We start from the raw sequence: 72,089 nt of genomic DNA, 5'->3' as shown, positions 1-72,089 counted from the left end.
CTTTTCTAAAGCCCACTTCACTTCACATTCTAGGATGTCTGGCTCGAGGTCAGTGACCACCTCATTGTGATTACCAGGGACGTTAAGCTCATTCTTGTATAGTTCTTCTGTGTAATTTTGCCACCTCTTCTTAATCTCTTCTGCCTCTGTTAGGTCCCTGCCATTTTGGTCCTTCATCATGCCCATTTTTGCATTAAACGTTCCCTTCATCTCTCCAATTTTCTTGAAGAGATCTCTGGTCCTCCCTATTCTATTGTTTTCTTCTATTTCTTTGCACTGTTCATTTAAGAAGGCATTCTTATCTCTTCTAGCTATTCTCTGGAATTCTGCATTCAATTGGGTGTATCTTTCTTTTTCTCCCTTGCCTTTCGCTTCCCTCCTTTCCTCAGCTATTTGCAAAGCTTCCTCAGACAGCCATTTTGCTTTTTTGCATTTCTTTTTCTTTGGGATGGTTTTGGTTGCTACCTGTTGTACAATGTTGCGAACCTCTGTCCATAGTTCTTCAGGCACTCTGTCTATCAGATCTAATTCCTTAAATCTATTTGTCACCTCTACTGTATATTCAACAGGGATATGATTTAATTCATACCTGAGTGGCCTAGTGCTTTTCTCTACTTTCTTGAGTTTAAGCCTAAACTTTGAAATGAGAAGCTCATGGTCTGAGCCAGAGTCAGCTCCTGGTCTTGTTTTTACTGACTGTATAGAACTTCTCCATCTTTGACTCCAGAGCATATAGTCAATCTGATTTCTATTATCCATCCTAGCTCAGTTTTATAGGCTGTTTAATTCAAGAGTAGGTTATTGAATCATAACCAGGTAAAAAAACCTTAATATTGTTCCTCAATAGTTATTGCGTGGATTGACTAATCCAACTCAACTGGTCACATTATTTTATGCATGAATATTCTAGACATTTCTAAGTTTTCATTACAAATATACAACAGCTATATGCAAATGGGTAATCATTTCTCTTCTCTTTTTTTTGGCAATGTACAATTAACACAGTAGTTTCTATAATTCTCTGCTGTCCTGACAGCCAGTCTAATGTAATGGTGAAGTTGTTGGTATGGAACTGAGCAAGCCAGATTCAAATCCAATCCACCCTTCAAGTCCAGCAGGTGACTTTTAGCCAGTTACTATTTCACAGTTTACCTGTCTCAAAGGCCTATTGATGTGATATTGAATGAAGTAAGAATCTCCTTTCCCATGTATGCTGCCTTGACGTCTCAGTAAAAAAAAAGCATAAAAAGTAATAAAATAATGAAACCGATGCTATGCATTGTTGACTACCATGGAATTTGACCCTCGGTTTAAGCTAGCAAAGCAGTTGTATATTTAAAACTTTACAAAATAAGGCAACTAAGGTTATTGAAACAGCAAACATGTCATTAATTATATTTAACATAGGCTTCCAAGGGGTTTAAAAAGAAGAAGAAAAGATTACAAAGTATAGTCTGTTTCACCCACAGTATTTAAAGAATGTTTTAGAAAAATTAAGCAATATTCATCTTTTCCCAAAATGTCAGAAACAGAAGAAAGCGTCTACAAATTGGAACAAGGAAGGAAGGAAGGAAGGAAGGAAGGAAGGAAGGAAGGAAGGAAGGAAGGAAGGAAGGAAGGAAGGAAGGAAGGAAGGAAGGAAGGCTGTATTTGCCTCACATACTAACTCAGTGTAAACAAAAGATAATTTTGAGCCGAACATTGAACAAAGGAGTGTTCACAATATAAGGATGAGAAAGAGAAAGGGAATGAAGGGAGACCACTGTTCCAAATAAATTGACAGATTGTATTGGTTCTGCATAAGCTTTTAAATATGAGGAACTCAGGTCTCCATGCAAACCTGGCATGTAAAGGGCAGATGTCAGTCCTGAATCTACTAGTATGCTGTATTCTGGATTCTTGCATGGTATAGCATGCCTTCTTGGTAGTTTCAGTTTTTTTTAAAAAACAACAACCTTAAATTATAGGAAATGTAAAAAAATAAAACTTACATTGAAAATAAGCAATAGAAAAACATTGCCATAAAAATTAGGGATGTTTTATATTAATTTTCTCTTTACATGCTTTGATTGTCAATTTTACATATTTGAGATACACAAATAGCCTTTCAAAGTCTTCATTTACAATGAAGAGAAATGTTTTAAACCAAATATATGAATTAACTATGATTAATCTTAAATTTAAATTAGCATAAATCTATTTTAGTTTTATTCTACCACTGGCTTTGTGTAACATGTTCCTATTCTGGATATGATTCCATTACAAAATGTAGTTCTTGGAACTAAAGAAGAAAAGGAAGAAAGACGTGCATTCAAGTTAGCATATTTACACTGGATCACTATTTACTAAACCCTGAGTAGCCATGCATAAAATATAAGTGCAAAGTCATTCAAAATTAAATTATTAAATATGATAAACATTATTTTTATATTAGTGATGCCTGAATTATTAATTTAAAATACTAGTTTGTATCTGTATATCCTTATATATCCTTTTAAGAGGCATAGCCTTAAAAATAATATATTCAAGACAATATTTATAATAAACACCTTTTCTTAAATATTGCTCTTTGGTTGCAAGATACTATGCAGGATGGTTGCTAGATTGCATAGGTTGAGTTCCTTTTCTTAAAATGTCTTTGTTTTTTGGAACTGTATACTCACAGTTGTTGTAAATGCTAAGCTTTTCCACTACAAAATAAAACAGTAGCCAAGTTTTATTAATAAACAGCTAAATGCATGAAATATTATTTCAAAGTTTCAGTTTTACCCAGTGAACATTGCCAGAAATGTAAGATTCCAAACTGTGTTTAGTCCTGTTTAATTTGCAAGGATAGGAATTGCCAAATTGGCTAGAATCTTATTGATTCATAAAAGTGTAAACTCCTCTCTGCACATAAATATTAGCAGGTTCCCTGTGCATATTATTTTAATTATATTCTGTGCTAGTTATTTTGCAAGCAAAGTGAGTAATGATTATGTGGGATAATCAAGGGATACTTGATGATTATACATCAAAGGCCTATTCTGATACTCAAAATTGTATTTATTTTGGCTTATTTGGTTCACATATAATCTCAGATATCAGTCCTAAACATTCTGTACTGTACTGTTCATTTTTTGAACATGATTCTCATTACAATTTCCACTTGAGAACTTGTTTTTGAAACATCAAAAACAGAAGGCAAATAAAAAACAATCCTTTTAAAGATCTTGTTTAAAGGTATTATTCTTTTTTAACATCCAATCCAAATATTTGCTGAATGTATATCTAAACAAAGAAATGTAATTATATTCAAATGAAACCTTCTCAGTTGGCATTTACAAAGTTATATGGGTATTCAAATAACCCTTGGGAAGCTGAATGACACGTTTGTCTTGCTACTAAAGGGAATTATTTTAATTGGAGGTTACAGATTGCAACCATTCCAAGAGTTCTCTTGTGACTTTAGTTTTGATTGGTTGTTTGTATTTTGTTTTGTCTTAATTTGAATTACAGAGGGTAATGATATACATCCAGAATCTGGTCTGAAGAAGCATATAAACTCTGTAAAATAAAGACATACATATTTAGATTGTTTTTAAGCGGTCCTTACCTGATTAAAAAAAGTAACAGTTTACAAGCTGATTTTCTCTACAAGCAAGAAAAGCTAAATAGTACATGCAAATTAGCCCTGTTGTATAGTCATCTCATCTTGTAGAAAGGTTTTTAACAATAATATAATTGAATTGAGGGATCCTTTTAAATAGCAGAACATTATCAAATATTATATCATTACTCTACACTATTTCAGATCACATGGGAAAAGACTGAGGCCCCTAAGAGTCATTGCATAAATTCTTGGTTTCCCTGTGCTACATTAGTGAAGTTGTTTTTGGTTTTGCAAGTGTATTTTTGTGCAACTGATTTGTCTCAGTTTGCCTATAAATCAGGGGCATACAACTTTTACCAGACTGACACCTTCCAATTGGCTTTTAGGCCTTTATGCCAATGGGCTACAGTTTACCAACAATAAATTTGACAATGAGCTAAAGTGATTTCATTATATGTAGTTTGATTTAATTAAAATTAAATATCTTTAAACATGGTTATCCTTCGATCAGTGTTGATGTCACAGTTTTTCAAACATTCTATTAACACTAAAATATTGAAAAGACCACACACATAATTGCATTTTCATAAATAATTTAGGGATTGCAAATGTATTCAGAAAAAAACATTAATGGGGATATTTGTCTGATGAATTATTATAGAGGAAAAACTGCTTTCTTGGAAAAATGTGTCTAAATATTTCCCCTATTTTATTCATTTTGAAAAGTATATCTGTGTGTTTTCTAAACACTGCAAAACATTAAACAATTTATTTAGACTTTTCAAAATATTATCTTTACTGATTTATTTAACAATAAAGAGTTATAGCATTTCTCTATACAATAACACTAAGAAACTCGTGCATATGCACCATTATTTAAAAATAATTAATCTCTTCATACAATTAATTTGATAGGACTGAAATTATATAGCAAATATAATGATTTGCCTTTTGGTAAGTTTTGAAACTCAAACTTTTCACTTAATTCTTAGCTTCTAAAATACTAGTAGTCTAGCAGGTGAAGAAATCACCTCTGGAAAAGCAAACAGTACAGTAATTTAGAGATTATGGGAATATAGTAAACAATAGTTTCATCTTCAGCAGGCCTCCGTACTGCCATAGGCTCTGGAATTTACTTAAATGTGATGGCAAGTTTTTGTTTTACTTGTAAAATTCTGTTAATGTAGCCTTACAATAAAGTAGAATTAGTTCCTCTAATTTTGTAAATTTTGCTGAATTTACAAAACCATAACGACAAGACTGCAGGTTTTCTCTGCAAAGCACTCTTTCACTGAAACATTTGATTTTTTGAAAAGAGGTGTGAATAAAATATAGGGCGTGCCAATTGTTATTGCCCGCAGAGATTCAATAAGATAACAACACTTAATCATCCTAAGTGATCTCAAAAATCCAAACAGACAACTTGGGTGAGAAACCACCAGAAAATCAAAAGATTGTAAGCTAGACAGGAAAACAGAGAAACATTCCAGAAGAATATGTTGCTAAGCACTTCCATAATGTTGCTAAAATTGCATCTTGCATAATATGGGCATGAAGTCACTAGGAATGCAAAGGAAATTAAAATAGTGCATCTTGAACTCAGTGATCTGGAGAATTTTTGCTTCTTTGCTTCTGTCTCTAAACTGGTTACATGTACGAATGTTTTCCTGCTTTAGCATTTAAATTGTCTTAGCAATTATATATACAATAAAGTTATTTAAAAACAAAAAACAAAAGAATCAATAAGAAACTTTGCTTGAAAATGATCCTTTTTTTAGTCCTTATATTTATAGCAACCTGGTTGCTGAATAGGAATTAAAAAGTGTATCTTCCTGCTCTTCAGGAATACTAAAGACCTCACGGAGAAAGAGTTGTCTCCTTTTCTAAATTACCCAAAACTTGACTTTGTTCCTTACAAAAGGGAACAAGGTCTCTGTTCAGTATAGACAGAGTGAAGAGAATTGGCAGTCTTGGACAAAATCAGGGACAGAGTTGGTCTCTTCTTTATAAACATATAGAGATCTTTCCTGCAGTTCTTTCTTGAGTGGGGGGATTATTGACCATACAATATACTTTCATATTTGGAATTTGTAATGTAGGCTCCCTACAATAAAACCCATATTAGGCCCTAAAGTTAATAGAACAATTACTTTGCTATAATCTCTTCATTTACACGGCATCATCCAGTACAATATTTCTCAATAAAGGAAAAGAGAAGATTTATTTTGATACTATATTGTATTGTATTGTATTGTATTGTATTGTATTGTACTGTACTGTACTGTACTGTACTGTACTGTACTGTACTAATTGTATTGTATTATATTGTTTTTAATTATATTGCAACAACATGCTGGGATACATTCAGATCAATTTGTAAAATACTTTGCAGCTTAACTTGTTTTCCATGTATGGAAACTGCTCTACTTTGAACTGCTATTGCTGCTAGAAATAACTCCTAGTTTACCTTTTTAAGTCCTGTTATTCCTGATATTGAAGACAATCATGGAGGTTTTTAAGAAGAGACTGGATAGTCACTTGTCTAAGATGGTATAGTTCTTCTGCTTGAGCAGGGGGCTGGACTAGAAGACCTCCAAGGTCCCTTCCAGCTCTATTCTATTCTATTCTATTCTATTCTATTCTATTCTATTCTATTCTATTCTATTCTATTCTATTCTATTCTATTCTATTCTTTGCAAGGTTGTGACTGGCCACATTAGTATCCAGATACTGATCAGATTAGATCGATCTTTCCCACGCTGCAATCTTCAAGGGCTGCATTGCTCAGAGTTAGTATTCCATACTAAGCCTGGTTGGATTTCAGTATCCGAAGTTCCCTAGCAAGCAAACTTATTCATTGCTAAGAATTTTGTGTGTTGAAGTTACTCATTTGAAGAGCACCCAAGTACAGAAATACTGATTTTGGTTCTGTTTCATTTAGCAAAGTATGACACTTCTTTTGTCTAAGTCAGAGGTCCCCAACCTTTTGGGCACCAGGGACCGGTGCCATGCAGAAAGGTTTTTCCGTGGACCAGAGGTGGTGTAGTTTTGAATACTGCCTGCATCCCAAGGAGGGAGCTTTGTTTGTTTGTGCGGCCCGCTTGATGGCATGCTGCAGACCAGTGCTGGTCCCCAGACTGGGGGTTGGGGGCCCATGCTCTAAGTCTCTTTTTCTTTTAATAAGACAAAATCCTAGTGCAATGGGACTATATCTTTGCCCTTTCCTAAGGTTTTGCATTCATTCTACAACAAAGTATTTTGCAGGATTGATTCTCAGAAATATGAATCACACAGTTGTATAAGTACGAAGGTCTTCTCACTTAACCCTTTTTGGTGACATTAAGACAATAACTAGAAATAAATGAAATTGTTTTTGAAAAGCCAACTAGAGTTCTTTTGTTTCTTTCTCTTGCCTATTTTTTTAACAGCAGTTGGTCATAAGCCCATTTTGTAATTTACCTACATTGTAAGGTGTGCAACTCTGAAAGTTAATGCACTTTTTTGGCATTGTTTCTTTACGGGTATGGCAAGTAAAAGCATGTCATGGCCTTGATAAATTGAGAGCAGGTTTGCAGTACCTATACTTATTATATGAGTCATCGAAACAGGCAGCTGTAGCAATATATGCCTATGCAAATTGCAGAATGTTAGGTGAAAGAGTTCATTTATAACAAGACATGAGAATCTATACATGAAAATAAGTAGGATAAAAAATGGTTACACAGTCTTTTACTCAAGTAGTTGTTAGTATCAAAGAAATTGCTAACGTTTGATCTTTTTCAGAAGATAAGGAATATTTGCATTTCAATGCTCAAATATTCTAACAGACACAAACAATTATTCCCACATGACAACTGTAGGGAGTAGACCATACCACAATAGCATCAGAATAACACATTCTTTCTCAAGCTATAAACTGAACATTTTACATGATATGTCAGGTTATAGGAGAGGGAGGGGCATCACTGAGGGAAGGTTGCAGTTGTATTTACAGAACAATATCTGACTTTTGTTAGACATTCAAAGTGATTACATTATTTACAGAAATGCTCTATTGCTATCTGTAATAACAATTGCTATTAAATATCTGCAATAACCCTTCTTTTTTGTACAACATTGCAAGTGATATCTATGAAAGAGCTTTAATTTATAATATCAGTAATCTGTATTCTCTGATTAGTCAGACAAATAAGAGCCTGATAGTTAAGGGAAAAAATAACTTTATTAAAGCTGCCAGGCATATAAAATCTGTCAACTTAAACCAAGTATGTCTGTTCAGGAAATGGATCTGACCTATTTGACATATGTAGATCTCTTAGAAACTTAAAAACATAGCACTCATTAGTAAAAAATCAGCCATTGCTGTGGTGGCAGCAAAAGCTGCTAGCATAATGATGTATTATCCCGACTCTCTTACAGTATTTCCTGTGTTTTGTACCTTCCTTCATTTGTGGCATCAGAAAGAACAGAAAAAACCTGGGGAGAGGATAAAAATAAACCAGGTTAATAAAGCAGGGGAAATCCACTATTCCAAAGATGGTTTATAATTTATATGTATTGCAGAAAGCCTCATAGAATACTTCAATCTAATCTTGCTTTCTATTATTTAGGAAGCCCAGAATTATGTCATTATGTCAATAATCATGACACTATTTTAACTCTGTGTTGCTTTAATCTTTTAACTATTTTTTTACTTGTTTTATAACCTGTAAGCCACCCAGATTCATATTGTGGGGGAGATAAAGTGGCATAAACATTTAATAAATAAATGTAATAAATTAATTATCTATGGTTGTATATACAGATTGGTAAAGTTATTGATACAAGTCTATGTGGAAACTATGAGTATTTTCACATTTGCAGTCCATCCAGTGTTTTGAATCTAGCCAAGTAATCCTCTTCATTCCTATTAAGTTTGGAACTCTCTTGGAGTAGAAAAGGAACAATATGAACCAATCAAGCACTTCTCTCTGGCAGCTAATAGGAGAATGCAAAGATCATTGTTGCTACCTTTGATCTCTAACAGGACTTGAATTAACAAAGATTTCCATAGCTTCCATGAGCATAGTAAGAAGGAAGAAATAAATTGGTTGCAGATAAAAACTGAAGCACATAAAATGGAATGGAAAAAACCAATGAGCTCATTAAACAGTTTAAGACTAAAGTAATAAATCAATTTAAAATCCTGAATAAGATAGAGCAGGTGCCAGATACAGCAGTTGAAATTCCACAAACAAGAAAACCTATTTCCAATTGCCCTATCTCTGCAATAATGAGGGTTGAGATATTGGTTTTTCAAGATTATTGCACATATTGCCTTGTGGCAAGATGGGCAGCAAACAAATTTAATAAACAATAAATAATATTATCCCAATCTTATCTCCCAAAGTAAATGAATTGAAATGCTTATATATAATACATGATGTATTGTAATCCATATTTGTCAAAAATGTGTTTACATTTGACATCTCAAAAATGTTTACTGAAATCATTTGTGTGTTTTTTAAATTTATGTCTTTGCTCCAGGAATTTAAAGTGGTATACATAGTACTTCCTGCTTCAATTTTTCCATACAATAACCTGTGAGATGATTGGACTAAAAGAAAGTGACTGGCCCAAAGTTTCTGTGGTTGAGGATGGATCTGAACTTGTATTAAACAAATATGTTTACAGAATTTTGGGACATTTTTTGCAAAAAATGTCAAACATAAAGAACAAAAATAAAACCTAACCTAGTATGTACCTATACAAAAAAAATGCATGTTAGCACAAAAATGCATTTAAATATTCATGCAGACTTTTTTTTCCAAATGGATAAATCAGTGTGAAAACAGGGCCAAAATGATTGTGGTCAGGTAATTGAGAAATTAAGTGAGGGGTCCTTGGTGCTCTCTGAGCTTGCTTGTTTTCTTACAGATGTTTCATTACCCTAACTAGATAACATCTTCAGTGCTAGTAAGGAGTGCTGTTTGCTGTCAGTTTATATTCTGGTGTCTTGCCTGTCTGGGGGTGGGCTGTCTTTGAGATTCTTTTGTTGGGCTATTTACTAATGGCTCTTTGGCAGTTTCTTGATTGGGGTATTGCTTACTTCAGGGGTCTTCAAACTTGGCCCTTTTATGACTTGTGGATTCAACTCCCAGAATTCCTCAGCCAGTGTGTTTGAAGACCCCTGGCTTACCTGATTGTTGGTCTGAAGTTGACCTTGGAATATTTTAAGAATATACAGTATACTAACAGCAAACAGCACTCCTTACTAGCACTGATCAGGTTACCTAGTTAGGGTGATGAAACGTCTGCAAGAAAACAAGCAAGCTCAGAGAGCACCAAGGACCCTTCACTTCAACCCTGAGCTACAAATATTCTCCTTCATTGAGAAATTGAGTGAAAGAAAAATTAATATAATTACTAAACATATTCCTCATTCAGCAGGAGACATTCATCAGATGATTTCAAGCATAAGGAGGTTGTTACAGAAGAAGATTCACAACTGAATTACGTTCACTGAGCAATCTAGTGATTCAGTTCTTACCTGTTCTTAAAAAAATATGATGGTGGCATTGGGTTTATGATAATTGCTTATTACCATTTCATAGTGTAGTTAATAAACGATGTACACATTTGCTAAATTTCACAAGATGTATTGGATGCTGAAAGCAGCTAGGTAACTGCAGTACTGCATCTACATTAGAAATGAAGAAACTGGGCCCTTCAAATGAAATATAGTTTCTAGTAACCATTTGTCATGATTGTGAGAGTTGCTAAGACTTGTAATTAATCAACACTTGAAGAATCACAGCTCTCCCATCCTTTTGTGTACATATTTTCTTTATGTGAAAGTTGGCAAAATATCTCCACAGAATTGCTATCTTCTCACAATTCTCCTTAAAGGACAAGGATACAAATGACACAAAGAGCAATGCAGGATTGCATACATTGCTATTCTGTTTGGGAATCAGCAATTTCTGGGTCATAAATAGCTGTAACATTATTGATTACAACTGCTATTAGGCTGTGAACTGTGTGGGTGTAATTATGGCTGAGTGCGTTTTTTTCCCCAGTACAGCATCTCTTAACAGATGTATTTCATGCACCAGATATTTGCAAACTCCCAGTAGCATAGTCTAGATTTGTTCTTTGCCTTACAATTAATTATGATTTTTAAGAGAAGATACTTTTTATTTGCCACATTTGTTCTTATAAAACATTAGAGTTCTAGCTTGCTGCTTCTATTGTAACAAGAAGTAGAATTTTGTGTGATCCGAATTAAATACTTTTGCCATGAATGCATTTTTAAAATACAGAGGATGTGGTTAGGAAAAAAAACCCTCTTGTAGAACATTTTAGGGCTTCTTCAGAACAGTTTTAAGACTTTTTAGCATCATTTTTCTGCTATGTTATTCTGCTGTTGAGTTTTATGCAACTTCAAATTGCTAAGTTATCCTAGTTAACATATACACTTTAATATTATATTATTTTAAATGCTATTTTTATTATTTGGGAAAGAAATAATATAAAGAATTAAATATTAAATTATTCTATCATTATAATAATTTTATTATTAATACATTTTGTATTAATGCATGTGTCTATGTGCATAGATATACATTTACTCACAAAGAATGTGCAGGTTGTAAACTGATAAATAAAACAGCAAAGAATTTAAGATAAATCCTGTAACTCTGGAATAAATACTTTTATTAATTTTGCAATGGAGATAACCTCATTTCAGGTCCTTAAACAAATTTTAGAGGTATGGTTCTAGCATAGAGAGGAAATAGAAAACCAGTCTGGTGTAGTGGTTAAGGTGCTGGGCTAGAAACAAGGAGACTGTGAATTCTAGTCACTTCTTAGGCATGGAAGCCAGCTGGATGACTCTGGAACAGTCACTCTGTCAGCCCACCCCACCTCACAGGATAGTTGTTGTGGGGAAAATAAGGAAGGAGATGGAAGAAGTATTATGCATGTTTACCCCTTTGAGTTGCTTATAAAATAATAAAGGCAGAAATCTAAATAACGTGAATAAATAGAAAAGAGATGTATTCCATTAAGACCCCAGCTGTATTCAGAAGAGAAACTGAAAGAAAGATTTACCAGTTCAGTCAGGGAAAATCAGGACACTGAGAGCAGTTGCAGGACCGAAAAGCAGACACATTCCAGACACATTCCCAACTCATGATTTATTGCTGTTTTCAACTCCATTTAAGCAATCTTTTTCCAATTAATTTCAGCCATGGCTTCTGTTACCTTATCAAGTACCTCATGACAGGGTAATACTGCTAATTAGTCATCATTCACACAGAGAATGGATATGGAGTACACCATTTTCTCTGAAGTCATACTGGCATCTTACTCTGGACAGCCACCACCCCAGACCTCACCCTTAATGAAAAGATCCATCCACATAGCTTCAGTATGAGAAGTAACATACATGGGAAATTAAAATACTTCAAGTTATAAAATAATTTTCAATTCTTTAATTCTCCATTTTGGTTAAAATTTGCAAAGCAAGTTCACTTCCTTGTGATTTCATGGCTATATCAGGTAATGTTTTTGGTTGGTTTTTTTAGCTAGCCAACAGCACTGGAATTCCCCAGATTTTTCCCATCCATCTAGTAACCAGACCTGACCTTACATAATTTCTAAATTCAAAGATCAGCTAGGCACTGCCAGTTGTAATATGCCCAATCTGTTAAAGCACACAACGTAGACATCTCTTTCCATATTATCACAATTGTATGCATGGATAAGACAAAATATTATTTGCATATGTACAGTTGCCCAGAGTTTTGTCTGATGACTTTTAAACAACAATAACAGAAACAAAAATTGGCTTCCAGTTTGCCAATGCGGCTGCTGCAGATGTCCAGAAGGCGAGCTCCATCTTCCACATCCGATTTTGCACCACTGGGGGACCCTCGAAAGGGTTGAAAATCGCCAAACAAGGAAGGGATCCCCACTTGATTGCGGGAGAGTTGTAGCCCTTGTACTCGATCCAGGACAGCCCTCCAAACCTGTGGATGAAAGACCGACCATAGAAATATGGCTCATCACTAGCCTGCAGATAGCCAAAGTCAAACTTACCACCAGGCACCTATAAAGCAGCATGGATGAGACTGGATGAGATCTACCTCTCTTCTAACTGTTTTTTCCACCTGTATAAGTTGCCCAAAGTATTTTTCCCCCTGTGAGAGAGGGAAGGGAGATTCTATCCCACCCTCTAAAAACAACAGTGACTGACTATCCAGGGGAGTTTAAAACATTGCAGAAATAACTTGATTCTAACTGGATCTTTATTTTTCTAAAATTTGTGGACTAAAAGACTTCTTATTCTTATTGAAGTTGTGGGTTTTTACTTACAAAAAAGAAGTAAAATTGGAAAAAGGATTATAAAAATTTTGGACTTAAAAAAACCCTAAATGGTATGGGTGACATTTTGTGGTCAAACCTGATATTACAACTTGTTATTGTCTAAAAGAGATTTGGCTTGAAGCCCAGACTATAGATAAGACTTTTCCTACCTTGACAGATATCAGCTGTAAGAAGCCCAGCTGTATTCTATACTCAGTGACAAAATTATTTTCTTTCTCTAATTGTAAAGCTTTTAACTTAACACTCTACTAAGAGAACATGGATGAAGATCGGGAGCAGATTCTCTTTACGTTGAAAGGAATTTATGAAACTATTCTTACAGCTACTGACAAAATAAGAAGCTACAGAAAAGAACAAGATGTCAGCCTAGATATACAAACCCAAACTTTGATTACAACTAAAGAATCAGTTACAAGGAACATAACAGAAGAAGTGGAACAATTAAATACTATGATAGAAGATTCAATTGATCAACAAACACAGTTAACGGAAAACCCAGAAAAGGGATTGACAACATGGAAAAGGGAAAATACTTTCTATATAAACCAGAAGAAACCTGAGGATCAAGAACAGACTGAAGGGAAGATAAACACTTCAGGACAACTACGTCAAGATAGAAAAATAGAGAGATGATTTGTTAGTCCTTCCACAAAAATGGCGACTGGGTTTTCTACTTCAAGCAATATATATAATAACAGAGGGAGATCTATTTGATGACTTAAAAGCACAGACATGGAAGGCGAGTTGGCAAAGAAAGAAAGCTAGAATAAAGCTGAAGAAAATTGGGGTTTTGACTTATCAGTGAGAATTAAACTAGAACATACTCAAGTAGACAAGACGTGTACTTTGAACACTAGGTTTTGTTATGAGCTGAGATAAAGAAAACGTTGGTCATTTAAAACTTAAAAGTATAAATATTAAAAGTTAAATTTGAATATTGATTTGATTATAAAGGTTGAATGTAAAAGTAATTAAGATATATATAAGCTAAAAATCTATTGATAAATGTAGTAAATATGTTTTTACTTAGCTGTTATAATAAAAACTACTAGCTTAAATATGAGATAGTAGACATCAAGAGAAAAAGAGAGGAAGTATTTAATGTTGAAATAAAAGAAATTTTGGTTACTAAATTTAAGACATTTAGAAATTAATAGAAAATAAGAATGTTGTACTGTATTATTAATTAGTTGATGTAAGATGGTGAGAAATAGAATATGTTGAAGTAGATAAGACATGTATCCTGAACATTAGATTTTGTGATGAATTGTGAAAAAGGGAACTGTGGTTATTTAAAACTTGGAAATTATAAATATTAAATGTTAAATGTAAATATTATTGGGAAACTAAAAATTGGGAAAAATGAATTAGGACATTGATTGTCTATAAAGATTGGATGTTAAAATAACCAGAATATGTATTAACTAAAATTTATTCATAAATGTAAGGAAGTTATTGTTATTTAATTGATATAATAAGAATTGTATTAGTTTAAATATGAGATAGTAAATACTAAGGGGAAAAGAGATGAAAAATTCAATGTGGTAATTTGAGACTTGTACTAAAGATACTTGTATGTTATTAAATTATTGATTAACTCAGCCGCCAAGTTGCTTTTTAAATATTTAAATGTAAAATTAGAAAATCAATAAAACTTTTTAAAAAACAGAAACAAAAATTACTGTTCAAAATGACCGGTCTGGTTTACATGGTTATTTCATACTGATCATGATCATGAATGTTAACTTTCTTGTGATCTATTCCACACATCAAGCAAGATTTTCATAGGGAGACAATGGTCCATTTTAAGAAATAACAGGCACTTTCCTGTTGACTTGACTCAAACAAAAAAAGAGTCCTCTTTTCCAGACACCTGTGAATGCATGTGTCTTCTCATAGGCACACGCTATCTTCCAGCTTCCAAAATATTCCAAAATATTCTTCAGGGTAGGTCTCCCCTATTCTGAATTCAATGATACTTTATAATATCCTCCCCCATATATATAAGGCATATTTTAAAAATTCCCACGGACATGTTATAAGAGTCACTGTAATCCACACTGGATCTTAAGCTTGCTACTTAAATTGTTTTCAATTTTAAAAAAAGTTGCAACAGGGCAAGCTAAAATTTGGGAATGCATAAAGCATGCACCTTGAAGACAAAAAGACAAGACAAGCCTTGTTGCGAAGGGATTATGTTACTTTCTACATGGCACTGTTGGCAGAGCAGCACCTCAAAATACTAGCCTGCAGCTGTGCAAAAACAGATCCAAAGCAGAGACACCTTTTTCTTTCCCCTCTTCACATCCCACAGCCCCTTGCTCTTGCATGCACAGCATGCCATGGCAGAGAGAAGCATTGGGCCAAACCCAAGATCAGATTATTTATATAGTTAACTCATCTTTTGTGTTCTCTCTCCAGCACTCCACCTTGGTGACTAATATACCAGTTTCTACTACTTCACAGGCTGAACTCATACACCTCCACATGCTACACCAGAGATACATATGATTCACAGGTATCCTGAGCATAAAGAAAAGGCCTTTGATATGTTTATTTGGTAGGATGCTGTTTAAAGTAAATTAAAATTTAATTGTCACTTATTTCTCCAGTAGCATTAATAGCAATAATATCTTGTACTGGTATAATATTGTAAAGGATTTAAGCCACTACCTTTTGTCTATTTATTGCATCTGCAGGCATTTCAAGAAACCCATAGTTGTTGTTGTGTATTAGGTTTTGGGAAAGCAACTATTCACATGTTTGAACTCTAACAGTTCTGGTGGGAGTCTTAGTGGCGGGATTGTTAGGTTCAATCTGATTGGATGTATGGGAGTATAAGCTTGCATGTGCGCCCTAACTCCCCAATACAGACATGATTGCCAATAAAGCAATAGTTAACTTGTACTCATCTGCCTGGCGTCTTCTCTACACTTCAGAACCCGATACACAATAGTTGTCATCAGTAATCTCTCCATATTGCAACTTAAAGACAGAGGCACAGAAAATATTTCCTTTGCAATTTTACTTTATTTTCAAATAATGAAAACTCTCTAGGTACATTATGGGTTTAGGGGAAAGGGATTATGTTGCTTTTAATGTTCTGTCATGATGGTTTGTCCTTCATTTTATTGTAAACCAACTAAAGTCCTAGAAAGACAAAAGAGCAGTGAATGCACCTGAAACTCTTCATTTGTCAGCGTCCAGATTGGAAAAAAGACTCCACAATTTTAACTGTGTTATGTGCTCCTGGCTATTTTTCCTCTTAATCAGAGTCAAGCTTGCCTCACCAATAACTAGCCAACAGACAGCGAAGACCTTTTATTTTGTTTATTGCAATAAGCATGGAGAGCAGCTATCAAAGCTTGGTTGTCTCCAAAGTTCCAACCCAAAATATTCTCTTCTTTATACAACCCTATCCCTCATTCCCCATTGGCTGAGATACTATGAGGTTATACTCTTCCTGACTGCTTCCTACATATTTCCTGCTACCTTCCTTAACATACTAAATCATACTTCACATGCACATTAATAATATAAGATATTAGACATATTCAATTGTTTGTTTTGAGTTCAGAATACTTTATGGATTCTTAGAACAATAGATTCTTTCCTGTTTTTCAGTTCAGTCTCCCTTTCCTGTTATCCCATTCAGCTAGTTTTCCTGTTATGCTAGTTGTCTCCTTTTAGAGCTGTTTTTACAGCTTGTATTCTTCCTTTTCCCACTCTGAAGACCCAGCTAATTTTTGCCTACTTATTTATTTTACATCCTTCCTTTATACTAACATTTCTTGCTCACATCCATTCAATTTTAATTTTTTCTTTCAATATAAAATTTTGAAGACCATTCACTTAATCCTATGACATGTAATTCTGCTTTACTGAGATGGACTATAGTAACATAATCTTGAAAGCCTGTCAGCGTTTGCTCTCTCCTCCCCTTATGTCACAAAATGGTATAAGATGGAAGCGATTGAGAAATCAGAAAATAACAAGTTGAAAATTCTAATGTAGAACTGAAAAAAAGCTCATCATAAAAATGTTAAGACATAATTAAATGAAACATTAAAATATAAACTTACAAATATATTCCATGAATAAGGATTAAGTTTAGGTAAAGAAGTATTTTCAAGGGTATAATATTTGATTTACATCTCTCCAGTCATAATTATAGAATCCATAGCCTAATAAAAAGATATTTAAAATACCTATATATCTGGAAAATCCTTAGTAGGACTATAGTAAATAATTGTAATGCTTTTATGTTTTTAAAGCAATATTTAAAAATTATTTTAGATCATTAATTCTATGTTTCAACATACAGTTTCAAAACTTGTTGATTAAAATTGCTCCATCCTCCAACGGATTCTGAGTTACTTTTGATGTGACCAAGATTGGAAGAGATCATTATCTTGTGGAAGAAAAAGAAAAGGATTTTCAGATTTTAAGTTGATCAATTTGATAATGAATTTCCTTCTTTTTAGCAGACATGTAGTATGTTATATCCCATTACATTTTTAGAGAAAAAAAAGAGATTATCATGGTTAAAGATATAATAATTAATTACATAATTTATAATTTAGTAAATGTATATACCCTCCAACTCCCAGCAAGTCTGGGTGGTTAAAAATAACACTTCTTCAAAACATGTTTTTAAAAGGTAAAGGTAAAAGTTCCCCCGCACATGCGTGCTAGTCATTTCCAATTCTAGGGGCCGGTGCTCATCTCCATTTCAAAGCCAAAGAGCCAGTGCTTGTCCGAGGACATTTCCGTGGTCATGTGGCCGGCATGACTAGACACCAAAGGCGCACAGAACGCTGTTACCTTCCCACCATAGTGATCCCTATTTTTCTACTTGCATTTTTACGTGCTTTCGAACTGCTAGGTTGGCAGAAGCTGGGACGAGTAACAGGCGTTCACTCTATTACGCGGCACTCAGGATTCAACCCACCAAACTGCCAACCTTCTGATCGACAAGCTCAGCGTCCTAACATGTTTTTACAATGTCCTAAAATCATTATATTCTTGAAAAAAATACATGATACTGTAAATATTGTCACACAAATTAATTTGACATTGAGACAAGGTTTAATACTTTGGATGCCCATATTCTTTTGAATTGCATACCTATTTTGTGGAAGTAATAAGTTAATAACAGAAATAGATCTTGATGCTATTACTTGGAAATTTGTCCTTCATAGGTAGAAAGATAAATTTATGGTCCCTCTTTAGAAACCTCCAAGAAGGTTGCAATATTTTTATCAATACAATAGTATGCTGGTTAGAGTCCTTTCAAGTAGTCCAGAGAAGAAGCAGCAACCTCAAGTATTGATCTTATTGTATTGTAACAATTGTACTGTATTGTTACAGAATCTTGTAAGTCTGAAAACACATCTTCCATCCCTTAGTTTTATCTCCTGAAAACTATGGTTGGTCTCTTCTGAGAAGCTTTCTTCACCCCATCCCACTTTTTTGATTTTTTTTGTATTTTTATCCTGCTTAATTAAATAAAATAGATGTCTAGACAATATACAAATATATGTATGTATGTATGAGAAACCAAGGTATATATTATTTTTCTTGTTACTTTGCTTTCTTTTTTCCTATGTGTGTCTATATGTGCATGAGTGTGTGTATTTTTTTTAAAAAAATTCCATTTATTAATTTCCCATCCCCAAACCATGTCAGCCTAGTCCTCTCTAAAAATTAAGGGGAGAGAGAAATTGAAGTTATTAACAAACATTTAAAAACTATTATTCTTTTAATTCAGATGATCCTATTATAACAAGCTTCATAGCAGAAGCTGGATCATGAGACACAAGCATTCAAAGATAAGATCAAAATGTTGTAAAAAAATATCCCTTTTACTCCCAGATAAGCTATGCTGAAAAGCTGCTTCTGAACTATCTATGGAAGAAAAAATAAAATAAATTATTGAAAAATCCATATCTTCTGTGTTGTACAAAATATGGTTCTGTACCAATAAAGAAGAATATTTATTGCAGTCAAAGACTAGTACATAATAAATTCAAAAGTATAAAAGAAAAGATACACACACAAACAGACACACACACACACATAAAGAGAGAGCCAAACTGTAAAATTAACTAGGCTTATCAATCAGTTGATAGCACACTTTGCATATGGTGCAGCAGAATTACTGGACATCTCAGGGAAATCCCAACAATAGAATAGGCTTTTGAGCTGAATCAGAATGGAAACCCAGCTTCTATTTCAAGTTTATATGTCAGCTGCAATGATAAACTTCACATGTAATTTTTAATATGAAAATTTGTATATGCTGGTCTTACTCAGAATTGTAAGGCATATTCATAAAACAGAAATTAATTCTTTGATAAAGACCCTGTAAGCAGATAACTTCATCCTGAAGATCTTTGTTTACTTTCAAAGTGTTTCTCATATCTCTTACTAATTATTTATAGCATTTTCAAGTAATCCCTATTTCATCTGAATCAGTCACAGATTTTTCTGCTTAACCTGAAGCGTTATATTTCTGATTGAAATGCTTAAATTTATTATTCAAAAAAGAGCAACTATTTTTATATGCATAATTTCAATCACTCTAAAATTTGTATGTCATGGGAAGTGATTCAGTTTGGTTTTCTTTTTTCTTTTAGGTCTGCGCTAAATTCATCTGAAGATGAGATATAGTCTTTCTCTGATTCAGCAAGCTGTTCTTCATCAAGAAAGGGAAAAAATGTTTTCTCTATCCTTTTTTTAATGGATCCATTATAATCCAGAATCTATTATAGAAACTACTGGCCAGTAATGTAGACAGGATTTTTTTCTGTTGACAATTAAGCAGGAAAGGAGTCAAAATAGGCAGTAAGATTATCATGTAGATCAGGGGTGATCTGAAATTGTAATTCTGGATACTGCCATAAACAAATTACAAGTCCAATGTAATATACCAAGTTTAAGGCTTAGCATTTCTGAAATGTGACTCCCACTAAAAACAAGTAAAATTTAATGAAAACTCAACATATTAGAAAAATTATGAATTATGTATGATCTTTCAAATAGCATTCATGGTACATTAAAATTAAATAAAAATACATTGGTTTTTTTAATAAAAAATACATTTTACAATTATCCAAATCTCACAAGATTATTACAATGAAATATTGTTCAATCTCAAGCAAAAATTCAAAAGATTTCTTAAGATCTTGCAATCTAGTCTACAGTATTTTCGGCCGGTTTAAACAGTTCTTTTTGGTATCATAAAATGATGGTAATCATTACCTGACAAGGTAATAAACCTCAGAACAAAGCCTTAAGGTTCTCAGAATATGCAAAGAATCTATAGCTTTTAATGGAAATACTGAGATAACCTTTCACTATTTCTCAGGGCTGTAATTTTCTGACTAAGACTATAAAGAATATAGTCTTATTTTTTCTTATTTTATTTTTTCTAGTTTTTTACATTTCCACTTTTTCTTCACTTTATATATTTTCTTAGTTTTCATTAGTATTTTACTTATAAACTTCAATAAAATGATTGTTAAAAAAGAATAAATGTAACAGCTAATAAAAAGTTTAAGTTACCAATAAAACAATGTAAGAAATCTTAAAAGGAAAGTAGAAGAAGAAATTGAGAGGAATAAAATATGCCATCAATCAGCAAATACATTTAATCGATTCAAATTGATGTCATCCATTTCACACCATCTATCTGATAACATAATCCAGGATTCTTAGGAAGAAAACATCTTTCCTAGGAATTGCAATGCATGTTATTTATTTTTGTATACTATTTCAGACACTGCTGTCACAACCCCTTCTGCTATTTTTCTGAGGACTAAGTCATGAGAAATTTAAACTACCTGATGGAGTATTTCATTATATGGATTCATCATTTGAGAATCGAGTCCTTTCTATGAAGACCTCTCCCTTATCCTTGAAATAATGGATGCTATTATTCTAGGAATGAAGTGAACCTATCACATCTTGGAAGATCTTATCTGGCTCTCTAAACATCTCCATTTCAAGCATCTTGATTTTATTCCCTGATTGGCTGACTAAGCATTTCTGGTTTAGCTACTTCAATTTCAATATACAGTCAATATATCACTATTAACAAGCAGATACTCACATATTTGATGCTCTGTGCAATAAACTGGAACACATCTTTCCCCTCTTGGCTTTTTAATGTGAACAATTAGGCATTCCTCTTCTTTAAGAACTATTTGATGTAAAATGTAGCTTAACTGTTACACTTTTTCAGAATTTGGTGCCCCACCTACTTACTTTGACCTTTAATCTCTGGAAAGGGAAGGTCAGGGGGCTCCTCTGCCTTCTTATCTCCTCTACTAAACTCTCTCACAAATCTCCCTGTTGCTGTTTGTCCTCCCACTCAGCTTCTTTTGCAGTATATGCTCTCAATTGCCTCTTTTCTTTCCAATGTTGTTACAGGGTTAACTAAATGAACTAAGTTAAGCCTACATTACCTGTCAGTAGATCAAGTTCCTTGCAAGCTGCTAGGTATCATTCGATAACAGTGATGGTCTTCTGTGCTCCAAATAATGCAATAATGCCTCTGTTCTACTGTACACTTTAGTTTCAAACTAAATTTAAAAGAAAAGTGGGATGCTGGAAGTTAAGCATTCTTTCCAGATGCTATTTTGGAGATTCGTACAAAACAACTTTTTCCAACCAAGATATTTATTTATTTATTTTATTGGATTTATATACTGCCCCTCTCCCGAAGGACTCGGGGCAGTGTACAGGGCAATTAAAACACAATATACAGCACATACAAAATTAAAATAAATTAAACCAAGTAGCCCAAGCAATAAAACACGTTCTAAAATTTAAAATTTGGAATTTAAAATCTAAAACCCCAATCCCTCAGTCCAGGCCAGCAAGTTCAAATAACCAAGTCTTCAGGTCGCGGCGAAAAAAGCGAAGGTCAGGAGCCATCCAGAGCTCAACAGGAAGCTGGTTCCAGAGGGCAGGCACGCCCACAGAGAATGCTCTCCCCCTGGGGGCCGCCAGTCAACACTCCCTGACTGACGGCACCCTGAGGAGGCCCTCTCTATGGGAGCGCACAGGACGATGGGAAGTTAACACTGGCAAAAGGTACTCCCATAAATAATCTGGGCCCATGCCATATATGGGTCTCTTCTCTTTAATATCTACATGAAACCTCTGGGCAGATCATTCAGTGGCATGGGGTGCAGTATCATCAGTACTGCATTCAGTTATACATCTCCACCCTTTGCTGGACAGGGAATTCTGTTGCAATGATGACCAAATGGCTGAAGGCTATGAGGATCTGTATGTAAAGGAACTGACTTCAATTCAATCCTGGTAAATGAAGTGACTTTGACTTTTTGGTCCCTGAAAGTCTTGTGATATGTCATCTTTGATTCTGTATGGAGCTGTGCTTCCCCAGGATCAGCTGGTGCACTATTTGGGCATCCTCCTTGATTCACAGCTCTTACTCAAGTAACAAATGGAAGCCATGACTGCGGAGGCTTTGTGCAGATTTGTTTTGTGCACCAATTGTGCTGTTGGGGCTGAAGTACTGGATTTTTTTTTTGTTCTTAGTTTTAATTTTAGTTTCATTTTCATGAATTTTTGGTTGGTAGTTTCATTACTGTCCTAAGCCACCCAGAGTCAAGTTTTAAGATGGGCATCCACACAGAACTTTTAATTTTTTTAATATATATTTTTTAAAAATTCCTGGCATAGAGATGGAGGAGGTAAAGACAGCTATCTTGCACACTGTAGATGGCCTTATAAAGATAGCTGAACAGCAGTAAGAAGATTAAGAAGAAAGGAGGAAAGCTAATAATAACTAATGCAGGTATAAGAACAAGTGATAAGAATGTTAATTATGTTCATAATTTATAAAACCACCAAATAGTTCTTTTCATAGGGGACATTACTTTAAATCATAATCACAGGAATAAAATAATGTATCTATCTACTTGAATTTTTAAAAAAAAAATACTAAAAAAACCATAGTAGTGGATGGTTGTAGTATTTATGGGAAATATACATGTCTGTTGTCTGATAAATTGTCACTTGCAGCTTGCTAAAAGAAGCTGATGGCATTTAGAATGATAGCAAAATGATGCCAAAGTTAGAAATTGCAGTTAAATTAGTTATTGTAGGGTAGACTGTAGGTTTTTCAAACATAAAATAAAAGTTTAATGTGGCAGCCAAAGGTCATGCTATTTCATTTTGGTTTTGCTCTCTTGTCAATAAAAACTGTCAAGGTGGAAAAATCCAGTGGGAATCAGATTTAAAAAATAGTGTACAAGAGTAAACAGATAAAAGAAAGAACTGTCAAATATTTGTAGGCTGCAGATTTTTTAAATACCCTCAATATGAATGGATGTATTAAAATGGAATTTTAATGTAATGGATGTATGAAAATTGAATTAAATGGCCTCCATTCCAAGTGTTTTGGCTTAAGGTGGATTATCTGGGAACATTATTAATAGAAATTATTAATTACTATTATTAACATAAATTAACATTAAATCAATATTGAAATTGTGCTTTCCAAAATGTGAAAAGCCTTTGTTGTCAGAAATAATAGGCATGTTTCTTTTTTATAATAGTAGTAAAGTAAAAATGCATGCTAGATGCTAAGAACTCATTTTGTACTAAAAAGCAGTTAGACAATATATAGTACAGGGGTGCAGTGTAGTACTGCAGGATGTCATTTAAAGGAAGAATTCTAGAAGAAAAATGAGACAACTTATAATCTAGTTTGAAAGTGAATAGTCTGTATTCAGAACAAGGGATGGAGTCATACAGCAATCATTTCCAGTTTATAATTGAACAAAGAATTACCTTGAGTAATATGAGCAACAGAGATTAAGAAGACTCCTGTTTAAGGATAGAAGTATTTGATACTTATTATGCACACTAGTGTAATAATACACTGTTTGCACAATGAATTAACTGAGGATTGAAAAAAGGAAGAGAGAAATAAAGTAATTAACTATTAAGAAAATACATGCAGGTATTTATTTCCAACATGGGATAATTTCTCTTTTTATTAATTAACTAAAAAGAGTATTCCATCAGGTTTTTTTAAGGAATATGCAACCCACAACCAAATGTGGGGGTTTTAGCACATACTGAAGAATAAATATAAAATAAAGAATATGAAACAATCAGAGAGTCAGAGACTGTGTTCACATGACTTACCTTACTATGGCAGCAGTACACAACAAATACTTTCTCACTGGTGGCAATTGTTTTAGTCCACAACAAAGGATCATAGAAGCAGAAACTGTAGAATTACAAGAGAGCAGAAGTGTCATTTAGTCCAACCATGTAGTGATTGCCTCAGTTTTCCTATGATTTGTTGCTATATTTGTACATCGAAATGAAAATAAGTAGAGAGGCAGAAGTTGATGAGGTCCATAATTCTGGGTATTTTCATCTTAATATACTAGACTAGGTTGGATGTGTTATCTAGTTCTGCTGTCATCATATCAAGCACAAAGAATCAGGACCATTTATAAGGTTGCTGCATAGAAGATTTATTCAAGCCTATACACAAGAATCTGATCAACTAAAGTTGATCAGTCTAAGTAGTTCAAATGAATATAAAGGTTTATCGCAAGCTTATATTCTCTATAAGAATTGGAACTACTAACAGTCAAAGCAAACTGGCAGCAGATAAGAGTCAATGGAATTCAAGGTGAGCTAGACTAAGATCTCTTGTGGGCACAAAGGGACTCAAGACTGTATTTGACCCCTCCCTCATGCTCAGCCTCGTCATCTTCTACATTCAACACTAAATTGGTGCCAGATAAAAGTCAAGAGAATTCAGGAGTGAGTGGCTTTGAAGCGCTTGTGGGAACACAAGGACTCTAAACTGATGACTATTTAACTCTGTCCTCCAGTACTGGAATGTGATATGATTAGAGTTAATACTATAGACCAAGGGGATCTCTACTCCCTTTTACAATATGGGGGTGTGGAAAATTATAAGACAGAAATGTTTGCCTAAAATGCGTCCTTAAGACATTTTCACACATCTACCAATCTCACTCTCTTATCTGGTACTGTAGTTTTGCACAAATACATGTGTATCCTCTTTAGTTTTCTGTGGGACTAGCTTAGATGAGAAAGGGGATTCAGCTGACCATAAATAAAATTGAAAAATCAGCATTCAAGCAATCACTCACCCTGCTTCTTTCTTGATTGCATCTGGTTTCCAGAGAGAAAACAAGGTAGTGATTATTTATACAGAGAGAGAGAGAGAGAGAGAGAGAGAGAGAGAGAGAGATCTTGTTAAATTGCTTGTGAAGATAGTCACATTATCTTGCTACCTGATGTACAGAGAATTTTCAGGAGCTGCAAGGACATATGGAATGAAACTCATTCAGGAGAGTGAGAAGAATCAAATCACTTCTTAATAGGTAACTGTCTGACCAGCTACTTAGACCTCTTTGGGACTAAATCAATTCCCTTCTAAGCTAACTAAATAGCTTGAACAGCTTGAACAATTGAACATTTTTCCATGTTACAGTTTTCATGACTTGCTTGTCCTCTTGCTTGTCATTGCTCATTGAAGCAGATCACGTCACTGGGGCTACAGGGATGAAAAGGACATTTAAGCCATGAAGTCCAACCTTAGCTCACTGCAGGAATTTGAAGCCATCCCAATAGACAGTTGGATATGTTATAGTATAAGTAACTGGCACTTTGAAGTCAAAACTAGTCTTTTGAGCAAAATAATGTTTGTCTTTTTGACAAACTTTGCCTTTTAATTGGAGGGAAGAAGAAATGTACACAATGATTTCCTCCTTGACTGAAAATTTTTAAGATAATGTTCTAGACTGGAGTGGGTAGGCAGAACAACAAAATAACAGGGTTTGAAGGGACCTTAGTGATATTCTAGTCCAGGGGTAGGCAACCTTGGCTCTTTTGTGTTCTAGTCCAACCCCCTGCTCAAGCAGGGAACTCTGTACCATTTCAGACAAATGGTTGTCTAACCTCTTCTTAAAAACCTCCAGTGGTGGAGCACTCATAGCTTCTGAAGGCAAGTCATTCCACTGATCAATTGTTCCAACTGTCAGGATTCTAGGTTGGTTTTTTCCTTGATTAGTTTCCATCCATTGTTTCTTGTCCTGCTTTCTGGTACTTTGGAGCAGAGTTCCTCAACCTTTTCAGCTTTGCAGACTGGTGGTGGTGGTGGGACAGGGAATACTTCTGCATGAGCAGTGGGAAAGCACACATGTGCATACAGCTCCATTTGCATGAGCTGAGGTCATGCATACCAGTTGCATGGACAAATGGAGCATGTGTGCATGTGGCCGCCTACTGTTTGCAAACATATGGATGCGTGTGCGCACACGCTCACCCGCCCCTTCCGCAGCCTGGTTCCAAATGGTTCAAGGCCCGATAGTGAGCTGCGGTCTGGGGGTTGTGGACCTCTGCTTTGGAGAATATGTTGAACCCTTCTTTGTGGCAGCCCCTTAGATATTGGAAGACTGTCACCTCTAGTCCTTTTTTTTTCATTGAACTAGATATACCAAAATCCTGCAATATTATTCATATGTTTTACTCTCCCAGTTCCCTAATCATCTTTGTTGCACTTTTCTGCACTCTTTCTAGAGTCTCAACATTATTTTTATACAGTATCGTGGTGACCAAAACTGGAGCAATATTCCAAGTGTGGCCTTACCAAGGCATTACATAGTGGTACTTATACCTCAGGTGGTCTTAATTCTATCCCTCTGTTAATGCAAAATAGAACTGCATTGGCTTTTTTGGCAGCTGCAGCACACTGCTGGCTCATATTTAAGTGATTGTCCACTAGGACTCCTAGATCCCTCTCACAGTTACTACTATTGAGGCAGGTACCCCCTATTCTATACCTGTGCATTTGGTTTTACTTGCCTGAATGCAGAACATTACCTTTTTCACCACCTTTCTTACCTTTCTTGACCCCTTTCTTTGAAATCCCTTTACTCTCCTCTCAGTATCGCTATTGAAAATAATGGCACAATGTTTTACCAGGTTGAGCCAGCTACCACTTTAAATGTGTAGTGGCATACTTTGAAAACATTTTTAAAAATAGGACTCCCCCCACACACACACACACACACCTCTTCCCAGCACTCTTCCCTAAAACCAGGAAAAATGGGTCAATTACTTTGTATCATTTCCAGGTCCATTGTGGCTTTTCATTGTGGCTTTTAGGCTCATCCCAAAAAGTCAGTGTGGCCTCTAGTTACCAAAAAAATGCACTTGGAAAGATAGAGAAAACAAACAAAGAAATAGGATCTGTTCACATGAAACATTTCACCAGGTCAAAGGAGAAAGTTATGTTCCCATTTTTCTTTTCTCCCTCTTGCAACTACTGTACATGAAAAAATAGATGGATTAGAAGTCCCAACTCTGTCCAGACAGATAACAATTTGGATTAGATCATGGATTGATTGATTTTTTAACTGGAGAAGGCAAGGAACTGACAGCTTTCCAGTCTTCTTTGATGTAATTAGATGGACTTTTAAAAAGGCTGCTCCTGACCTAGGCCCAGGTTGCCTAGCCATATGCAACCTTCAGTAAAGTCCTTTATTATTCTGCTATCCCACAACAAATGGCCCTGCAATGGCTAGTAAAGCTCCACCCCAAACTTTCCCAAAGGAGCCACCTACAGTCCGTGCAACACACTCCCACAAAAGCTAATAGTCACCAGTGCTGATTCACAAGGCAAGAAAGAAGTCCATAGCCCAAAACCAAGGTGCAAACAAAGCAAGGTCCATAAGTCATAAACAAGGTTCAAAGTCCAAAAGACAAGGTCCATAGTCCACAAGCAAGATTTGGAATCACAAGGCAGAAACACAATCCAAAGCAGAGTTTACAAAGGCTGGGGAAGAGCCAAAGCAAAACAAAACACTCTCCCCTGGCCTCTGATTGAATCAGCTCAAGCCAGTTGTTCCTCATGAGGAGGGGTGGGGTGATCTTCTTGCCATCAGCCTCACAAACCTCCTTTGAGCTTCCCTCCACTCCACCCTCTGGGCCCTTAGATCAAATGGGTAGGCAGCTGTTCCTCAACAGAGGGAATATGCTGCCTTTCATCCGCACTGCCTGTCTGCAGCTGATCCTCCCCTGTTTGTGAGGGCAGGCACCTCCCCCAATGCTGGAGGTGGGGACTGGCAAAACATCGTCCTCAGCCCCTGGAGTCCCCAGACATTCCAGGGGAAATGTACCATCCCCGTCAACTGGTCCCTATTCCAACTCCTCCTGCTCCTCTGAACCGGAATTCAATGTAGCCATGACAGTGCCCCTTTGACTAGAAAATACACTGCTGCTGCCCACAGATACTTGGGGGTATATTTACTTAGCCAAAGAAGCAGTGTAATAAATTTATCTTAGCATTAGTTTGGAAAATAAAAGCTCTAAAGCTCTCTCCCTTTTTAGCCAGAAAAAGCAGCAGCTTCAGTTGCCTTTAATCTGCCAGGCAAATCTCAAAATAAAGATACAAAGATAAAACATAATCTTCTCAAGAGAAATCTTTTATCACATTGCAACACCAGAACCAGAACCTCTCCTTAAAAAAGGAAGGTCTACATATGTAAGATGTTTGAGCCCCACAAGGAAAAGTCCGATCTTTGTCTCCGGACTTCCTGTCCTGTGGACATGGGAAGTCCAGAGAGAAAGATCGTTTTGCCTTGCCTTGTCACAAATGTACACATCTAAAGTACCTTACATCAAAGCCTATCACTACATGAACAAACCCCTTCATAGATTACTGCCTTGTCGTGGCGAAGGGGCTTGCGTAATTCAATGAAGCTATGAGCTATGCCGTGCAGGGCCACCCAAGACGGAAAGATCATAGCAGAGAGTTCTGACAAAACGTGATCCACTGGAGAAGGAAATGGCAAACCACTCCAGTATCTTTGCCATGAAAACCCTATGGACAGTACCAAAAGGCAAAACGATATGACGCTGGAAGATGAGCCCCTCAGGTCGGAAGGCGTCCAATATGCTACTGGGGAAGAGCAGAGGGCTAGTAGTAGTAGCGCCAGAAACAATGAAGTGACTGGGCCAAAGCCGAAAGGACGCTCAGCTGTGGATGTGTCTGGTGGTGAAAGGAAAGTCAGATGCTGTAAAGATTTTTTCTCCATAGGAACCTGGAATGTAAGATCCATGAATCAAGGAAAGCTGGACATGGTCAAACAAGAGATGACAAGACTGAACATCGACATCTTAGGAATCAGGGAACTAAAATGGATAGAAATGTGCGAATTTAATCCAGATGACCATCAGGTATACTACTGTGGGCAAGAATCCCTCAGAAGAAATGGAGTAGCCTTCATAGTCAATAAAAGAGTAGGAAAAGCAATACTGGGATACAATCCCCAAAATGACAGAATGATCTCAGTTCAAATCCAAGGCAAACCATTCAATATCACAATAGTCCAAGTCTATGCCACAACCACCGGTGCTGAAGAGGATGAAATTGATTGGTTCTATGAAGCCCTACAGCACCTTATAGAACTAACACCAAAAAATGATGTTCTTATCATCATGGGGGATTGGAATGCTAAAGTAGGAAGCCAAAAGATAACCAGAATAAAAGGCAAGTTTGGCCTTGGAGTGCAAAATGAAGCAGGGCACAGGCTGATAGACTTCTGTCAAGAGAATACAATGGTCATAGCAAACACTCTTTTCCAACAACCCAAGAGACGGCTCTACACATGGACATCACCAGACAGTCAACACAGAGCTATTCAAAATCTTAAAAGACGATGCAGTAAAAGTGCTACACTCAATTTGCCAGCAAATTTGGAAAACTCAACAGTGGCCACAAGATTGGAAAAGATCAGTTTACATTCCAATTCCAAAGAAAGGCAGTGCCAAACAATGTTCAAACTATAACACCATTGCACTCATTTCTCATGCTAGTAAAGTTATGCTTAAAATCCTACAAGCTAGACTTCAGCAGTATGTGGATCGAAAACTACCAGAAGTACAGGCAGGATTTCGAAGAGGCAGAGGAACTAGAGATCAAATTGCCAACATACGTTGGATCATGGAGAAAGCTAGGGAGTTCCGGAAAAACATCTACTTCTGCTTCATTGACTATGCTAAAGCCTTTGATTGTGTGGATCATAACAAACAGTGGCAAGTTCTTAAAGAGATGGGCGTAGCAGACCATCTTATTTGTCTCTTGAGAAACCTATATGTGGGCCAAGAAGCAACAGTGAGAACTGGACACGGAACCACTGATTGGTTCAAAATTGGGAAAGGAGTCCGGCTAGGCTGTATACTGTCGCCCTGCCTATTTAACCTATATGCAGAGCACATAATGAGAAAGGCAGGGTTAGAGGAATCAAAAGTTGGAATTAAGATTGCCGGAAGAAATATCAACAACCTAAGATATGCAGATGATACCACTCTAATGGCAGAAAGTGAAGAAGAACTAAAGAGCCTCTTGTAGCGTGTGAAGGAGAGTGCAAAAGTTGGGTTGAAACTTAACATTAAGAAAACCAAGATCATGGCATCCGGCCCTCTCAATTCCTGGCAAATAGATGGGGAAGAAATGGAGGTAGTGACAGATTTTATTTTCCTGGGCTCCAAGATCACTGCAGATGCGGACTGTAGCCAAGAAATTAAAAGACGCTTGCTCCTTGGGAGGAAAGCCATGGCAAATCTAGACAGCACACTAAAAAGCAGAGACATCACCCTGTCAACAAAAGTGCGTATAGTCAAGGCTATGGTCTTCCCAGTTGCAATGTATGGCAGTGAAAGCTGGACCATAAGAAAGGCAGAGCGCCAAAGAATTGAGGCCTTTGAACTATGATGCTGGAGAAGACTCCTGCGAGTCCCTTGGACTGCAAGGCGATCAAACCAGTCAGTCCTAGAGGAGATCAACCCTGACTGCTCTTTAGAAGGCCACATCCTGAAGCTAAAACTCAAATACTTTGGCCACCTAATGAGAAGGAAGGACTCACTGGAGAACAGCCTAATGCTGGGAAAGATTGAGGGCAATAGAAGAAGGGGACGACAGAGAATGAGGTGGCTGGATGGAGTCACTGAAGCAGTAGGTGTGAGCTTAAATGGACTCCAGAAGATGGTAGAGGACAGGAAGGCCTGGAGGAACGTTGTCCATAGGGTCGTGATTGGTCGGACACGACTTTGCAGCTAACAACAACATATGATCAAAGTCCATACTACTACAAGTACTTCTATTCTTAGCTTTCTTAGGCAGGACAAGAAGCAATGGATGGAAATTAATCTAGAAGAGAAGCAACCTAGAACCAAGAAGGAATTTCCTGACTATTAGAACAATTAATCAGTGGAACAAATTGCCTTTAGAAGTTGTGAATGCTCCAAAACTGGAAGTTTGTAAGAAGAGATTGGACAACCATTTGTCTGGAATGGTATAGGGTTTCCAAACTCTGTAGCCTACCTTCGATCAATATACTCCATATTACGCAGTAGAATAAACAACCCTCTTCTTCAAGCAGTTGCCCAGTGTGTTTATTTACCTGGTCACAATTGGACCAAATGAAATTCTTCTAATAATTATCTTGTTGTTGACCAAGAAACTGAAGGTTCTCTTTGGCTGTTGTAGCACAGACACATGCTAGAAATTAGTATTTCAACTATACCTATAAGTATAATTTTATTACCTTTGATGGACTTCTGATAAAGCAAATAAATATTGAGCCCAGATCCATATTGTAGTGCAGAAGATTCTTAAAACTAACACAAAATTAAAATCTGAAACTTTTCTTTTAGAATTACTATATAAGGAATTGGAAAAAAAGATTTGTTCTAGCAGTGATCAATGCTTCCTTGCAGGAGGGATGATTCCCCAGCCTTTTAAAAAGACTGTATTCTGCCCTTTTTTAAAGAGAGGATTCCACTCTATTGGATAATTTTTGTCCTGTTTAATCTTCCCTTCCTGGGGAACATTGTTGAGGTGGTTGCACTGCAACTCCAAAGTTCCTAAATGAAATAGATTAACTTGACCCTTCCATGTGAGAGTCAGGTGTGGATATGGATCAGAAATGGCATTGGTTGCTCTTTTTGATGATCTATGATAGGAGGGGGATAGGGCTGTGTCCAGTGGTGGGATTCAGCCAGTTCGCACCACTTTGGCAGAACCAATAGCTAATTTTTTGTTGCCCAAGCTCAGAATGGACTTCCGGAAGCAGCATCCACACAGAGAACTGGTTGTTCACATATTTGAATCCCACCACTGGGTGTGTCCATCCACACTATCAGCAGTTTGATACCATCAACTATAGTATCCTTCTGGAGCAGCTCTGGGGATTGGATTGGAGGCAGTGTTGACTTAGTTCACTTCCTTCTTCAGTCAGTGTTGATAATAAGCAAGAGGTCCAGCCCTTGCCTCTGCTTTGTGGGAATCTTACAGGGTTCAGCACTTTCTCCACTTCTGTTTAACATCTACATGAAGCCACTGGGTGAGATTTTCTACCACAGGTTGAGATATCAATATACTTATGCACACCCAGCTACAGGTGAAACTCGAAAAATTAGAATATCGTGCAAAAGTTCATTTATTTCAGTAATGCAACTTAAAAGGGGAAACTAATATATGAGATAGACTCATTACCTGCAAAGCAAGATAGTTCAAGCCCTGATTTGTCATAATTGTGATGATTATGGCATACAGCTCATGAAAACCCCAAATCCACAATCTCAGAAAATTAGAATATTGTGAAAAGGTGCAATATTCTAGGCTCAAAGTGTCCCAGCTAATTAAGCCATAACACCTGCAAAGGGTTCCTGAGCCTTTAAATGGTTTCTCAGTCTGGTTCAGTAGGAATCACAATCATGGGGAAGACTGCTGACCTGACAGTTGTGCAGAAAACCATCATTGACACCCTCCATAAGGAGGGAAAGCCTCAAAAGGTAATTGCAAAAGAAGTTGGATGTTCCCAAAGTGCTGTATCAAAGCACATTAATAGAAAGTTATGTGGAAGGGAAAAGTGTGGAGGAAAAAGGTGCACAAGCAGCAGGGATGACCGCAGCCTGGAGAGGATTGTCAGGAAAAGGCCATTCAAAAGTGTTGGGGACTTTCACAAGGAGTGGACTGAGGCTGGAGTCAGTGCATCAAGAGCCACCACACACAGACGGATCCTGGACATGGGCTTCAAATGTTGTATTCCTGTTGTCAAGCCGCTCCTGAACAACAAACGTCAGAAGTGTCTTACCTGGACTAAAGAAAAACAGACCTGGTCTGTTGCTCAGTGGCCCAAAGTCCTCTTTTCTGATGAGAGCAACTTTTGCATCTCATTTGGAAACCAAGGACCCAGAGTCTGGAGGAAGAATGGAGAGGCACACACTGCAAGATGCTTGAAGTCCAGTGTGAAGTTTCCACAGTCTGTGTTGATTTGGGGAGCCATGTCATCTGCTGGTGTTGGTCCACTGTACTTCATTAAGTCCAGGGTCAATGCAGCTGTCTACCAGGAGATTTTGGAGCACTTCATGCTTCCTTCCGCAGACGAGCTTTATGGGGATGCTGACTTCATTTTCCAGCAGGACTCGGCACCTGCCCACACTGCCAAAAGCACCAAAACCTGGTTCAATGACCGTGGGATTACTGTGCTTGATTGGCCAGCAAACTCGCCTGACCTGAACCCCACAGAGAATCTATGGGGCATTGCCAAGAGAAAGATGAGAGACATGAGACCGAGCAATGCAGAAGAGCTGAAGGCCGCTATTGAAGCATCCTGGTCTTCCATAACACCTCAGCAGTTCCACAGGCTGATAGCTTCCATGCCACACCACATTGAGGCAATAATTGCTGCAAAAAGGGCCCAAACCAAGTACTGAGTACATATGCATGCTTATACTTTTCAGAGGTCCAATATTGTTCTATGTACACTCCTTATTGATTGCATGTAATATTCTAACTTTCTGAGATTGTGGATTTGGGGTTTTCATGAGCTGTACGCCATAATCATCACAATTATGACAAATCACGGCTTGAACTATCTTTCTTTGCATGTAATGAGTCTATCTCATATATTAGTTTCCCCTTTTAAGTTGTATTACTGAAATAAATGAACTTTTGCGCGATATTCTAATTTTTTGAGTTTCACCTGTATATGTGTCAGTCTATGGTGAATTAAGCAATGCCACAATCTCTCATCACAGTGCCTGGAGGCTGTTAAAGATTGGATAGAGAGCAAGAGGCTGAAACTGAAAGTTGGTAAGATGGAATGATTCTGGGTTTGGAGCTCTTTGGTCCATGGAGGATTGCACTGTCCCAAAGAGACCCAGTGTGTAATCTGGGAGCATGTGGCATTCATTGTTGTGGTTTGTTAGCTCAGGAGGAGAAGAGGAAGGGGGAGCCTGGGTTAACATCAGAACCTTTGGAAAACTCTGATGTGCAGGAAGACTCAGAGCCAGATGCAGAGCTGGGGCCATCTGTCCACGCTCAGGCAGAAAGGCACATGTTTTCGGGGCCTGAGCTGAGTGAGGAGGAAGAGATGGGGCCTGTCCCAGATGTGCGTATGCGCAGAGAGGAGAGCAAGGGAGGGTTATGGATTAGCTGTTAGAGAAAAGAAGACATTAGCCAGCCCCTCCCTGGCAGGAACATAAATAAGAGAGGTTTGGAAAGGCTGGTTGTCATAGACAACTGTTCTTGTTACTGGATACTTCAATCAGTCAGATTTCTTTGCCAAGACCCAGGTTTGCCAGGAGTATTTGTTTGTGTTTGAAGTGCTAATTGAGTCTCCCTGCTGGGAACTCATAGCCAGTGTGAGCTGTGACTACTACTTTTTTCAGTTAAAGACTTGTTTAACTAGAGTTCTCCTGTGAACATAGTTTGTTCCTGACTTGTTAATAAAAGGGGTTTCTACTCACAATTAAGCAGTTGATCATGACTCGTGAAGGCTGGGTAAGAACAGTCATGGCCGGAAGGACCTTTGCGAACTGCAGATTGTGTGTCAATTACACCTTTCCTGGACCAACAATCCCTGTTCAGTCAACCATGCTTATTCATCTCCCACCTTGATAACTGCAATGTGCTCTATATGGTGCTACCCTTGAAAAGTATCTGCAAACTTCAATTGGATCTAAAGGTAACAAGTCCAGATTTGCATGTCACCTTTCTTGTGGGATATGCATTGACTGCCAATTTTCTTTTTGGTCCCATTCAAAGTGCTGATTATCTCCTTGAAAGCCCTACATAGCTTGGGGCCATGTTTTTTGAAGGGTGTCATTTTCCAGTTATATCTGGCCAACCCACCAGAGCAGGAGGCAGGACTTTTATGGGTCCTCTCTCTTAAGGAAGTGTATCTGGTGGGACCAAAAAGGGCCTTCTCTGTGGTGGTTCCCTGCCAGTGGAACATCATCCCTGAGAAAATAAGATTGGCCCCACTTTGTCACTCTTTTGAAAAGCCCCAAAGATGTACATGCCAATGGTCCTAGGAATTCCAAATAACAAAGAAAATCAAGAGATTTGTTTTGACTGTTGTCATCTGAGGGGATGAGTATTGGTTTTTGCATTGGGGTTTTAATTCTGCAAGCCACCCAAGTGTCACTGTGGGTTGGGAGGCCATATAAATTTTCTAAATAAATTAATAAAATCAACAATGCCCTTCCAGCTTTATAGGAAAAAAATTATCCCATTACATGACCTAAAATATATTATACAGATTCAAAAACTTTTGATTTATCATGTTTTAAAATTGTTCTTATACACCTTGAAGGGCAACATTAAGTTTAAAGAGAAAGCAAGGAACAGAACCAGAATCTCATCTACCAATCTCATTGTTATATTTCTTACTGCAACTGCAGTAAGGAAAACCAATGCCAGAAATTTTAACTCTTACAGAAGTATTAATATCAGTCAAAATATAAGACACCTCTTATATTGATTAAAACGTTTATTTCAAAAGATATATTTCTACCTCTAAATATCAAATATAAATTTCTGTATTATTTGTCTACAAGACATACTTGATCAAACAATATGATCTGAATATGGAAAATTTATGATTCAGGGTAGTGATTCAAGAACAGTACGTACAGAATTTTTAAAAAGCAATGCAATTCTGAAAGTAGTTACTGCAATGAAACATTTTAATACATTTAATTTACTTTTTTTGATATATTAACATCTGTCTACCTACTATACCTATAAGGTAAAATAATATAATGCAATTAATTTTTTGCAAAGCCCTGACATACATCTATTGATTCAAAATGAGAGAATCAAAGTCAGTGTAGAAGAATCCTACTCTGATCAAACATCAGTTCAGTTTTCTGTCATTAGCCAAATGTCTTTGTATCATAAACTAGGGATATGTGACTTCTATCAATTTGAGGAGCACACCACACTTTATGTGGTGTATTGACCACTCTCCAGAGTCAGAATAGATGGATTTTCTACTGTTTCAGGGTTTTTAAATGGTGAAGTAGTTTGCCTTTTAGAAACAAAAGAACTGAAATCTTTGGAACCACCGAGTCACAAAAATCAGTTTTTGAACTCCTGTCTACACAACAACTTTTAAAACAACCAGTATTTCAAATCATACTGCCTCTTGAAATTCATATTCCTCTTCAATTCCTCTCGAGCATGATATTAGAATATAACAGGTAGTCCTAATTTATTTGGTCCTTAGAATTTTTTTTACAAATGACAAAAAGTATACATATGGCATGTAATCATTTTGATCAAATGCAGTTCATTTTTAGACTCTAATTGAATCTCTGTCGTATTACTGCTTATTTATTCTAACTGAATTCTTTTGATGTTTTTATTACAAACATGTATAATTTTATGTAATCAGGAAGTATTAGTTTGAAAGAATTAATTTGAAAAAGAATGAACACAAGGCCAGCATTTTTTCTAAATCTTCATAAGTTATTGCTGTGACCAATAAAATCACTATAGACAATGTTTCTTTATAAATCATTTGGAAGCGTTTCACAAAAACAATTTAACAATTGTTAAAAACTTTTTAAAACTTAACAGAATTCTACACAGAATTCCCCACTGTAAAAGGTTTAAATTATTAAAAACTTTAATACATTTAGTTAACTATACCTACTAAAAATAATAATAATTACATAAAAAGAAAAAGCTAAAATATAAACTATTATTAGTAATTTTTAGTATTCTTAAGAATACCTATATTCTATATCATAAGCCACAGCAAAAATGTCTGCTCTTGTTATGTTATTCTTAATATTTGATGTACCCTGATGAGAAGTCAAGGTAATCCAATAAAGTCTAATAAACAATACAGTACACTGAACAGAAATTACTTTTAGGTAGAAATATGAAGGACTGTAACTGTCAGTTTTGTTCTTGATTTCTTAAGTTGCTTAATGGAGTAATTCAAACTGTTACAGAATGCTTGGTATAAAATATTCTCATCTGTGAAGAATTGTTATTAACCCACTATATAATAGTGAACAAAATATTCTTGTTTCATAGAAACAACAAACATTTGTCTCCACTGGACAAATGGTCTATTTACAGTTACATGGGGGCTGCCTAACTGACAGCGAGTATGGGTCATTTTACTCATGGAGCTTAATAGACTGATGATCTCTGCTGACTTGTCTTCCCTTTTAAGATTCGTCTTATCTGAGAAAGAGGAAATAGAAGGGGAAAAGCCCAATTATTCAACAGCAGTTATCACAACATTATTTAAGCCTGACTGTATGCAGTATGTAGTGCGTTTATAACTACAATTAGCAGCATAAATTCTGATCCCATTATAACCGGAGAACTAACTGCAAAATCATAAGCACAATCAATCATGATTTCACTTAGCAACCTCTTAGCTTCATGATCTAGATGTCAGTCCCAATTGCAGTTGCTAAACAAGGACCACCCTGTATTGTATTAACTTGAAGATAACATCAACAGACTGTTTATTGAATTGTACACTGAATGGCTTCTGTAAGACATCAGATCTTAATTCCCAAAAGAACTCTCTATGAAGAATAGAAAGGGTTGACGTACATATGTCACTATAATGTATACTTTTCATGTGCATGATGACAACCATCTATTTCCTTTTTTTAAGTTACTGAAACTAAAATAATGCAGCTCATTGATTTATACATGTTCTGTAATTTGAAAAAAAACTTTCCCCTATAGATACAAACTAGTCATTTAATGAAATAAACAAAAGAACTTCTATAATTATAAAGAACACTCTAAAAGAAACATACATTTGCAAAGCACCTTGGATTTCAAGACTTGAAAAACAATGTTTCTATTTTTATAAAAAATATTAATAAACTCAACATAAGGGATGTCTCCCTACTTTTGTAGTTTCATTTTGTTCCAGAAGAAAGCAAAATAAGTCATCAAAGAAAGCAACATTTTCAACCCAGTTTTTTACAAAAATATTTTTTTTAAAAAAAATCTAGGTATACATCTCTTCATTCTATAACTGGACTAGAATATCATAGACAGAAAGAAAAAAGCATGAAGCATGAAATTTACTTCACACAAAAACAAGATTTCAGATATCTTTTATCTCTTACCTCAACTCCAACAGGACTATCAGGAACCAAGTGAACTGGCTGCTCATTTTCCAAATTCCTGGCACTTGGATCAGCACCTTTGCGCATCAACAAACGAACTGCATCCAGCTGAGTCATTCGATGCTGCAAACTGGCAGCTACATGGAGTGCAGTATTGCCGTTGTAAGCCTAGTTACAAGAGAGAAAAATCATTGTTTAAAAGGAGATAAGCAGAAGGATTATTTCTGCAAATAAGAACACCCTAAAAGAGACACGTGGTTTGTTATTTATATACCTTGGCATTGATAAAAGACAGACTATTTGGGAGCTCTAAAAACAGTCGAAGGAGTTCCACATTTGCTTCTTCAGCTGCTAGGTGAAGGGCTGAACGGCCACTTTTACGGTCCTGTCCATACACACAAAAAAATGTCCAAATATTACATACTGCACATTTAGTCACTGTAAAATTAAGAACACATACAATTAGTCGCTGTAAATGAAAACATAAAATACACTTTGAGGAACAGTTTCTTGGTTTTCTTAAATAGTGACATTTTGTTTGAAACGTTACATACTGAAGATGAGCCTAATGATTAAACTAGATGAGCCCTGATGGCGCAGTGGTTAGAATGCTGTATTGCAGGCTAATTCTGCTCACTGCCAGGAGTTGGATCCTGACCGGCCCAAGGTTGACTCAGCCTTCCATTCTTCCAAGGTCAGTAAAATGAGGACCCAAGATTATTGGGGGCAATATGCTAACTCTGTAAACCTCTTAGAGAGTTCTGTAAAGCCATGTAAAGCAGTATATAAATTTAAGTGCTATTGTCTAAGTGCTAGATAAGAAATTATATTCTTAAGTTAAGGAGTTAGGAGGGTTTTTTTCTGATCATTATTTGTTTCAGAAATACAAACATTTATATGTATAATGTGATACCTACAATATTAGCCAACCATTAATTCATTCATGTGCTTTGCTTATTATTCAGTATTGTTCCATTACAATAGTAATCTGATTTATGCATACTAATTAAAGTGAGAGGTTTTTTTTTATTTTTACATGCTAATGTGCTAGAGGAGAAAAAGCAAACTGGAATTTAAAAATTGGTGTATCCATTTCAATAATGGAAAATATAAACTATCCTTTAAGCTTAATACTGGTCACTTTATGTGCAACAACATACATTTAAAAACCTACAGAATATCTACCCAGGAACATAAAAGATCATACTGAACAGAGTTAATATTCTTTGCCTATGAATGTATCACTGGCACATTTTTTCCAACTTCTATATCTTCAAACAGATGTGAAACAATAGTATGTGAATCATTTCTCAAGTAAACATCTAAGTCTGTTCTAATGTTTCCTTATGTGACTTACTCTGGCTTCAGCAGAGGCCCCCATCTGAATTAAATATTTGATTGTATCTGCCAGCTTCTTGCTTTTCAACCTTAATTCCTGGACTTCAGGAGTATGAGGTGACTGCTGCCCCTGTAGTTCATGTACTACAGCATTATGAACCACTACTGCACAGTGCAATGCTGTCAAACCTTAATAGGAAACATATCAATTAGCAAAACAAAACACAAAATCACCTTGTTCTGATCAATAATGTATTTTAAAAAGTCATTCCAATAGAATATCTAGATATTCTTTCATTTTATTTGCGATGCATAACTTTAAACGAATTTTAATCTATGCTCTAGTGACATGCAATAGAGACAGAATTAAGAACTGGCAATTGAAGAAACACGTGTATTTTTATTCATTTAACTTCACATTGATAAGTTTTTCTATGTACAGAACTATAATTAAGAATATTGTTATGATCTACATCTAGATGGAAGAGAAAGGTTATAGGTTTAAGTTCAAGGAAAAAAAAATAAGTTAAATAAATATTTGAATAGTATTTCTGTTTTTGTTATTTGACCCTAACAGTGATATGCCTTCTTTTACAATCTACATCAGCCTTTCCCAACTTGGATACTCTCTACATATGTAAACTTCAATTCCCAAAATACAGGCATCTTCTACAATTATTTAACCAGCTTATCTAAGTTAATGTAGCATTATCAACCTAGCATTATTAAGCTCAATTAACAATGCATTAGCCAAGGACCCTTGGTAGAGATTTAGTGTGGGATTATATTTGAAGCCATTTCTATAATTTGTTTTATTTAAAAGTGGAATGTCATTAGCAGGAGTAAACGTGTGTGTTATACAACATGTCAAGTACAAGTCCTGAGCATCAACACTGAAATCTGAACATTTTTAATTGGGTAGTTTACCCACTTAACACAAAATGTAAGAGTATTAGTTGCTCACCCTCATAATTCGTTCCCTCCAAATCAACATACTGATTGCTTACAATGGTTCCTTTCTGGATTGCCTGAAAATGAAATGAGAATCTACATTAACTATATGCAACAGTAACTGAAATCTGAAAGCATGAGATCAAATTTATATAATTCAGAAAAGTTTATGCCATTACAAATATGTCAGTATTTGTATAACAATTTGTTAAAAAACAGCACTTTCAAACTACAGTTTCTGTTTGTGTCCATTGTTCTTCAGAATTACAATTCACAGCTACAAAAAAACCTGACCATCACTTGAAACAAACAATTATAAAATAACCAAACAACTCCTCAGAATTGCAGAGATGATTGTTGCAATGTTCTTGTTTGCTGGTTTTTTTATTGTATGTAGCGGAAGGAGGTATGAAATGGCGAACAAAATTACTTTATAGGAGCCACACTGCATTATCATTCAGTCTGACTGAAAGAATGATAATGCAGTGTGACTCCCATAAATTTATTCTATTCTCCATTTCCTTTTGCAGGCAAAGAAGAAAATGCAAAATTTCTCTTGTGTTTAACATGGGGCTGGAAAAGTTATACATCGTATTATAACACATTACAGACTTCCAGCTCCTGAGCAATTAGGGTCAAACTGGGCAGTAAAGTTCAGTTAAAACTATACTTCTAAATAATGTAAATAATCTTAATTGAATCCTTAATGTATAATTATAGGTGTTCAAATGTATTATTACACATGCTAAAAAAGAGAAAAGAGTAAATACAATAATTCAACTTATAATTCAGATGTCCCACCTGAAGGACTTGTGCATGACCCTTCTCAGCACAAACATGCAGTGGAGTTCTACCCCAACAATCTGTAGTATTCACTTGTGCCCCAAGACTAACCAGATCCTGGACAATAAGGTGTTGATTTGCAGCCACAGCTACTTGCAGGGCACTCTAGAATAACCAAAAGCAGATGTATTATACACTGTAATCTTAATAAAGAATGGCAGTTAAGAACATAAACCACATAATAGCCATTTCAATGAAGTAAAACCATTTCAGAGAACGCCTCCTTAATGAAATCAACTTGGTCTGTACAGTTGAGCAAATAATTCTGTTACATATAGATTGCACTGTAAGTTTCCAATTGAGCATTAAAAGGCAATCTATATAAGGTTTTGATAAGAAAATAGAGGAAATAATCAAGGGCATAAGGTGGGAATTTGCCATGTTAGGAGAATCACCTGGCCATTGTGTTCTTTAATATCCAGCATATGCAGGGCTGCCATCTTTCTTGCCAACACATAGGAAACTGCCCGTCGTCCCTGGGCAACTGCAATGTGGAGAAATCTGGAGGGGGGGGAATAGAAATTAACACAATAAGATGTTTTAAAAATATGCTGCAGTCTAAAAAGCCATTGAGAAAAGCCCTAGGGAACTTGCTGATAGCAAAGGCCTATTAAGGTAGTATTATCATCCAGTGGATTATTTCTTTTTATCATTTTTAGGTATGGTGCCAGATATAACAGAATAACAGCATTGGAAGGAACCTTGGAGGTCTTCTAGTCCAACCCCCTTGCTCAACAAGAGATCCTATATCATTCCAGACAAATGGTTGTCCAATCTCTTCTTAAAAACCTCCAGTGAGGGAGGACCCACAACTTCTGAAGGCAAGCTTTTCCACTGATTAATTATGCTGTCTGTCAGGAATTTATTTCTAAATTGGTTCTCTCTCCTTGCTTCTTGTGCTGCCTTCATGTGCTTTACAGAAAAGGTTGACCCCCTTTTTTGTGGCAGCCCCTTAGATATTGGTGCACTATCACTATCATGTCACCCCTAGTCCTTCCTTTCATTAAGCTAAACATACCCAATTCCTGCAACTGTTCTTCATATGTTTTAGCCTCCAGTCTCCTAATCATCCTTGTTGCTCTTCTCTGCAGATGTCAGTACCATGAATGTACTACAGAGCTTTTTGTTCATTCAAATGAATGGCAGCCTAAAAGCATCTAAACAAATAATGCTGATTCACCATTTCCACTTCTGCAATAAGTAATATTTGGACAATACTCACGTGTCACCATCAGAATCTTTAGCAAGAATCTGGTCTTGACAGACGTTGGCCATTTTCTTTTCTTCCTGTTCCACTTGCCACTGGAAAAATGATTTGCCTAACTGAGTTGTGCTGCCTGTACAGCTCTGAAGTTCCAGAGATATATCTGAAGAGGACAGAGATAAACCATGTTCCTCAAGACCCCTGGATGTGTTATCTGAGACTTGGCTGAAATGCTGAGAGCAGCTGCTGACTTCAGTTTGCTGGAGGCCACTAGGAATTGCTTGAGGGAATGGAGCAGGGATGTTGTCTGATCCTTCCGAGTCATTTAAAAGAGAAGCAAAACTTTCTGTGGTACAATATGGCAGTTCTTGGCTGTCAAAAATATTTTGCTGATATTCAGAAGAATGGCTGCCTGCAGAGTGAGGCCTGTATTCCAGCAATGGAATACAATGCTGGGACATATCTTGTTGTTGTTGTTGTTGTTGTGTAGGAGAAAACTGATAATTCTGGGACAGTTCCAGCATTGGAGAAGAGCTGCTTGTTTGGAAAGCTTGGTACTTTTGAACAGGTGAAAAAGATGGTGCCCCAGTCATCTCTTGATATTGGTGTTCCCCTGGAGAGTTGGGATTGACCATGCTGTGAAGCCAGCTAACTTGTACAGTGTTCAAAGACACTGGACTGGATTCATTCTTAATATTGATAATATTCTGCAGCATATCACAGCTGCTGTCTTGCTTAGGCTCATTATTATGAGGATCCTCCATATTATTATCCATGGAAGTTGGTGTCTGTGGAGGTGTCTGAAAGATAAGGGGTATAGATTTTAAACTGGTCTAATTGCATCTTGCCTTAGAAGGCAGTTGGAAGCTGTATAGTAATGTGAGAATGGGTATAAAAAACTCCATTAAAAATACTTACCAAGAGGTGAGGTTGCAAAGTAGCTGTTCGTTTGTAATATACTCCATCAGAAAGACAGTCTGGAGCTTTTCTTTTCCGATTATAAGTCAATATATTTTTTAATTCTAATGAAAAATAAGCAGAATTCATAAGCCTATGACACAGCCCATTTTTCTAATACTCAAAGACAAACTGAAGGAACAAATGAGAGAAAAACTGTACCTGTATATGGATCATGTTTCATCAACGTTCCTTGTGCCTATTTTAAAAAAATGAAAATATTTTTATATAATGCAAGTACTCTATTTTACCACAAATATTTACAGAAATAGTATAATTCTGAACTTTTAATATTTTTTCAGAAAAAGCAAAACTTTTAATTATAGCTTTTCCAATAATTATATTCTACTACCTTCAAACATTTTTCTCATTCTATTTATTTCAAACAAGAGAGATTAAAACTTCTGAATATCAAAAGAGGGTAAAAATGTAAACTAAGAGTCCATGCATTTCAGTATTATATAAAAGCATAAACAGGAGAAGTAGGTTAGAAAGTTTGCATTTGCAGATCAGATATCTTACAAAGCATTCATAATAATCGCGCAATTACATACTTATTTTTTCAGATCCTTGTTAATTTCATTTAATGAACTGAAAACTTTTCAATATAAAATTAAGGTGTGTAAACAAGGAATGTAATTAAACTGTCTCTATTTAAACGTATAGCTACCACTTTCCAAATTAATTGAAGAATAATAAATGAATTAAATATTTTGCACAATTCACCAATTCTAAAACTTGAAGCAGTGCCCAATATGGTGCATCTGTAGAATTAATAATACAAAGAAAATGCTTTGGATAACAGAGCTCCCTGGAGGCTGAAAATGTTTACGGCTAAGAAGATACTTGCTACTTCCGTTCAACTCTATTGTTATATTGTTTAAAATTTCTGGTCTTTCTCTGGACAAAAGAGCATATCTATGCAGAAAAAAGAAAACTTTGAATAGGAAATTCCAAAACATCCTAATAAAGTTTGAAATATTCAATGCCACAAAATGCTGAACAATTGTAGGGAAGAATAGAAAGAGCTGAAAGAAGAATCTCTTTGGAACCTGGTGTAAGATTATTGTGCCACCTGTTCTAAACTAAATTAAAACTCTAAGTCATTTCCCATGTTTAGGCAAAATAAGGAATAGGTGATATTTACCAACATTTAAAAAATAACAATAAAAAAATATTGAATTAGACTGAAATCTAATCACTAGAACCTTCAGGTAAAATGACATGAGCAAATGCATGCTTTGCATTTTCCCATTTAAAAAATGGTCCATTGGGGGGTATAATTCGCAATTCTCATTCATTGACAAAGTATTTTCCAAAAAAAATTAAAAAAACAAAATTGTTTTTAAAGGCCACACAAATTATTATATTTCACTATAATAAAGATGTTATCTTCTATACAAAATTGCTGCAAATGTTGTATTCACAAACAAAATACTTGTTTTGATTCTGAACAGCACTTATGAAAGCATACAACACAGACCTTTAATTCCTCATTTCCATGATCTGTGGACATCTGCTTGCTATTTCTAAGATGCAACAACAATTCTTTCACAGAATTTTTTACACGAACACCTTGGAAAGGTCCTCTTTGTTGCTTTCCTCCCCCCATATGTTGTTCAGCTGTTAAGACACAAAATTAAAATAAAAGCATGACACAGATGATTTAAAAGAAGAGTAGACTTCATATAAACTTATTCTAAACAAGAAACCAATTTCTTATTAATTGGTTAATATTTCAATTAGATTTTTCCCCTAAAATCCATCAGTTATCTTTCTCCCAAATCCAGGTATTCTAAAATTTTGGATTGCAATTATCAAAGGTTTCATGAGCACCTTAGACAATCCATTTTTTCCTCAAAGTGTTTCAGGCTTTTGCAGGCAAGGCAGGAATGTCAAAATTCACACCACTTTGCCTGGGAAAGCTTTCAGTGGAGTTATACAAGCCACACAGGGAGAAAAGCCTGGAACAAGCTTTGAGAGATAAACCCCATGCATTTAGCCATCATCGGGGAATGTTATACAAAATCATTTATAATTTTAGGAAATAGTAGTATTGCAAAGATGGAAAAATCAGAAAGCCATGAGTTCTAGTTCTGCCTTAAGCAAAAAGCTAGCAAGGTGATCTTGGGCCAGTCCTTTTTTCTTAGCCCTAGTAAGAAAGCAATAGTAAACCACTTTTGAAAAACCTTGCATGAAAATGGCAGGAACTTACTTAATCAGGCAGTCTCCAAGAAAAAGACACAATTGAATAGAAAGGGGGGAAAAAGACAGAGAACCCCTACGAAATATTTTAATAAGAATGGGAAATCCTATTCAAAACCATTAAGCATTAAAATGACTTTGAATAAATAATGTTCAATGTTACTTGCATGTCCCCTCCATAGTTAAACTGCTTGTCAAAAATATAATCTTCTATAAGATTAGCTGCAAATATTTTATTCTCCCCCTTAATGTCATCAACCCTTTAAACACAATGTATTTTGAAGTACAAAAAACAGAAGTCAAAAGAGGAACAATAATGTGCATCAACCCAAGAGAGAAGTGATCTAATTTTAAAAAGTACAAATCAGATTTTCTACATAATCTACCTACTTAATTTTTTTTAAAAAAAAACTAAATTCCCAGAGATTTGAAATTTCTGGATAGGAAAAGCAACCCCAGCTTAAGAATAATTTCCCCTTTAGAAGTTTTAATAGAATTTCCCAATTGCATCAAAAGAAAACCAGAAGTATCTGAACACGTCTTTAAGGATTCAGTTTCAGAACAGAAAGGGGAAAAAAGCAAGAATCAAAGCAGATGAAATGCTTCAGTCAATAAGATTTCACAAAGCAAACTTCATAAAAATATAAGGTAATATGAAATATAATATCAAACAACAATGGCAGCAGCATAAATGTATAAAAGTTAATTGGTGAAGAAATTCAAAATAATGCATCTTTGTAAAAATATACCAGATACACTAGCTTTAATATTGTACAAAAGGTTAAAAATCATGGCACTGAAAGTCTACAAAATTTCACTATTTCCTAAATATTTTAAAGGAATAGCTGAGAAGGAAAGCTTTGGCCAAAACACTATAGAATCAGATTTCATTTGTCATTGTACAAATTAACCATAAATGTTTTCAATTGCATACCACAATTTATATCATGAGCATAAAAATTAGAAGTAACATCAGCAACAGACTATCCTAATTTGAAGTTTTAGTCTTGAAGTAGGAAAGCTAGCATTGTTTAAATAGCTGTCTATGTCTGTCTATATATATAGCACACAGTTTTAGCCATATTGGGCTCCAGGGAACAGATAGATAAAACTGAAATGTTTCCACTGAAATGTTATCAAGTTAAAACAAAGCTTTCACTTTTCACAAAGTGACTGTATCCCAAGGTCAGAATATTCTTTATTTTTTTTCTAACTGTATTATTAATTGTATGAAATTTATAGTCTCTCTTTCATTGTTAAAAAAAAGCATGTCATCTTATTTGCTTGCTTCTTATGCCTTCAACAGTAAAAAAATTATCAAGATATGCTGAAACTAATATAGGTAATATTGCAAACTATTTTCAGCAAACATAAATCAATAAACAATTTACAGAAAATTAATTCATTGCAGGGCATTGTACTCAATAAGTTGTTTTCCATTTTCAATGTAACAATATATTGAGATGCTATCCAATACCAGGTAATGTATATCTGAAATTGCTGGTAAATTTAAATCCACAAATTTAGCTCAATATCAACACTTTTTTTTTTCTCTTTACAACAAACACCTTCTGCCAACTCTTAGAGCAGCCATGAATGTCATACAGCTGGGACAGAGTCAATTCTGTAACTTTAAAAAGACCTTTCACAAATGGTTCAGTGAAAGAAGTCAAGCAATTATTCCCAGGGGAAGAGCGTTCTCTGTGGGCACCCTGGCCCTATGGAACCAACCCCCCATGGAACTTAGGACTGCCCCCGACCTTCGCTCATTTCGCCGAGACCTGAAAACTTGGCTCTTGGAGCTGTATGGCCCAGGCTGTTTTAATTTTTATTGGGTTTTAGTTTTAAATTTCGGGGACTTGATTTAATTAGTTGTTTTAATCTGATTTTAATTTTTTTATGTTATGTTTTTAACCTTCCCTGTAAACTGCCCTGAGTCCTACGGGAATAGGGCGGTATATAAATTTAATAAAATAAATAACATAAATTTTAGAGGCTAAAGTTAGTTTTGGAATGCACTTACCACACAGGGAATCCAAAGCATTTATTGTGTATAGCGTTATCCATTACACAACTACTTTTAAGTACTTTAATACTTAAAAATTAACTCTGGCACTTTATTCAATTATTATTTAATCTATGTTTTCTAACATGTTCATACCCAGTGAAATACATGATCTGACTTTAGAGACTTGCAAGCAAAACGTTATGCAAAGCAGCCTTACTCCCCTGAAATATAGGTAGCTGTGCCATGGACAGGAGAAACAGGAACTTTTAGATGGGCAGCTGCATAGATGGCGATGGGCAATAGCAGAAAACCAAGACAACCTTCATTCTGGACATCCCACTAAATAGCTTATCTAGGGCCACTCTTTTAAATAGCTTATAAAAGAAGCTTGTACCGTGATCATCAAGGACGTTAGACATAATTTTCCGCCGGAAGTACGAACTTGGACCGACATACCGATTAACCCCAAATTCTTCATTCTTGGAGCTCATTCAGATAACCAGAACAACAGTTCATATATTTGGGTAAATTACTAACAAAGAATTAAGGGAGACTAAGATGCATTTCTGACTCTTTAGTCTTCATCAGTCAGTTATACCCTTCTGAGATTCGAACCTGGGCAGGTTCGAATCTCAGAAGGGTATGACTGACTGATGAAGACTAAAGAGTCAGAAATGCATCTTAGTCTCCCTTAATTCTTTGTTAGTAATTTACACACACACACACACACATATATATGCACACACCCACCACGACAAAGGCGACAGAACATTATATAAACGGACTTCCCTAACCCGTTAAGTGCATAGCCCTACAACTCCCACGAGCCCCAATGCCATTAGGAGCTATATAGTCCAACATAACTGAAAAGGCCACCGAGATTTCTCGAGAGCCGTCCCTCTTTCAACCAGACCGAAAAGCTTAGGAGAACGAGCCTAGCCCAGCCGGTACAGCGGGCGTCGCTTTTTGGGGGGGGGGGCAACTGGAGTAAACTCCTTCCGCCTATAATCTTAATTTCAGAGGTTACGCCAGGGGTCTTCAAACTTGTCCCTTTTATGACTTGTGGACTTCAACTCCCAGAATTCCTCAGCCAGGCAAGCCTGGCTGAGGAATTCTGGGAGTTGAAGTCCACAAGTCATAAAAGGGACAAGTTTGAAGACCCCTGGGTTACGCCGAATCGCCCGCCGGGTGTGTCTGTACCTTCTCCAGTCGGGCGCGCAGCATTCCGAGAACAGCGCCTCTTCCTCAAATAGTTGCTGCCGGTGGCGCCATCGGCCGAGGGCTCCTCCGAGTCAGAGCCGGGGGATCCCGGAGCGGAGGGAGTGGGCGAACAGCTGCCCTCGCTAGAGCGAGGGGAGGCTCCGTAAAAAAAAGCCAAATTGAACGGGCTGTTCAAGGAGCCGGCGTCGCCATCTAAGCGCACGTCCCGGTTATTATCCACAATCATGGCCGGGGGGGTTCGCGCGGGAGAAGGAGACAGAAACTTGACGCGAGCGGCCGAACCCAAAGCCAACGCCTGGGCCTCCGCAGACCGAGTGAAACCTCGGAGAGGCGGAGGCGGGCGCGGCAGCTCTTATAGCGGTCTACGGCGGAGGTGCAGGGGGAGGGGAGGAGGAGGAAGGCAGGGCCAAGCTCTCTGACCGCCTGAGGGACAAATTGGGCGCGGCTGCGTGGAGAAGCGGCAGTTTCCAGTAAATGTGTTACGTAGGTTTTGTCAACAGCGTTTTGGTTCTCTCGTGACTCGCGACCCTGGTAGCTTAGGAAACCTGGGATGAGCTTTAGCCCGAAGCGGAGTCCCCGGCCGGCCGAAACGCTTCCGGCTCCACTTAGCCAAGTGCGAGTTTGGTTTTCAACGGACGTTAAATTGGCCGGCTTGCCGCGTCTCTCTCGGCTTCTAAATCAGGGGTCTTCAAACTTGGCCCTTTTATGACTTGTGGACTTCAACTCCCAGAATTCCTCAGCCAGGCTTGCCTGGCTGAGGAATTCTGGGAGTTGAAGTCCACAAGTCATAAAAGGGCCAAGTTTGAAGACCCCTGTTCTAAATAAACGAGCGACAGCTCAGACTTGCCCCTTCTTAACTAAGAGTAAAAAAAAAACAAATAAAACGCACAGGAGAAAGAGCCGTAACTTTGACCTACTGATTGTAACAGCGGTCAGAAGAAAACGGATCTGTTGGCAGATCTGGCTGTTAACCAAAGCGGAATCAAGATGAAAACGGGTCCTCCCCTGTCCCAAAGAGACACAAGACTCGTCCCTAGTCTTGTTCGGACCGGGAGGAAAGGCACAGCAGTAGACTCCTGCGTGAAACACGAGAATTGCTGTCATTGTTTTGTAATGGCTTTTTAGCTTTCTGCCGTAAATTACTAATCAGAAATTCCTGTTTGCCTCTGTGGGCCTGTTTATATGAGCCCCACCTTGCCTGGAGTAAGTCTGAGTTCCTGTATAATACTAAGCTGCAGTTGACTGAAGAACCTTGGAGGGGAGGCTTCCTATCTTTCCAAGCAGTTGCATTGAGACAAAGATCGTGATTCAGTGGGCATGTGCTGGCAAAGGCATGCTGCCAGGCCTTGGTGTTCCTTTGCTTGGACAGGATCTGTGCCTTCCTATTTTCTAGGGTTTTTCTGGTACCTGGTACTGGTATCCAAACCAGGCTTCACAATAAGCCTTATTGAATAAACTGCAATTAGTGGGTTCTCACCATATGCCATGTCAATATCAAATTAACCTTGTAACAGTTCAGCATAGTTTGTTGGTACAGTAGGCAACACAGACAATGTAACTATTAGCTATACTCTGGCAGTAGATTTTTAGTGTCCCAGAACCTGGCATGTCTCTTCCTCTTGCCTATAGTGTGTAGGAAGTCAGCCCCACCCCAGAAGGAAATATTAAAAGGGCAGAAAAATATATTTCCTCAAAGGATCTTAAAGAGGCAGAAAAGCATGCCCAGTTTTTCTTAATAGCCCCAAATTTCCCTCCCCCAAGCAGCAACCAGCTCTGTAGAAATGCAGATGTAAACCATTCAGATACCCCACCCAAACTGTAAGACAGGACATAATAGGATTAACGCACAGATGCCAAAGGGCACACTCAGACTCAGGTCAAAGTTCATGCCACAGGAACAACTCCAAACAAAAGGCTTCAGAGGGTATAACCACTCCCTATATGTGCTTCCTCTCTTTTCTTCCAGAGGCATCTCGTCTCTCCTGCTTTGTGCAATTTTACAACACATATAAAGAAAGGGGGGAGTTAAATCTGAGTAAGATTTCAGATATCTAGCCAAGTCTTCCAAATATCCATTCTGGTATTTTCATTCTTTTAGAAATTGGATTAAGAAATTGGAGTAAGAAATATGATTTCCATTGCTAAGATAACAATTTTCAAAGATATAAATTCCCAGTGTGCACTCTGATAAATTGGAAAGCCAGCCTATATAATTAGATTTAGGTCATACAATACTAAAAAAAAAGCTATGTATTGCTCAAACATGAGCCAGAGGATGAATAGTACAACCAAGATGGTTGTTCTCCAGAAAGGCAGTGATCATTGCTGTCCCTGGGATCCTCAATGGTAATTGTAGAAACTTGTCAGCATGATTTCCTATAATTTTGAAGCAGTAAATATTCAAAAAGTCTAACACTTTATTTAAAAAATCCCAAAACTTAAAGTCCTCCAGACAAACAGGAAAAAAGTTGAAATAATGACCCTGTCTATATATGTGAGATATGATTATTAAAAGATTGCATGTCAACTTTTTAGCAACCAGATACTCTTCTCAGTAGCTATAATTGTATAGTATAGTGTTGCAGGGAAAGAAAAAGGACCCACTTTCTATCTAAACCATGCCTTCAGACATAACACAAGGAAAAAAATGCATTTACCAGATTTATAAATGATGCCATGCCAGAGTTTAGGCAGTGTCCAAAATCAAACAGTGATAAAAAAGCAAGCTGTAAACACAGCAGGCAATAAAGATATGGAACTTCCTTTACCTGCTTAATCGCCAAACGTTTTCCAGAAAAACAAGATTTTAACTACAGCGTTCTTTAGAGCAATGTTTCTCAACTTGACTTTTAAGATACATAGACTTCAATACTCAGAATTCCCTGTCTATGTTGGCTGGGAATTTTGGGATTTGAAATCCACACATCAAAGTTGCCAAGGTTGAGAAATACTCTTCTAAAAGGCCATAAGGATAGAGGTGGGTCTTTTCAGCAGCAGGCTTTTTCAAAGGAACACAAGAGCAAGCTGATGAAGTGAGCCAAGAGTTCCCACCAATGGAAAACAGAGCAATCTTACTATGCAACAAACTCGTGTTCCAGTTTCAGGCAGACCACTGAGAATGAAAATTGTCCAGCTTTCAAAATAAAGTAATGTTATGAGGTAAATTCTGAGTCGGTTTCAATGTAATGCACAGATCTCATATGAAAATGGCTTGAGATTAGCAAAAATAATGACTGATTTGGAAATCTGAAGCCAGAATAAAATTAAAAATTGTACTTTTAAATGCCACTATTATCCTTACAGTCTAAATTGCTCAATGCACCTAGTAAAAATCACTAGTATGATTCGTATTTACTTCACAGTTCACATGTATGGAAACAGCTCTTGGCTTTCAGTTATCTTTTCCATCATTCCATTTGATTATAAGCTTGAAATATCAAAACTTGAACATGTAAGAAAAATAAATATTTAATTTATAACATAATTTGTGAATTTATGTTACTTTTGAACAGGTTTCAAAAGCTTTGTATATGATAGTGTATTTAATGGCATGGCCCTAAACAATATAAAACTGGGTATTTAAGACCCTAAAAGTAAATGCAAATTATTCAAACAATTGATCTCAAAAAACAAATGTCTTAAAGTAAAAAAATCCAATCCTCCACCATGAAAAAAGCAGAAAATCCTGACCCATTTCATATGCATTATGTGACCTCCTGGTAACCATTAGCAGAGCTAATTCTTCCCCTGCCCAGTCCCAAACTATTAACTTCAAAGTTGCTTATTATGAGTTATTTAAAAAACAATAACTTTGTGTTGTGCACCAGTTGTGCTCCTTTTTGGATCAGAAGACTCTGCACTCAGTCATTCAAGCCCTGATCATGCCACACCTGGACTATTGCTATGTGCTCTACATAGGGTTACTCTTGAAGACCATTCAGAAGCTACACTGTGCAGAGTGTGATGGGGCGGGCAGTCCTTGGGGCCCTCACTTTAGGTTTCAATTTAAAAAAGGACTTAATCCATTCAACAGAGTATATCATGGCATATCATCAGGTTATATAGCTTTATTTAGCAACTTTAGGCAAGGTAAAGTTTATTTGTCTTAATACTTTATTCCTTATCTCCATATTTTATGATCCAGGGTACCAGTCAGTATTGTTGTGTGGATAGCTAAAATAAAGTACAGAAATTACTTGGAACAATCTGGGGAAAAAATTATGTATTAAAGCAGGGGTCCCGAACCCCTGGTCCATGGACCAGTACTGGGCCGTGGTATGCCAGCAACCGGGCCATGTAAACAAGCAAATCCCCATCCATGGGATGCAGGCAGCACACAAAACCACACCCCCTTCTAGTTTGTGGAAAAACCTCTCTTCATATAACCAGTCCCTGATGCCCAAAAGGTTGTGGACCTCTGTATTAAAGAATAGTTCCATGCTGAAAACGTTTCCCCTGCATTGTTTTCATGATGCTTTAAAATTTGAGGGGTAGAATTTTTTTCATCTAGAATCTCATTGGTGTTCCAAGCTGCCTGACCTTTAAAAAATGGGAAAATTTCCCATATCATATTTTCCTTTATACTTTAATTAAATTATGGGAAGCAGATGTATCTACAAAGACAGAAAAAAGTTCTGTTATTTAATTACATATGGTGTATGCAACCATGCAGTCAATGGCCCCCGTTTTGTGTGCATGTGATGTATGTGACATATTTTAAAAAGGGCTGGAACTTTGATCACCTGGTCATATCTGTTGTTTGTTTTTTGTGTGTGTGTCTAATGAGGGCTTCCTAGATTAAAGGACTTTTAATAGTTCTTTATCCAGCTCTATGCATGGTCACATGAAAAAGATTTAATCAATTATTTTTGAGTTGTGAAATCACATTGTAAGCCATAAGCTATATCTATTGCTTAGCTTACTGAAATAAATACCGTATTAAGAACTAAATGAAAAATAATGCCTATACCTACCTCTATTACTTTCGTTCAAATGGTAATATTTTAACAAATGGGAAAGCAATTCTTGAAGCAACCTCTTTGTTACTTCACATAATCACTAACATTTGCTACACATTTCTTCTTAAAGCCATTGTGAAAGCTCTCCCACATTTTGCCTCTTCAGCAAGAACCTAACAGTCTTTTATACCTCTTCATTTGTGTCAAATAGATGCCTACAAAAGTATTCTTCAAATTTGGGAAAATGTGGAAGTCCCATGACACCATATTTGGACTGAATGGAAAACAGGGTAGGATGGGTAGGAAGGTGAGATCCAGCTATGCAATTGCCTCCTGGGTGGTTCATGAGGTATAAGGCCTAACATTGCTTCTTATGCTTCCAAAATTGGTTTAAATGATGTTTCAGAATTTTTTACCGTTGCAAAGTAGTGCTCTGAACTAATAGTAGTATCAGACTGAAGGAAGTGCATGTATCTATGTCTCCAAAAACTCTAAATATGAGTTTGCATATGAAAGCCTGAGTTTTGAATTTGAATTTCTTGCAGTATGACAAAAATAATGTTGGCAAATTTCAGTTCTTTCCTATCTGCCATCAGTATGCAGAGTATCCATCTTGCACAAGTCTAATATTAAAGAATGTCAGTAATATGATCCACATGTTCCTGTGAAGTGCCAAGCTTGACAGAAGCTTGATCACTGGATCACTTAATCAACTCTTCTCATTGAAACATGTTGGTTGTTGTTCCAGATTATTCCCTCATTCTCGATCACACAAATCAGCTTCTTCCAGTTCACCTTCTTTACATTTGTTTGCCTAGCAACATACATAATCACATCAATACAATCGTAATCATAAACAACCTGCATTTGGCGGTACATTTCATTCTTGATTTGACTTTTTGACAAGTACTCGCTGCAGGTTACCATTTCATGAACAAAGGCAGCATTATTATGAAATAAAAGAACCAATGCTAAAGAACACTTCCAAATTCAGAGTACTGTAATCTACCCCTGTATATTCTCATTCACATAATTCTATAGTACAGATGCAGACAAAGACTACTGATCATGTCTATGTAGTTCAATATAAGTTTAAAAACTAATAACTGTGGACACATCAGACAGATACACACAAACATATATATCTATGCACACATACACATGCTTACCCATGATCTTGAACTAAGCTTTTGGGTTTCTTTATGGAAATATCAAAGTCCACATCAAAAGTAGAAAGCATTTATAATCAGTAAATAGACCTGAGCTTTCCACAAATGCAAAGTCATCACTGATTCCTAGGTGTCATCAAATTCCTGGGTGTGCAGTTAACAAGTAGGCTGACTTGGTCACTCAACAGTGAGACACTGGTGAAGCAGGCACAGCAGCGCCTGCATTTTCATGCAAAAAGCACATCTTCCTTCCCCTGTCCTTACCACTTTCTACAGAGGGATGATTGAGAGCATCCTGTCATACAGCATCACAGTCTGCTTTGGAAGCATCACTGCTTCAGACAGGAAGGCAGTGCAGAGAGTGGTGAGAATGGCTGAAAAGATCATTGGCACTTCCCTCCCTTGCATCCAGGACATAACATATAAGCATTGCTTGAGCAGGGTCCATAAGATTATCTGGGACACTACACATCCTCTTCACAACCTGTTTTCCTTGTTACCTTCTGGGAGGAGGCTTCGTGGTATCCGAAGCAGAACATCCAGATTCAGTCACAGTTTTGTTTCATACAATATTAACCTTGTGAACTCTAAAGCTTCCTCCTTCCACTATGTATTCAAGATGGACAGTGATTAATATTTATATGTTACTTATATGTAGGTCTATGCCTAAAAATTTCATTTTTAATGTGTGCCATTGTGCCCACAGTAAAAAGTGACAATAGAGGTTATCTGTCTATCTATTACATATCATTTTCCTTTAAAAAAACAGAATAGGGTTAGAAAAAAAATATTGAAAAAAATCTATATTGAAAAAGAACAACTAAAATGTTTTGTGAAGTTGCTGTATATTAAAATTTTTATTTTAATTTTTTACATTTCAAAGTAACATTAAGTTTAGGAAAAAATACCAGTAAATATTTTTTATTATCAATAATTAACAGATTTTTGTTAAAGTTGACAGATGGTCCATAAGAAATGTAATGCATGTGGAGACATGGGTGGGGTAAATTTGCACTATGAACCAAGATTCATTAATACCAACAAGGAATCAAAGGTGGCAGCTGTTTGCGCAAATCATTAATGATTAATCAAGGCCACAATTCACCAGAAAGTGTTCTTACAACACAGAGCTTCATTAAAATGGGAGTTTTATGAAGGCATAATGCATCTTTGTTTTAAACCTGGACTTGGACTAAGCAGTCTTTCAAGAATTGAATGCTTTCAAAGAGAGATTTGTTCTCTAATACCAGCGTTATGTAGCACCTGGAGTTCAGATTCCTAAAAGAGTGCCCACGTAGAAAGGGCTGTCACAGTTGCATAATAAGAAAGTTGCACATTCTTTCTTTCAGGAAAAACTTTCATGTACCAATTTACATTTACGGTATGTTTTTGATCAACATAAGCTTCCAGTAGAATGATGGAACTAAAATATGGTTCATCGTGATTAATCTTATATATTTCTTATGCAAGAAGCTTCTTGGAGGAGAAGTAAAATATTTTCAACGAAAATACCAAGAAAGTCCTGTTGCCTTTTGGAAAAAGTACCTTTGGGACAACCATGACTTGGATGACTAAGAATCTCCATACATACCCTACTTTATATAAAGCCACCAACCTAAGCACATCTTGTCCACTGACGAATTGAAAACTATATTTGTTTATTCTCCAATTTTCTAAATTGCTACAGTGTTTCCATTTCCAAAGTAACTCCCATTAGCTCACAAAAGTAACTAGTAGCTACATGATATTGAAGCCTTCATATTGGAAAAACAGCATAAACAACTTTGTTTATATATGACTTTGAACAGCATGTGCAGCTTTTATCAATGAACTAATGGTATATGAGCTAAATAAACTGATAAGTTTTTTTTTATTGACACCATGCAGGAAATGTGTCACAACAATGTTCCAAAGTAGATATTACTGGCAGCAAATATTACACTATCAACACAAATATTTGCAGACCAAAGCAATTGTCACTGATGTCAGCGTTCTTTCTTCCAACCTAACATAACAGGCTAAATTACACAAAAGCAACTGCTGTAACCTTATCACTGAAGAGTGCCCTTAGTACTGAAGGATAATAAAGCTAATACAGGTAGTCCTCAACTTACAACAGTTCATTTAGTGAATGTTCAAAGTTACGACACTAAAAAAAAGTGACTTATGACTGTTTTTCACACTTATGACTGTTGCAGCATCCCCTTGGGTCACATTATCAAAATTCAGACACTTGGCAACTGGTTCATATTTATGGCGGTTGCAGTGTCCAAGGGTCATCTGATCACCATTTGCGACCTTCTGACAAGCAAAGTCAATGGAGAAGCCAGATTCACTTAACAACTGTGGCAAGAAAAGTCGTAAAACAGGGTAAACTCACTTAACAAATGTTTTACTTAGCAACATAAATTGTGGTCATAGCTCAAGGACTACCTATACTGTTGAATTATGAATTATGAAAGCAGAGGTGCAGTTATTTTTAAAAGTCCAAAATATTTGGATACTAAAGGGCATTATCTATATTCTAATGACTAGACTACTCCCAATGACACATGTACCAGTTGTAGAGAAGCAGAGTTAGAAGACACTATATATACTATTAAAACAAAAGAAATAAATTATCTTAAAGTATAAAAATTTTATATCAGAATTCATAACTCCCATTTTTTAAAAGTATCAATATTCATATAGAACGATAAAGAGTAACATTTGTTGTACTGCAAGTTTTGTTGACCCACAGACCGTCATTATTAAGAAAATGGTGTCATAATCACTATTTATTTCATTTTGTTGCTAAAGTGAAGCAGCATAGCTATTTTTATGCAATTTTAAATGCATAAAGATTGATGCTCTTTCAAGATATGGAAGGATGAAAGAAACAATGTAATCTACAAAATCTTCTGTAACAATTGCAACCAATTCTATGTGGGACAAAAATCACATCAATTAAAAAACAGGATCCACGAACACCAACTGACAGTCAAAAGCCATGATCCCAAATCATTAATCTCTATACACACTGACACCAAAAAGCACCAGTTTGACTGGAGCAACACAAAAATTATTAGCCACACTACCACCCGCCATGCTCATGAGTTCATCAAAGCCTGGCACTCCACAAGCAATTCTATCAACAGACACATCAACCTATGAGCCCCTCAGAATTCAAATCAACTGCACAGCCAACCAGACACAGCACTGACCCTCAACCTACTCATGCGAGACCCCCTCCCCCTCCCACCAGCAGTTCACCTCCCAATGACCCTGACCTGATGCAACCTCCCCATCACAAGGCCCATCACAAGCCTTTTACTGATGACTCATGTCTGACCCATCACAAGACTTTCACTTGACACAACCCACATCTGAAGGCCTTATAAACAGAACACTGACATTGACATCTCCTAAACTCTGTTGAAGATGTTACCTAGACTGGTAACGAAATGTTCAGAAACCAACCCACAAGCTTGGAGAACAAACCTTCACCCGCAGAGTGACATTTTGTAGATAACTTTTCTAGAGGTCAGGAGCTGCTTCCAGGACAAATGCATAATAGTAAGTGCAGACAGAGGCTCTCTGGAAATCTTATGGAATTGCCTTTAAGTTAATTCCCATGATAAGATTCAGGAACTAGATAAAAATCATTGCTTTTATATTGCCATTTCTATTTATAAGGGAATGCAGTCCTTGGGGCCAAGGGAAGGGGAGATTTAGACTGGGAAAAAAGTTTGCCTCTGTTAATTCCACAGTTTGAAGGAGATTATTTGGGTGAATATATTTCAGGTATTATGGCAAAGCAGACAATTCATTTCTTAAATAATAAATCCAACTTCTGGGAAGCCAATAATATATTTTGCAGCTACTTCAGACCAATTATCTCAGGTAGTTGAAACTATAATAAAAATTCAAACAAATTTATACTGATAACAAATTTCTCGATTGGAAGGAGGAAATTGAAAGAATTGAACCAACATGATTCCTATAATGTCGAGGAAGAGAATGTGACTTTACCTAAGATGACCTCCTCCATAAAACTTGTGTTCCTGGTATTTATTATATTTATTATGCCATCACATAGCTAATTTTATACAAGAGTCCAAAGTAGTTTAAGAAACTTTCATGGTGGTGTTTACATACTGTATGGAGATAGTACTTAATTGGAGCCTTTGTTTTTGGCTTGAGACATTTTGCAGTGCTAAATTCAGTCTTACTGTGTTTCACCTAAAATATGACCCACCCAGAAAATAAGCCCTAGCCTGATTTTTTTTATGATGCACCTAATATAAGCCCCACCCACCCCCAAAATAAGCCCAGGGGGTGGGCGTGGCCAGCACAGGAAGTGGCGAGCACGTGGGAGCCGAAGTTGTCAAGGCAGGGGGGAGCCAGGCAATCTGGATATGCTATGCAGCCACCTGGCTCACGGGAGGCTCATGCGGCAGTACCAGCAGAAGGCAGAGGTATGGGGGAGCCAGGCGATCCAGGCGCGCTGCACGGCTGCCTGGCTTGCGGGAGACTCGCACGAGCCAAACGGCCATGCGGCACATCTGGATTGCCTGCTAGACCACACCACACGGAAGACCCTCTCTCGTGTTATTCATACACACGTTTATGGTAGCCAGAATAATGTTTCCGAATCACCCGCACTCGCCAGAGCTTCCTCGGGCAGCAGAGGCAGGTTCTGAAAGAGAAGCAGCGCAGGGCAAGGAGGAATCTGGAGGCAACCACTGACTTTCACATGCACATTCTCCGTTCCACCTCGATCTCTCGCCCCTCTGCACTGAGTGTTGAGGAAAAGCGAAAGCGGAGCTCAAAGAGCACAACCACCATTGATGAAGAGTCAATGGAGGTCTCTCTGAGGCAGGGAAAAGAGCACCGCCATATGCTACATTGCCTCGCGGTATCTGTCATCACCACCCCCCTCTCCACCACGTTTAGTAAAAGAATGTTCAGGTCTTAATGCCTCTTTTCACAGTGCAGTTCTACATGTGTCAATCCCTATTTGCATTTACTTATTTAAAACTTATTTCTCAGTAGATTCATATGAATACATGCATTCTCATGCATGCTCAGAAGTCTGCTCTGAATGCAAGGGACATACTCCCGAGTTAGGGTGTATGAATTAAAATTGTGGGGCTACCAGGAAATCCACCAGTTGCGCGTGTTTGCTTTAAAGATTAAGATTCGGAAAGTTGATTTTATTCAGCCTAACTGGGGGGGGGGGGGAAGCAGCGAGGTTTTAAATTCATTTATTCAGAAATAACCCTAACTTTATGGACAGAGACCAAGAACTGCAGCCCAACAGCCACTACCACCGCTGGTCAAAATCCTTTTACTCTTTCAGCTGCAGAATAAATGGAAAGATGTCCATGCGAATGACTGATGAGAACGTCACTGTTTGTTTCCTGCTGCTTATTCTAAGCCTTCCCAACCAGAGAATTGGAGAACTGCAGAGTGCAAAGCACTGACTGAAGCTGATGCCCCTCCTCCATCACCCTGTGGAGCATGAGAGCAGCAAGACTTTGACAGATGAAGGGAGGAGCCGAGCAAGAAAACCTTGGCATCAGATTGAAAAAAACTTGGAAAAACCAAAGGCAGGAAGGCCAGGAGTGTCAGCCTGGGAGGTAGGCAGGACTGAGGGAGGGAATGCAGATGTGGGCCACCTTAGTCCCCTCTTCCAGCCAGTCCGTGGGGAGAGGCTTGTCTGTGGAGCTTCTTCAGAGCAGCCCAGCTTCTACCTTAAATTCCAGCAGAGCATCCAAGGCGGTCTAAGGGTGTGTGGGAGCTGGTGGTGGATTTTTTCCATAACCAACTTCGTCCCCACCCTCCAGTTTTCCTGCGGTCTGTGCTTCTGCCTCCACCTGCTGCTGGTGCCACCGTGTGAGCCTCCCATGACCCTCCCATGAGCCAGGCGGCCGCTCAGCACGGCCAGATCGCCTGCCTACCCCCACCTCTGCCTCCACGCTCAGACTTACCTGTGTTGTGGGGTTAGCAGGTTGGGTCTGCTGAAAGATACCGCAGGCCCCCATGCACTCTTGTGTGTGCATCGGGAGTGGGCTGATCACCCTGATACCATGTTTCCCCCCAAATAAGCCCTAATGTGTCTTTTGATGCCAAAAATATATATAAGACCCGGTCTTATTTTCAGGAAAACAAAGTAGGAGATGTAATGTCAGGGCTTTTTTTTCTCATAGAACGCTCAGAACGGAGTTCCGGCACCTTTTTTGGATGGAACCTTGTAGGGTAGGCAAGGCAGGGTTGTATGACATGTGTGAGTTCCGGCACCTTTTTCTTTTACAAAAAAAGCACTGTGTAATGTTATACAACAGACATGTCAAACACAAGGCCCGGGGGGGCGGATCCGGCCCGCGAAGTGGTTTCATGCGGCCCGCGAAGCCATCCTGGAAACAGTGAGGGAACGGCCCCCACTGCCTTGGCCTTGGCCCAGAGACCCTCCTTCTGCCAGAGACCCCCAGATCTGTCCCACTCCTGCCCAGGCCCCCATAGGCACCCTTCATGCCAACGTTGTAGAGCTGGCCACGCCCACCCAGTAGGCCATACGCACTCTAGCCACGCCCACCCAGTAGGCCACTCCCACCCTGGCCACACCCACCCGGCCCCCTGAGGGCAACCGCAATGCTGATGTGGCCCTCCATGAAATTGAGTTTGACACCCCTGTTATACAAGAAGGCTTCTAGGCATATATATTTTCTTTACCAGTTAGTACAGAATAAAATTTTATTTGCCAACCCTGTGTTCACAGTATTAATTTTGAGTTTCAGCAGCCCTCCTTAAGGGAATAAGAATCAAGACCCAATTGGAATAACTAATGTCTTATTATGTGGTTCTAATTTGATGGGGCTTCTTTCTTAGTGTCTTCTACCAGCTTTATGAGTCAAGCTCCAATAATATGAAGTTTTCCACATAACCGCACTTGCATACCATGAAAACTTTATGGGCTGTATTTCTGCTTGTCATTTAACTATGAAAGGAATGGGTGTCCTGGAACAACAACAACAATCACTCAACTGTAGCTTATAAAAACAGTGATAAGCTTGCAAAAATAAACTTCTTTCTTTTTTTGTCATTATGCTGGGACTGAGACAAAAGATTTCTGATTACATGGATCTTTGGTCTAATCTAGTGAGGCTCTTTTAATGTTATTGTAGACTGACATGTGACAAAGTTCAAATGGTGAGACAGAGTCACCGAGTGCTTTAAGAAATGGTTAACACCCAGTGTTTTTAAGACTTAGTGTTTACAAAGAACATGAGTTGTTTTGTAGACAGTAGCCTTGTAGTTGAAGAATTTATAGTAAAAGAGCCTTTTTTTCATTTGTGGAATTTCGAAGAGAAACTAGACAGCATCATTGTCAACTTCCCTTGTTTTCCCCACCTGGTGTTTTTTTTTCCCCCAACCATAGAAATTACATTGAAGAAAGAAAGATCAGAGTATCAGCACAATCTTTGCATATTAAATAGGAAAATGTCTGAGAAAATCTGACTGAGGGGAATGATTTCCATTTCTGGCTGTACATCCATTTGTCTTGTGGTGGGCAAGACTTTTAAAGAGATTGGAACTGTTTTATTGGATTTTGCTTTTTTTTTTTGCTGGTTTAGGGGTATTCTTGTAATCTCTGTGGCTTTCAACAAGGCCGTAATGAATTGTTTTCTGAACTTTTATTCCCCTCAGGGAAGATTTTGTCCTTGCTATATCCTAAGCTATTATTTATTCATTACACTTATATCTTTTTGTCTCTCTGAGATTTCAAGCAGTGCCTTTAAACATCTGAACTAACAAACCAAAAGTATTGGAAAGAAAAAAAAGTATAGAGATACTGCTTTATGCTCTGAGAACTTGGTCAGAACACCATGACTCTTTATTAAAAAATAAATTTCTAAAACAAATGCAAGTCATCCCACCATATGCAAAGTTTTTAAACTAATGAAAATTCTCCTACCTTTTAAGTTCCTCTGGAGATGAAGGAGCTAAAGAGACTATGTTTCCCTTGGATAATTGCTGGGTACTTGTTAATGTATTTTATTCTGTATTTTTGCATTTTACTGTGGTCTTTTTATTATTTTTCTAGATAATGATGCTTTGATTCATAGACCTGCAAACCATTTGCTATTTGTTTCATCATGCATTATTATGAGAAAAGGAAAAAACTGAGGTGATAACATGGGAAAATACTCTTTTCCAAGTGTAACATGGAAAGGTACATATAGAACACATTTAAGGCACACTTTGTACACCATTAATGCCTTGTGGAATTGGCTATCCCTTTCAGAAATCTTGCACTGTGTATTGAATTTGATTGCCTTCTTCAGCAGTGTTCAAACTATACATATCCATGAATGCAAATATTATCAACTTCTAATGACTTCTTCCAAAGAAATCAAATCTGGGTAATTCTGAACTTATTTTTTCAAGAGAGGTGAATAAAACTGAGTATTCTTTCATTCTTGGCATTGCACTGATGGAGAACACAATACATAAAGTTTCCTAGTTGTTATATGAAAAGTTATATTCTAAGCCAAGACTAGGCCCTACCTGAAACTAGCCAGCAATTAAGGTGTATCATATAGCCACTATTCATTCTGAATTCCTGATCAACAACGTATCAATTGCACAGTAACAAGAAAATCAAGAGAATGATGGCTTTCAGGGGTGTTTCCCTGATAACATGAGTTATATAAATATTTTCAAAGTACACAACTTTTATTTTATTGCACCTAAAAATAAACCCTGGTACAATGAACTACAGTGTTCTTAGATTACTATTCCCAACTCTTGCAGTTGTAACTACCAGATCTGGGATTGCAAAAAGCCAGGCAGCAAAATGCTATTATTAACTATATCCCTTTGGTGCTCCTAATGGTCATCCATATTTTTGCAGCCCATGCTTATTAGCCATAATTAATCTCCTGTCCCCCTTAAGTAGGGAATTTATTTTCTTCTAATTCTTTTTTGATAACTATTATGACTCTTGTGTTTGACCTCAATAATTACCAATGGACAAGATCTGGAGCTTGACTCTAGAAGCCTGTGATATAGTAATTTGTTTTCCCTAAACAAAGAATCTCCAGCACTTCAGTCAATAAAAATGGATTGTTTATCTGGATTCAAGGTGCTGGTAATGACCTATAAAGCCCTACATGGCATGGGTCCGGATTACCTACGGCAGCACCTGCTGCCGGCATCAACTTCCCTCCGTCCAGTGCGCTCCCACAGAGTGGGCCTCCTCAGGGTGCCTCCGATCAGAGAATGTCGATTGGTGGCCCCCAGGGGGAAGGCGTTCTCTGTGGGTGTGCCAGACCTATGGAACCGCTTGCCGGTTGAGCTCCGGATGGCCCCCGACCTTCGCTCCTTCCGGCGCGATTTAAAAACTTATTTATTTGAACAATCTGGCCTGGTTTGATGGGTTTAGGGTTGGATCTAAATTTAACATAGTTTTAAGCATTGTATTATATTGGGCATGATTATTTAATTCTTTTAACTTCTTTTAACTTTTGTATTTATATTTTGATATTTATTGCCCTGTACACCGCCCTGAGTCCTTCAGGAGAAGGGCGGTATAAAAATTTAATTAATAATAATAATAATAAATGGTAAATGGCCTTTCTGTACACAATCTTAATAAGCTTTAAGGAAATGTGAAAACTGCCCAAGGAGTAGACATGATCATTAATCTGGTGCTTTCCAGATCTTTGGCTACAACTGGAATCCACCCAAATACTCATGTTTGTTGAATTCTGAGACTTGCAGCCTGAAAACATCTAGAAGTTATCAATATTTTCATTATTTCAAAGACCAGTTTCAATATTTGTTTCTGAAACTGGTCTTTGAAGCAAGGAAAACTGTTTCTTTAAAACTGAATCATTGAAAGGAAATGTACAGTAACTGGGTAACAAATGTGTATTTTCAATTACCTGAGTTTTGTGTCATGAGTTACCTATTAATTTTGGTTCCCAAAGGAGAGAATACATGTAACTCAGAGCTTAACTTGGTAGCACCTAGTTGGGTAATGAAATATCTGCAAGCAAACAACCCAGCTCAGAAAGCCCCAAAGACTCCACTATTCATTTGGGGTTTTATAACATAAGCTTTCAGTCTGAAGACTTTAGGAAGGACATAGTGTTATGAGGTTGGGAAATGAATCGAGTTCACTTCCATCCTGGCAATTCTTGGTTCTCAAAGAGACTGTATGGGTAAGAAATGTCTGGCACAAACATGTTACATTCTATAGAGACAATAGGTTTCCATGGGAATTGAACCACTGACTGACTTCCTTACTGGGCAGAACGTATCTGAATGAGTTGCCTCTCCCCCACAAAGAATGTTGCAGTTCAAGAGCCTGTAGTTTTGGAGATGCAGTCGGATTGACAGTCTCTAAACCAGAGGTAGGCAACCTTGGCTCTTTTATGACTCGTGGACTTCAATTCCCAGAATTCCTGAACCAGGCTGGCTCAGGAATTCTGGGAGTTGAAGTCTACGAGTCATAAAAGAGCCAAGGTTGCCTATCTCTGCTCTAAACAGCAGATCATAATTGGAAACTACAAGAAGGTTAGAAAGCTAATTACTTTTCTTGAGAAAGCTGATAAGGGAGGAGTGAACTCTGGGGATATCTGTTGGAATGTTTAATTCTATGTTCACCAGCATATTTGAATAAAGATAAATATTATAAACTCAGTGATTCATCAATGGCCTTACAATGCCAGTCAAACGTGGGATACATGATATTCAGACTAAGTTCTTATTTATCTAAATATTTTATTTCCTTTTCTAACAACAAAGGAAATATACAAACAAAATAAATCAAGCAAACAACATAGAAATCCCCAGGTAGTCATAGGGATTCAACTCTGTCAAAGGACTCTTTTACCTTTTAATAAACATAACAATTTAAAACAATGGCCTCTATTTTAAAAAACAATCATTTTGAAACTCTAAGCTAAGCTTAATTTTGGAAACAAAGAATTTAGTCAAACTTTAGAAGGAATGTGTCAATTAGGGATTGACATCGAAGAAAGTCCTCTCTTGCCTTCTCAACAAGAACTTCTGCAAGATATTAAAATGGACTCTTCTTAAAATCCTGATAAATAAACAGCTTCACAATGAGATAGTAGCCTTTTAGACTTTAATACGGCTTCAAAAACTGGGGACATGCAAAACAAAGATCAAATGAAAATCAGTTGTAATAATAAATCAATGTGATGAATACATAATAAAATGTATTTAAACTAACATCTTTTAAACTAATCTAGAGAATCCTGTATATCCTTGGCAGCTAATTCAAGAAATAATTTAAGGATAAGATCAGCAATGAAACAACTGTTCTTCTGAAAAACCAGGGTGTCCTGGGACACAGACACTGAGACAGGAAACAGGTCTAATGAACACAAAACCTCATTTTGCTTGCTAATAAGGACATTGCTATTGTATTGTTTCTATGACTCTTCTAGCACTGAGTAAACTCAACCAGAGAGGGAACATGATCCTGTTACTGTATATAGATATATTTCCATGCAAGGATCAATTGATAAATAGGTGTATCTGTCAAACTATTTGCCTTGCTATTGAAAATACTACCATTAATTTAAAAGTAGCAATAGATGTCCTTGCTACTAGTCATGCAGATCACTGTTGTAAGACAAATAATTTGTATTTTTCTGTTTTAGCCATTGAGTAGTGCCTCCATTCCAGCATTAATGGAACAACTATTTTTATATCCCTAAAGTGTTATAATTGAAATCATCATGCTGTCTTTATTCACTCACACACACAAAAACCATCCCTACTCTAATTCTGTTATAATAAAAAGGCAGGAAGTAAATTTTTTGTAAAGGTGATAATCTGGTCCTTGAAAACAGAGATTTAATCATGATGGAGAGAAAGTTACTTGTTTTATGCCAAAAAAGTTATATAAGTCACAATTAATATTTTAAAAACTGAACAAACATTATAGTTCATTTTAATACATGAATTCTAAACTATGTGGCAAAGATGTTTTGAGTAAAATAAGGCAAGCAATTAATTTCTTGAAACTGGATTATTAGGATTATCCAGCCAAGGAAGATTCTGATATAAACACTGTAACTGTGGGTTTTTGTTTTTTAATTTAAGAATAATCTTTTTAATGAATGACTCTCATTACAAAGAATGTAAAGTAACAGATGATTTTTTAAAAATCATAAGTACCGTACTTGATAACTGTGCTGACTTTAGCATTAAGCTCACTGAAATTACAAAGAAGGACGAGAGTGATATTGGAAGTGACCCTGGAGTAAAATTAGCTCACATCTGAGCATTCTTAGCAGTCCTTGTTGTCTTTACTTCCAACTACCTATTTAACTGATAATACCTGACCTTAAGAAATGTAGCTGTTTTGCAGCAAGCAGCTGTAACAACATAGCAACAGCACTTAGACTTATATACCACTTCACAATACTTTACAGCCTTCTCTAAGCTGTTTACAATATCAGCATATTGCTTCCAACAATCTGGGTCCTCATTTTACCAACCTTGGTAGGATGGAAGGCTGAGTCAACCTTGAGCCAGTGAGGACATAACTTGGAACAGAGCTACACAACTGACCAGAGGGTATGATGGTCTTCCAATGTTTCATACTTTATATCAGCCAACTCAGGATGTCCCTTTTCTAAATACTATATAAAACATTTTTTCAGGCTTTAAAGTATGGCTCAACATTTTAAGTAATGTAATGTATCAATACACTTTCATTTTTAGTGAAATAAATTTGTTTAATAATAATGTCAAGACTTAATTGTTTGGGATGCCTCCCAAAATTCCAGTTTTCTGGCACCAATAGCCAGCAAAACAAGACAAGGGTAAAAAAGGACATTGACATGAGATAACGTAATATTTGAGATAATGCTCCAAAATACTTTGTTTGTAGGCTTTCTGACTCTTAAATCCTGGCTATAACTAATAAAAATCACTTATTTTTCATGCTATGTATCTTTGTAATTTAACTATTTATGCAGTTTGTTGTTTCATTTTCTGATGTTGCTATTGGGATTGATATTGTATTTATTTCAATCTTTCTTTTACATATCCTGTAAATGACAAGAGTTGTGAAAGTGCAGTGTAATTAAATAAAAAATGTATACTATACTGTCATAGCTTTCGTGATTACCTAGCATCCTTGATTTGAGTTATGCTTACATTTCCTTTAGATATTAAGGCTTTTTAACCGTAGCATCACATACAAAACCGTAGCATCACATACAGCTTCTTGATCCCAACAATTCTTGTAAAGGCTGATTTTTAATAACTGGATAGGCAACAAAGTTTATACTCCCCCCACCCTTCAGATTTGGCATTCATGAATCAATAAACAGTTTGAGAAGTTAACCTAGAATCACCATTTTGCTTTGGGTTTGGTATTTGTAAATATCACAATAAGCAGAAATCCAACTTATGACAATTTTCCATGCCAGGGGAAAGGCTACAATGATTTTTTTTTTTGTCATTCAAATATAAGCAGCCTTAACACAAAACAATTTTTGCTGGGAAGGGATGTCCCTTAAATAATAAGCAGGAAGATACATCCCAGCCGCTGTCGGGTATCCTTAACAAGTAAGAACGGGAATATAGATATCTACCTCCATATCTCTGGAGTGAAAGTAGATCTGAGGAAATGTGCCAACAGTTTTCCCAGCAGATGAATGGTCCTCAGCAACTGATCCGATTAAATGACAAAGCCAGAAAGACAAAGAGGGAGAGAAGAAGTAACCTGTCTACGATTTACAATTACCTAAAGCAAAAGCAGTGGGAAATCTTCCCCTCACCCACCCCACCGTGAGAGCTCCACACTCTTTCTAGCCCAAAGCGAAAGTTTCCCACAAAAATTACTACGTCTTCGGGGATACTTTTTAAAGTATTATTTCAGTGATTCAGAGCTGACTCGTCTTTTCGGTTTCGCAATGGTTAAAAGTGGGAGGGGTGAAAGGGGGATGTTGTGACACGCAAGAGGAAGTTGAGGCGGAGGGATGAGAGATGCAATTTGGATTTTTTCGGCAGGGTGGAAATTCCCAAGCTGGGTGAACCCAGTCCTAGGGACCTTCCCCACGCCCTGAATAACTGGAAAACCCGACCTGGTTCCGCGCCTGAAGAGAAGATTTTGACTTTCCTAATTGGATCTTCATTAATTGTTTTTTTTTTTAATTCTCATTTCTAAAACATTATACTCGGACCATTAAAAGATATCCTTATAAGATTCGCACAAGGCATATCTTGTTTTGTCAAAGTTGCCGCTCTTTCACTTTCTGTTCTGGATGGGATTTTCGACTGGGAGTGGTGAGGTTTGTTTTAATCAAGCAGCTTTGGATCACAAGAATAGTAGGGCAGAAGTGTTACGGTTGAACAGTAGCAAGAAAAAAACAAGGGATTTGTGCCCTGATCTGAAGAATATATTTGTAGGAGATACAGGACAATCCATTTTAGCAGTGACAGAATCTGGCACGTTAGAGGCAGAACTAATTAAAATTATCTATTGACAGCATTTTACTAGCACACATCCATGATTCATTTTATGGGTGGACAGTAGAAGAAAACTAAAATAAAATATGACAAATGTCCAACATAATATTGAAGTTATACTAGCATCAAATAAAAAAACTAATAAAAATATTATGTATACATACATACCAGCTAATTTTTTTTTAACCTATATATATATATATATATATATATATATATATATATATATATATATATATATATATATATATATATATATATATATACACGTATATATGTATATATGTATATATATTAGGTTAAGCTTCCTCAGGTGATATTTGTCTCCGACCACCAGTCTGCAGCCTGCTACAAGTAGCCTGGGGCCCAGAGCTTTTTAGTCACCACTATCATAAAATATTCACGTCATCTGTACAAGATAAGCAACAAGAAGCACTTTTTTTAAAAAAAAGTGAACTTTTAAAAGGCATCTGCATGGTTTTAAGGATCTGACTCATTTTTTTTGCTGATGATATCACCAGTGTGTCTCAAACTTCATTTGCTAGATTCCAGAACAGTGACGAACAGGCCAAGTTGCGTGAGGGAGTCTATAGTTTCACAGCAACTCCATACTTCTGGGAAGTCATGCAGTGATTAGCCCTGCAGCTTTGACTTAATGAAAAAATTATAATTCACATTCTAAGAAGTTGAAGAAACAATGTTAATTTAAGATATTGATATCCTGTTCTGGACATACGTAAGAAACGAAATAGAGATAGAGAAAAACTCACTAAATTAGAGAGTGACCAAAATCTACAACCAAATCACACTGACAGATATTTATTAGAGGCAAAACATCAGAAGTTCCAGCAACATAATTTTAAAAAGAGGCTAATTAAAAAATAATACAAATAAAACCCTATATCATCTGGATAAATGCCAGGACTTACCATAGCAACTTCAAACAACAGACAAGAATTATTAATGTTCACTTGCATCCACAACCTCCCACTTCTGATATGAGTCTCATTTGCAGTACCAGTAGTGATACCATATGCCAAACACAGATGCAAAAAAAAATATCACAGCAGCACCTCTTTTTTGGGACTTCACTCCACCTCCTTTCTTGGTGTTGCCTACACAAGATACTGTGGGCCTAAAACAAACTTGAGTAAATCTCTGCCCAGTCCTGTCTGAGTAAGCGGAAAGATAGACAAAATTGCCACCCCTTCTCAACATTGATAGTTTTGAAACCTGCCCAGAAGTCAGGAAGTGCTGAGTGGGTGAAGCTTTCCTGTTCTCACAAGAAAGATTATATAATTATATCACTGGTGTAATGTGATGCAGATTTACAATGGTCTTGATGGCTTTAGCTACTTGTTGCAAGTAATAGAAATAATTTCATTATTTTGGGATAGATCTGTGGCAGAATTAGACATTAGCTCTGCTTTTGACCTTTAGGCTAATGGCCATACTTTATCTTTAAATAGCAGACCTCATAAAATGGATATGAACAAAACATACTTTAAATGAGTAAATAAAATTAATTTAAAAATTAATTACAACTAATATGATTATCTCTCTTACGCTTCATAATTTTCTTCTCCTACATTAGAAAATGTAGTTGTACATTTAATGTAAAAACAACTACTTCTGGAAGAGCACTAGGGGCTGCACCTGAAATTTTGGAGGTCTGCATGGAGTTCCTCAAGGGCAAATTATAACTACTGCACTAGATTGAGTAATGTTTACTGCAAAGCAACTGCAGATTTATCCAGTTTAAGACTTGGTAGTTAAAATGGACAAGTACTTATCCACCTGGCTGCAACCTTTAAAAAACCTTTCTCTGTTGAAAAAACCTGCAGTAGAATGAATGGGATTTAATATTTAATTTAATTTAATATTTGCATTTGTATACCGCCCTTTCCCTGAGGACTCAGGGCGGTTTACAGGGAATTAAAATCGAAACATACAAAAGTTAAAACCAATTAAAAAAGCATTAAATTCACCCTGTAGATTAAAACCCCGGTTAAAATTTTCTCCTCAGCCTGGGCCCGAGAGCTCAAAGAGCCAGGTCTTCAGGCCCCGGCGGAATGATCGGAGGTCGGGAGCAGTCCTCAGCTTTACCGGCAGCTGGTTCCAGAGGGCAGGCGCTCCCACTGAGAAGGCCCTATCCCTGGGTGTCACCCGCCGGCAATCTCTCACCGGCGGAACCCTGAGCAGACCCTCCCTGTGGGAGCGCACTGGGCGAAGGGCGTTTGATGCCGGCAGCAGGTGTTCCCTCAAATAACCCGGACCCAGG

General features: G+C 36.9%; 1 protein-coding gene across 1 annotated transcript; it reads right to left on the bottom strand.

The window, feature by feature from the left end:
- Positions 1–35,834: 35,834 nt before the first annotated feature.
- Positions 35,835–49,481, bottom strand: NFKBIZ (NFKB inhibitor zeta). The gene is made up of 12 exons (XM_083362228.1): positions 49,159–49,481; positions 45,229–45,368; positions 43,908–43,944; positions 43,707–43,810; positions 42,807–43,588; positions 41,980–42,085; positions 41,543–41,689; positions 40,755–40,818; positions 39,810–39,979; positions 38,727–38,837; positions 38,453–38,620; positions 35,835–37,541 (listed from the first exon to the last, which is right to left on the bottom strand). The coding sequence occupies exons 1-12, from the start codon at positions 49,403–49,405 to the stop codon at positions 37,488–37,490; spliced, it is 2,130 nt and encodes a 709-aa protein (XP_083218354.1). The 5' UTR covers positions 49,406–49,481; the 3' UTR covers positions 35,835–37,487.
- Between the last annotated feature and the right edge of the window lie 22,608 nt (positions 49,482–72,089).

This window comes from Vipera ursinii (genome assembly GCF_947247035.1).
Source record: "Vipera ursinii genome assembly, chromosome: 4".
In the NCBI taxonomy this organism is placed as follows: Eukaryota; Metazoa; Chordata; class Lepidosauria; order Squamata; family Viperidae; genus Vipera; species Vipera ursinii.
This window is presented reverse-complemented; position numbering and strand designations above follow the sequence as displayed.

What these genes read in the sequence shown, in the direction of transcription:
- NFKBIZ (XM_083362228.1), bottom strand. Translation starts at nt 49,405, where the DNA reads ATGATTGTGGATAATAACCGGGACGTGCGCTTAGATGGCGACGCCGGC. An exon ending in GAAACATGATCCATATACAG is followed by an intron (nt 43,811 to 43,907) that starts GTACAGTTTTTC and finishes ATTTTTCATTAG; the next exon opens with AATTAAAAAATATATTGACT. An exon ending in GGAGGGAACGAATTATGAGG is followed by an intron (nt 39,980 to 40,754) that starts GTGAGCAACTAA and finishes TTTCCTATTAAG; the next exon opens with GTTTGACAGCATTGCACTGT.